The sequence below is a fragment of the Podarcis raffonei genome, chromosome 10 (assembly GCF_027172205.1).
Source record: "Podarcis raffonei isolate rPodRaf1 chromosome 10, rPodRaf1.pri, whole genome shotgun sequence".
Classification (NCBI taxonomy): domain Eukaryota; kingdom Metazoa; phylum Chordata; class Lepidosauria; order Squamata; family Lacertidae; genus Podarcis; species Podarcis raffonei.
The window spans coordinates 9357318-9427451 of record NC_070611.1 but is presented as its reverse complement, the minus strand read 5'-3'; positions in this window follow the sequence as shown (position 1 = coordinate 9427451).

The following is a 70134-nucleotide window of genomic DNA, read 5'->3' as shown; positions in this document are numbered from 1 at the left end:
ATAAAAAGCCTTCTGTTTCGACCGCCAAACCTTTCACGGGAGCATTTGCAACCGTTTAGCACCATTTTTGAGTGAATTGCCAAAAGTCAGATTTTTGCTGAAATTGTGACCCCGGGGCTTAGGGATTTTTTCAAAAAATATTTTTCCACCGGTTAAGTTGTCGAGGGCTGATTTCTTCTCTTGTGATAAAAAGCCTTCTGTTTCCTTCGCAAAAGCTTTCAGGGGAGCATTTGCAACAGTTTGGCATCATTTTTGAGTGAATTGCCAAAAGTCAGATTTTTTCAGAAATTGTGACCCCGGGGCTTAGGGATTCTTTCAAAAAATATTTTTCTGCCGGTTTAGTTGTCGAGGGCTGATTTCTTCTCCTGTGATAAAAAGCCTTCTGTTTCCTTCACAAAAGCTTTCAGGGGAGCATTTGCAACAGTTTGGCATCATTTTTGAGTGAAATGCCAAAAGTCAGATTTTTGCTGAAATTGTGACCCCGGGCCTTAGGGATTTTTTCAAAAAATATTTTTCTGCCAGTTTAGTTGTCGAGGGCTGATTTCTTCTCCTGTGATAAAAAGCCTCCTGTTTCGACCGCCAAACCTTTCACGGGAGCATTTGCAACCGTTTAGCACCATTTTTGAGTGAATTGCCAAAAGTCAGATTTTGGCTGAAATTGTGACCCCGGGGCTTAGGGATTTTTTCAAAAAATATTTTTCCACCGGTTAAGTTGTCGAGGGCTGATTTCTTCTCTTGTGATAAAAAGCCTTCTGTTTCCTTCGCAAAAGCTTTCAGGGGAGCATTTGCAACAGTTTGGCATCATTTTTGCGTGAATTGCCAAAAGTCAGATTTTTTCAGAAATTGTGACCCCGGGGCTTAGGGATTTTTTCAAAAAATATTTTTCTGCCGGTTTAGTTGTCGAGGGCTGATTTCTTCTCCTGTGATAAAAAGCCTTCTGTTTCCTTCGCAAAAGCTTTCAGGGGAGCATTTGCAACAGTTTGGCATCATTTTTGAGTGAAATGCCAAAAGTCAGATTTTTGCTGAAATTGTGACCCCGGGGCTTAGGGATTTTTTCAAAAAATCTTTTTCCGCCGGTTAAGTTGTCGAGGGCTGATTTCTTGTTCTGTTATAAAAAGCCTTCTGTTTCGACCGCCAAACCTTTCACGGGAGCATTTGCAACAGTTTAGCACCATTTTTGAGTGAATTGGCAAAAGTCAGATTTTTGCTGAAATTGTGACCCCGGGGCTTAGGGATTTTTTCAAAAAATATTTTTCTGCCGGTTTAGTTGTCGAGGGCTGATTTCTTCTCCTGTGATAAAAAGCCTTCTGTTTCCTTCGCAAAAGCTTTCAGGGGAGCATTTGCAACAGTTTGGCATCATTTTTGAGTGAATTGCCAAAAGTCAGATTTTTTCAGAAATTGTGACCCCGGGGCTTAGGGATTCTTTCAAAAAATATTTTTCTGCCGGTTTAGTTGTCGAGGGCTGATTTCTTCTCCTGTGATAAAAAGCCTTCTGTTTCCTTCACAAAAGCTTTCAGGGGAGCATTTGCAACAGTTTGGCATCATTTTTGAGTGAATTGCCAAAAGTCAGATTTTTGCTGAAATTGTGACCCCGGGGCTTAGGGATTTTTTCAAAAAATATTTTTCTGCCGGTTTAGTTGTCGAGGGCTGATTTCTTCTCCTGTGATAAAAAGCCTTCTGTTTCCTTCGCAAAAGCTTTCAGGGGAGCATTTGCAACAGTTTGGCATCATTTTTGAGTGAAATGCCAAAAGTCAGATTTTTGCTGAAATTGTGACCCCGGGGCTTAGGGATTTTTTCAAAAAATCTTTTTCTGCCGGTTAAGTTGTCGAGGGCTGATTTCTTGTTCTGTTATAAAAAGCCTTCTGTTTCGACCGCCAAACCTTTCACGGGAGCATTTGCAACCGTTTAGCACCATTTTTGAGTGAATTGGCAAAAGTCAGATTTTTGCTGAAATTGTGACCCCGGGGCTTAGGGATTTTTTCAAAAAATATTTTTCTGCCGGTTAAGTTGTCGAGGGCTGATTTCTTCTCCTGTGATAAAAAGCCTTCTGTTTCCTTCGCAAAAGCTTTCAGGGGAGCATTTGCAACAGTTTGGCATCATTTTTGAGTGAATTGCCAAAAGTCAGATTTTTGCTGAAACTGTGACCCCGGGGCTTAGGGATTTTTTCAAAAAATATTTTTCCGCCGCTTAAGTTTTTGAGGGCTGATTTCTTCTCTTGTGATAAAAAGCCTTCTGTTTCGACCGCCAAACCTTTCACGGGAGCATTTGCAACCGTTTAGCACCATTTTTGAGTGAATTGCCAAAAGTCAGATTTTTGCTGAAATTGTGACCCCGGGGCTTAGGGATTTTTTCAAAAAATATTTTTCTGCCGGTTTAGTTGTCGAGGGCTGATTTCTTCTCCTGTGATAAAAAGCCTTCTGTTTCCTTCGCAAAAGCTTTCAGGGGAGCATTTGCAACAGTTTGGCATCATTTTTGAGTGAATTGCCAAAAGTCAGATTTTTTCAGAAATTGTGACCCCGGGGCTTAGGGATTTTTTCAAAAAATCTTTTTCCGCCGGTCAAGTTGTTGAGGGCTGATTTCTTCTCCTGTGATAAAAAGCCTTCTGTTTCGATCGCCAAACCTTTCACGGGAGCATTTGCAACCGTTTAGCACCATTTTTGAGTGAATTACCAAAAGTCAGATTTTTTCAGAAATTGAGACCCCGGAGCTTAGGGATTTTTTCAAAAAATCTTTTTCCGCCGGTTAAGTTGTCGAGGGCTGATTTCTTCTCCTGTGATAAAAAGCCTTCTGTTTCCTTCGCAAAAGCTTTCAGGGGAGCATTTGCAACAGTTTGGCATCATTTGTGAGTGAATTGCCAAAAGTCAGATGTTTTCAGAAATTGTGACCCCGGGGCTTAGGGATTTTTTCAAAAAATCTTTTTCCGCCGGTTAAGTTGTCGAGGGCTGATTTCTTGTCCTGTGATAAAAAGCCTTCTGTTTCGACCCCCAAACCTTTCACGGGAGCATTTGCAACCGTTTAGCACCATTTTTGAGTGAATTGCCAAAAGTCAGATTTTTGCTGAAATTGTGACCCCGGGGCTTAGGGATTTTTTCAAAAAATCTTTTTCCGCCGGTTAAGTTGTTGAGGGCTGATTTCTTGTCCTGTGATAAAAAGCCTTCTGTTTCGACCGCCAAACCTTTCACGGGAGCATTTGCAACCGTTTAGCACCATTTTTGAGTGAATTGCCAAAAGTCAGGTTTTTTCAGAAATTGTGACCCCGGGGCTTAGGGATTTTTTCAAAAAATATTTTTCTGCCGGTTTAGTTGTCAAGTGCTGATTTCTTCTCCTGTGATAAAAAGCCTTCTGTTTCGACCGCCAAACCTTTCACGGGAGCATTTGCAACCGTTTAGCACCATTTTTGAGTGAATTGCCAAAAGTCAGATTTTTGCTGAAATTGTGACCCCGGGGCTTAGGGATTTTTTCAAAAAATATTTTCCCACCGGTTAAGTTGTCGAGGGCTGATTTCTTCTCTTGTGATAAAAAGCCTTCTGTTTCCTTCGCAAAAGCTTTCAGGGGAGCATTTGCAACAGTTTGGCATCATTTTTGAGTGAATTGCCAAAAGTCAGATTTTTTCAGAAATTGTGACCCCGGGGCTTAGGGATTCTTTCAAAAAATATTTTTCTGCCGGTTTAGTTGTCGAGGGCTGATTTCTTCTCCTGTGATAAAAAGCCTTCTGTTTCGACCGCCAAACCTTTCACGGGAGCATTTGCAACCGTTTAGCACCATTTTTGAGTGAATTGCCAAAAGTCAGATTTTTGCTGAAATTGTGACCCCGGGGCTTAGGGATTTTTTCAAAAAATATTTTTCCACCGGTTAAGTTGTCGAGGGCTGATTTCTTCTCTTGTGATAAAAAGCCTTCTGTTTCCTTCGCAAAAGCTTTCAGGGGAGCATTTGCAACAGTTTGGCATCATTTTTGAGTGAATTGCCAAAAGTCAGATTTTTTCAGAAATTGTGACCCCGGGGCTTAGGGATTCTTTCAAAAAATATTTTTCTGCCGGTTTAGTTGTCGAGGGCTGATTTCTTCTCCTGTGATAAAAAGCCTTCTGTTTCCTTCACAAAAGCTTTCAGGGGAGCATTTGCAACAGTTTGGCATCATTTTTGAGTGAAATGCCAAAAGTCAGATTTTTGCTGAAATTGTGACCCCGGGCCTTAGGGATTTTTTCAAAAAATATTTTTCTGCCAGTTTAGTTGTCGAGGGCTGATTTCTTCTCCTGTGATAAAAAGCCTCCTGTTTCGACCGCCAAACCTTTCACGGGAGCATTTGCAACCGTTTAGCACCATTTTTGAGTGAATTGCCAAAAGTCAGATTTTTGCTGAAATTGTGACCCCGGGGCTTAGGGATTTTTTCAAAAAATATTTTTCCACCGGTTAAGTTGTCGAGGGCTGATTTCTTCTCTTGTGATAAAAAGCCTTCTGTTTCCTTCGCAAAAGCTTTCAGGGGAGCATTTGCAACAGTTTGGCATCATTTTTGCGTGAATTGCCAAAAGTCAGATTTTTTCAGAAATTGTGACCCCGGGGCTTAGGGATTTTTTCAAAAAATATTTTTCTGCCGGTTTAGTTGTCGAGGGCTGATTTCTTCTCCTGTGATAAAAAGCCTTCTGTTTCCTTCGCAAAAGCTTTCAGGGGAGCATTTGCAACAGTTTGGCATCATTTTTGAGTGAAATGCCAAAAGTCAGATTTTTGCTGAAATTGTGACCCCGGGGCTTAGGGATTTTTTCAAAAAATCTTTTTCCGCCGGTTAAGTTGTCGAGGGCTGATTTCTTGTTCTGTTATAAAAAGCCTTCTGTTTCGACCGCCAAACCTTTCACGGGAGCATTTGCAACAGTTTAGCACCATTTTTGAGTGAATTGGCAAAAGTCAGATTTTTGCTGAAATTGTGACCCCGGGGCTTAGGGATTTTTTCAAAAAATATTTTTCTGCCGGTTTAGTTGTCGAGGGCTGATTTCTTCTCCTGTGATAAAAAGCCTTCTGTTTCCTTCGGAAAAGCTTTCAGGGGAGCATTTGCAACAGTTTGGCATCATTTTTGAGTGAATTGCCAAAAGTCAGATTTTTTCAGAAATTGTGACCCCGGGGCTTAGGGATTCTTTCAAAAAATATTTTTCTGCCGGTTTAGTTGTCGAGGGCTGATTTCTTCTCCTGTGATAAAAAGCCTTCTGTTTCCTTCACAAAAGCTTTCAGGGGAGCATTTGCAACAGTTTGGCATCATTTTTGAGTGAATTGCCAAAAGTCAGATTTTTGCTGAAATTGTGACCCCGGGGCTTAGGGATTTTTTCAAAAAATATTTTTCTGCCGGTTTAGTTGTCGAGGGCTGATTTCTTCTCCTGTGATAAAAAGCCTTCTGTTTCCTTCGCAAAAGCTTTCAGGGGAGCATTTGCAACAGTTTGGCATCATTTTTGAGTGAAATGCCAAAAGTCAGATTTTTGCTGAAATTGTGACCCCGGGGCTTAGGGATTTTTTCAAAAAATCTTTTTCTGCCGGTTAAGTTGTCGAGGGCTGATTTCTTGTTCTGTTATAAAAAGCCTTCTGTTTCGACCGCCAAACCTTTCACGGGAGCATTTGCAACCGTTTAGCACCATTTTTGAGTGAATTGGCAAAAGTCAGATTTTTGCTGAAATTGTGACCCCGGGGCTTAGGGATTTTTTCAAAAAATATTTTTCTGCCGGTTAAGTTGTCGAGGGCTGATTTCTTCTCCTGTGATAAAAAGCCTTCTGTTTCCTTCGCAAAAGCTTTCAGGGGAGCATTTGCAACAGTTTGGCATCATTTTTGAGTGAATTGCCAAAAGTCAGATTTTTGCTGAAACTGTGACCCCGGGGCTTAGGGATTTTTTCAAAAAATATTTTTCCGCCGCTTAAGTTTTTGAGGGCTGATTTCTTCTCTTGTGATAAAAAGCCTTCTGTTTCGACCGCCAAACCTTTCACGGGAGCATTTGCAACCGTTTAGCACCATTTTTGAGTGAATTGCCAAAAGTCAGATTTTTGCTGAAATTGTGACCCCGGGGCTTAGGGATTTTTTCAAAAAATATTTTTCTGCCGGTTTAGTTGTCGAGGGCTGATTTCTTCTCCTGTGATAAAAAGCCTTCTGTTTCCTTCGCAAAAGCTTTCAGGGGAGCATTTGCAACAGTTTGGCATCATTTTTGAGTGAATTGCCAAAAGTCAGATTTTTTCAGAAATTGTGACCCCGGGGCTTAGGGATTTTTTCAAAAAATCTTTTTCCGCCGGTCAAGTTGTTGAGGGCTGATTTCTTCTCCTGTGATAAAAAGCCTTCTGTTTCGATCGCCAAACCTTTCACGGGAGCATTTGCAACCGTTTAGCACCATTTTTGAGTGAATTACCAAAAGTCAGATTTTTTCAGAAATTGAGACCCCGGAGCTTAGGGATTTTTTCAAAAAATCTTTTTCCGCCGGTTAAGTTGTCGAGGGCTGATTTCTTCTCCTGTGATAAAAAGCCTTCTGTTTCCTTCGCAAAAGCTTTCAGGGGAGCATTTGCAACAGTTTGGCATCATTTGTGAGTGAATTGCCAAAAGTCAGATGTTTTCAGAAATTGTGACCCCGGGGCTTAGGGATTTTTTCAAAAAATCTTTTTCCGCCGGTTAAGTTGTCGAGGGCTGATTTCTTGTCCTGTGATAAAAAGCCTTCTGTTTCGACCCCCAAACCTTTCACGGGAGCATTTGCAACCGTTTAGCACCATTTTTGAGTGAATTGCCAAAAGTCAGATTTTTGCTGAAATTGTGACCCCGGGGCTTAGGGATTTTTTCAAAAAATCTTTTTCCGCCGGTTAAGTTGTTGAGGGCTGATTTCTTGTCCTGTGATAAAAAGCCTTCTGTTTCGACCGCCAAACCTTTCACGGGAGCATTTGCAACCGTTTAGCACCATTTTTGAGTGAATTGCCAAAAGTCAGGTTTTTTCAGAAATTGTGACCCCGGGGCTTAGGGATTTTTTCAAAAAATATTTTTCTGCCGGTTTAGTTGTCAAGTGCTGATTTCTTCTCCTGTGATAAAAAGCCTTCTGTTTCGACCGCCAAACCTTTCACGGGAGCATTTGCAACCGTTTAGCACCATTTTTGAGTGAATTGCCAAAAGTCAGATTTTTGCTGAAATTGTGACCCCGGGGCTTAGGGATTTTTTCAAAAAATATTTTCCCACCGGTTAAGTTGTCGAGGGCTGATTTCTTCTCTTGTGATAAAAAGCCTTCTGTTTCCTTCGCAAAAGCTTTCAGGGGAGCATTTGCAACAGTTTGGCATCATTTTTGAGTGAATTGCCAAAAGTCAGATTTTTTCAGAAATTGTGACCCCGGGGCTTAGGGATTCTTTCAAAAAATATTTTTCTGCCGGTTTAGTTGTCGAGGGCTGATTTCTTCTCCTGTGATAAAAAGCCTTCTGTTTCCTTCACAAAAGCTTTCAGGGGAGCATTTGCAACAGTTTGGCATCATTTTTGAGTGAAATGCCAAAAGTCAGATTTTTGCTGAAATTGGGACCCCGGGCCTTAGGGATTTTTTCAAAAAATATTTTTCTGCCAGTTTAGTTGTCGAGGGCTGATTTCTTCTCCTGTGATAAAAAGCCTCCTGTTTCGACCGCCAAACCTTTCACGGGAGCATTTGCAACCGTTTAGCACCATTTTTGAGTGAATTGCCAAAAGTCAGATTTTTGCTGAAATTGTGACCCCGGGGCTTAGGGATTTTTTCAAAAAATATTTTTCCACCGGTTAAGTTGTCGAGGGCTGATTTCTTCTCTTGTGATAAAAAGCCTTCTGTTTCCTTCGCAAAAGCTTTCAGGGGAGCATTTGCAACAGTTTGGCATCATTTTTGCGTGAATTGCCAAAAGTCAGATTTTTTCAGAAATTGTGACCCCGGGGCTTAGGGATTTTTTCAAAAAATATTTTTCTGCCGGTTTAGTTGTCGAGGGCTGATTTCTTCTCCTGTGATAAAAAGCCTTCTGTTTCCTTCGCAAAAGCTTTCAGGGGAGCATTTGCAACAGTTTGGCATCATTTTTGAGTGAAATGCCAAAAGTCAGATTTTTGCTGAAATTGTGACCCCGGGGCTTAGGGATTTTTTCAAAAAATCTTTTTCCGCCGGTTTAGTTGTCGAGGGCTGATTTCTTGTTCTGTGATAAAAAGCCTTCTGTTTCGACCGCCAAACCTTTCACGGGAGCATTTGCAACCGTTTAGCACCATTTTTGAGTGAATTGCCAAAAGTCAGATTTTTGCTGAAATTGTGACCCCGGGGCTTAGGGATTTTTTCAAAAAATATTTTTCTGCCGGTTTAGTTGTCGAGGGCTGATTTCTTCTCCTGTGATAAAAAGCCTTCTGTTTCCTTCGCAAAAGCTTTCAGGGGAGCATTTGCAACAGTTTGGCATCATTTTTGAGTGAATTGCCAAAAGTCAGATTTTTTCAGAAATTGTGACCCCGGGGCTTAGGGATTTTTTCAAAAAATCTTTTTCCGCCGGTCAAGTTGTTGAGGGCTGATTTCTTCTCCTGTGATAAAAAGCCTTCTGTTTCGATCGCCAAACGTTTCACGGGAGCATTTGCAACCGTTTAGCACCATTTTTGAGTGAATTACCAAAAGTCAGATTTTTTCAGAAATTGAGACCCCGGAGCTTAGGGATTTTTTCAAAAAATCTTTTTCCGCCGTTTAAGTTGTCGAGGGCTGATTTCTTCTCCTGTGATAAAAAGCCTTCTGTTTCCTTCGCAAAAGCTTTCAGGGGAGCATTTGCAACAGTTTGGCATCATTTTTGAGTGAATTGCCAAAAGTCAGATTTTTGCTGAAATTGTGACCCCGGGGCTTAGGGATTTTTTCAAAAAATATTTTTCTGCCGGTTTAGTTGTCGAGGGCTGATTTCTTCTCCTGTGATAAAAAGCCTTCTGTTTCCTTCGCAAAAGCTTTCAGGGGAGCATTTGCAACAGTTTGGCATCATTTTTGAGTGAATTGCCAAAAGTCAGATTTTTTCAGAAATTGTGACCCCGGGGCTTAGGGATTTTTTCAAAAAATCTTTTTCCGCCGGTCAAGTTGTTGAGGGCTGATTTCTTCTCCTGTGATAAAAAGCCTTCTGTTTCGATCGCCAAACGTTTCACGGGAGCATTTGCAACCGTTTAGCACCATTTTTGAGTGAATTACCAAAAGTCAGATTTTTTCAGAAATTGAGACCCCGGAGCTTAGGGATTTTTTCAAAAAATCTTTTTCCGCCGGTTAAGTTGTCGAGGGCTGATTTCTTCTCCTGTGATAAAAAGCCTTCTGTTTCCTTCGCAAAAGCTTTCAGGGGAGCATTTGCAACAGTTTGGCATCATTTGTGAGTGAATTGCCAAAAGTCAGATGTTTTCAGAAATTGTGACCCCGGGGCTTAGGGATTTTTTCAAAAAATCTTTTTCCGCCGGTTAAGTTGTCGAGGGCTGATTTCTTGTCCTGTGATAAAAAGCCTTCTGTTTCGACCCCCAAACCTTTCAGGGGAGCATTTGCAACCGTTTAGCACCATTTTTGAGTGAATTGCCAAAAGTCAGATTTTTGCTGAAATTGTGACCCCGGGGCTTAGGGATTTTTTCAAAAAATCTTTTTCCGCCGGTTAAGTTGTCGAGGGCTGATTTCTTGTCCTGTGATAAAAAGCCTTCTGTTTCGACCGCCAAACCTTTCACGGGAGCATTTGCAACCGTTTAGCACCATTTTTGAGTGAATTGCCAAAAGTCAGGTTTTTGCTGAAATTGTGACCCCGGGGCTTAGGGATTTTTTCAAAAAATATTTTTCCACCGGTTAAGTTGTCGAGGGCTGATTTCTTCTCTTGTGATAAAAAGCCTTCTGTTTCCTTCGCAAAAGCTTTCAGGGGAGCATTTGCAACAGTTTGGCATCATTTTTGAGTGAATTGCCAAAAGTCAGATTTTTTCAGAAATTGTGACCCCGGGGCTTAGGGATTTTTTCAAAAAATATTTTTCTGCCGGTTTAGTTGTCGAGGGCTGATTTCTTCTCCTGTGATAAAAAGCCTTCTGTTTCCTTCGCAAAAGCTTTCAGGGGAGCATTTGCAACAGTTTGGCATCATTTTTGAGTGAAATGCCAAAAGTCAGATTTTTGCTGAAATTGTGACCCCGGGGCTTAGGGATTTTTTCAAAAAATCTTTTTCCGCCGGTTAAGTTGTCGAGGGCTGATTTCTTGTTCTGTGATAAAAAGCCTTCTGTTTCGACCGCCAAACCTTTCACGGCAGCATTTGCAACCGTTTAGCACCATTTTTGAGTGAATTGCCAAAAGTCAGATTTTTGCTGAAATTGTGACCCCGGGGCTTAGGGATTTTTTCAAAAAATATTTTTCTGCCGGTTTAGTTGTCGAGGGCTGATTTCTTCTCCTGTGATAAAAAGCCTTCTGTTTCCTTCGCAAAAGCTTTCAGGGGAGCATTTGCAACAGTTTGGCATCATTTTTGAGTGAATTGCCATAAGTCAGATTTTTGCTGAAACTGTGACCCCGGGGCTTAGGGATTTTTTCAAAAATATTTTTCCGCCGCTTAAGTTTTTGAGGGCTGATTTCTTGTCCTGTGATAAAAAGCCTTCTGTTTCGACCGCCAAACCTTTCACGGGAGCATTTGCAACCGTTTAGCACCATTTTTGAGTGAATTGCCAAAAGTCAGATTTTTGCTGAAATTGTGACCCCGGGGCTTAGGGATTTTTTCAAAAAATATTTTTCTGCCGGTTTAGTTGTCGAGGGCTGATTTCTTCTCCTGTGATAAAAAGCCTTCTGTTTCCTTCGCAAAAGCTTTCAGGGGAGCATTTGCAACAGTTTGGCATCATTTTTGAGTGAAATGCCAAAAGTCAGATTTTTGCTGAAATTGTGACCCCGGGGCTTAGGGATTTTTTCAAAAAATCTTTTTCCGCCGGTCAAGTTGTTGAGGGCTGATTTCTTCTCCTGTGATAAAAAGCCTTCTGTTTCGATCGCCAAACGTTTCACGGGAGCATTTGCAACCGTTTAGCACCATTTTTGAGTGAATTACCAAAAGTCAGATTTTTTCAGAAATTGAGACCCCGGAGCTTAGGGATTTTTTCAAAAAATCTTTTTCCGCCGGTTAAGTCGTCGAGGGCTGATTTCTTCTCCTGTGATAAAAAGCCTTCTGTTTCCTTCGCAAAAGCTTTCAGGGGAGCATTTGCAACAGTTTGGCATCATTTTTGAGTGAATTGCCAAAAGTCAGATGTTTTCAGAAATTGTGACCCCGGGGCTTAGGGATTTTTTCAAAAAATCTTTTTCCGCCGGTTAAGTTGTCGAGGGCTGATTTCTTGTCCTGTGATAAAAAGCCTTCTGTTTCGACCCCCAAACCTTTCACGGGAGCATTTGCAACCGTTTAGCACCATTTTTGAGTGAATTGCCAAAAGTCAGATTTTTGCTGAAATTGTGACCCCGGGGCTTAGGGATTTTTTCAAAAAATATTTTTCTGCCGGTTTAGTTGTCGAGGGCTGATTTCTTCTCCTGTGATAAAAAGCCTTCTGTTTCCTTCGCAAAAGCTTTCAGGGGAGCATTTGCAACAGTTTGGCATCATTTTTGAGTGAATTGCCAAAAGTCAGATTTTTTCAGAAATTGTGACCCCGGGGCTTAGGGATTTTTTCAAAAAATCTTTTTCCGCCGGTCAAGTTGTTGAGGGCTGATTTCTTCTCCTGTGATAAAAAGCCTTCTGTTTCGATCGCCAAACGTTTCACGGGAGCATTTGCAACCGTTTAGCACCATTTTTGAGTGAATTACCAAAAGTCAGATTTTTTCAGAAATTGAGACCCCGGAGCTTAGGGATTTTTTCAAAAAATCTTTTTCCGCCGTTTAAGTTGTCGAGGGCTGATTTCTTCTCCTGTGATAAAAAGCCTTCTGTTTCCTTCGCAAAAGCTTTCAGGGGAGCATTTGCAACAGTTTGGCATCATTTTTGAGTGAATTGCCAAAAGTCAGATTTTTGCTGAAATTGTGACCCCGGGGCTTAGGGATTTTTTCAAAAAATATTTTTCTGCCGGTTTAGTTGTCGAGGGCTGATTTCTTCTCCTGTGATAAAAAGCCTTCTGTTTCCTTCGCAAAAGCTTTCAGGGGAGCATTTGCAACAGTTTGGCATCATTTTTGAGTGAATTGCCAAAAGTCAGATTTTTTCAGAAATTGTGACCCCGGGGCTTAGGGATTTTTTCAAAAAATCTTTTTCCGCCGGTCAAGTTGTTGAGGGCTGATTTCTTCTCCTGTGATAAAAAGCCTTCTGTTTCGATCGCCAAACGTTTCACGGGAGCATTTGCAACCGTTTAGCACCATTTTTGAGTGAATTACCAAAAGTCAGATTTTTTCAGAAATTGAGACCCCGGAGCTTAGGGATTTTTTCAAAAAATCTTTTTCCGCCGGTTAAGTTGTCGAGGGCTGATTTCTTCTCCTGTGATAAAAAGCCTTCTGTTTCCTTCGCAAAAGCTTTCAGGGGAGCATTTGCAACAGTTTGGCATCATTTGTGAGTGAATTGCCAAAAGTCAGATGTTTTCAGAAATTGTGACCCCGGGGCTTAGGGATTTTTTCAAAAAATCTTTTTCCGCCGGTTAAGTTGTCGAGGGCTGATTTCTTGTCCTGTGATAAAAAGCCTTCTGTTTCGACCCCCAAACCTTTCAGGGGAGCATTTGCAACCGTTTAGCACCATTTTTGAGTGAATTGCCAAAAGTCAGATTTTTGCTGAAATTGTGACCCCGGGGCTTAGGGATTTTTTCAAAAAATCTTTTTCCGCCGGTTAAGTTGTCGAGGGCTGATTTCTTGTCCTGTGATAAAAAGCCTTCTGTTTCGACCGCCAAACCTTTCACGGGAGCATTTGCAACCGTTTAGCACCATTTTTGAGTGAATTGCCAAAAGTCAGGTTTTTGCTGAAATTGTGACCCCGGGGCTTAGGGATTTTTTCAAAAAATATTTTTCCACCGGTTAAGTTGTCGAGGGCTGATTTCTTCTCTTGTGATAAAAAGCCTTCTGTTTCCTTCGCAAAAGCTTTCAGGGGAGCATTTGCAACAGTTTGGCATCATTTTTGAGTGAATTGCCAAAAGTCAGATTTTTTCAGAAATTGTGACCCCGGGGCTTAGGGATTTTTTCAAAAAATATTTTTCTGCCGGTTTAGTTGTCGAGGGCTGATTTCTTCTCCTGTGATAAAAAGCCTTCTGTTTCCTTCGCAAAAGCTTTCAGGGGAGCATTTGCAACAGTTTGGCATCATTTTTGAGTGAAATGCCAAAAGTCAGATTTTTGCTGAAATTGTGACCCCGGGGCTTAGGGATTTTTTCAAAAAATCTTTTTCCGCCGGTTAAGTTGTCGAGGGCTGATTTCTTGTTCTGTGATAAAAAGCCTTCTGTTTCGACCGCCAAACCTTTCACGGGAGCATTTGCAACCGTTTAGCACCATTTTTGAGTGAATTGCCAAAAGTCAGATTTTTGCTGAAATTGTGACCCCGGGGCTTAGGGATTTTTTCAAAAAATATTTTTCTGCCGGTTTAGTTGTCGAGGGCTGATTTCTTCTCCTGTGATAAAAAGCCTTCTGTTTCCTTCGCAAAAGCTTTCAGGGGAGCATTTGCAACAGTTTGGCATCATTTTTGAGTGAATTGCCAAAAGTCAGATTTTTGCTGAAACTGTGACCCCGGGGCTTAGGGATTTTTTCAAAAAATATTTTTCCGCCGCTTAAGTTTTTGAGGGCTGATTTCTTGTCCTGTGATAAAAAGCCTTCTGTTTCGACCGCCAAACCTTTCACGGGAGCATTTGCAACCGTTTAGCACCATTTTTGAGTGAATTGCCAAAAGTCAGATTTTTGCTGAAATTGTGACCCCGGGGCTTAGGGATTTTTTCAAAAAATATTTTTCTGCCGGTTTAGTTGTCGAGGGCTGATTTCTTCTCCTGTGATAAAAAGCCTTCTGTTTCCTTCGCAAAAGCTTTCAGGGGAGCATTTGCAACAGTTTGGCATCATTTTTGAGTGAATTGCCAAAAGTCAGATTTTTTCAGAAATTGTGACCCCGGGGCTTAGGGATTTTTTCAAAAAATCTTTTTCCGCCGGTCAAGTTGTTGAGGGCTGATTTCTTCTCCTGTGATAAAAAGCCTTCTGTTTCGATCGCCAAACGTTTCACGGGAGCATTTGCAACCGTTTAGCACCATTTTTGAGTGAATTACCAAAAGTCAGATTTTTTCAGAAATTGAGACCCCGGAGCTTAGGGATTTTTTCAAAAAATCTTTTTCCGCCGGTTAAGTTGTCGAGGGCTGATTTCTTCTCCTGTGATAAAAAGCCTTCTGTTTCCTTCGCAAAAGCTTTCAGGGGAGCATTTGCAACAGTTTGGCATCATTTTTGAGTGAATTGCCAAAAGTCAGATGTTTTCAGAAATTGTGACCCCGGGGCTTAGGGATTTTTTCAAAAAATCTTTTTCCGCCGGTTAAGTTGTCGAGGGCTGATTTCTTGTCCTGTGATAAAAAGCCTTCTGTTTCGACCCCCAAACCTTTCACGGGAGCATTTGCAACCGTTTAGCACCATTTTTGAGTGAATTGCCAAAAGTCAGATTTTTGCTGAAATTGTGACCCCGGGGCTTAGGGATTTTTTCAAAAAATCTTTTTCCGCCGGTTAAGTTGTCGAGGGCTGATTTCTTGTCCTGTGATAAAAAGCCTTCTGTTTCGACCACCAAACCTTTCACGGGAGCATTTGCAACCGTTTAGCACCATTTTTGAGTGAATTGCCAAAAGTCAGATTTTTGCTGAAATTGTGACCCCGGGGCTTAGGGATTTTTTCAAAAAATATTTTTCCACCGGTTAAGTTGTCGAGGGCTGATTTCTTCTCTTGTGATAAAAAGCCTTCTGTTTCCTTCGCAAAAGCTTTCAGGGGAGCATTTGCAACAGTTTGGCATCATTTTTGAGTGAATTGCCAAAAGTCAGATTTTTTCAGAAATTGTGACCCCGGGGCTTAGGGATTCTTTCAAAAAATATTTTTCTGCCGGTTTAGTTGTCGAGGGCTGATTTCTTCTCCTGTGATAAAAAGCCTTCTGTTTCCTTCACAAAAGCTTTCAGGGGAGCATTTGCAACAGTTTGGCATCATTTTTGAGTGAAATGCCAAAAGTCAGATTTTTGCTGAAATTGTGACCCCGGGCCTTAGGGATTTTTTCAAAAAATATTTTTCTGCCGGTTTAGTTGTCGAGGGCTGATTTCTTCTCCTGTGATAAAAAGCCTTCTGTTTCCTTCGCAAAAGCTTTCAGGGGAGCATTTGCAACAGTTTGGCATCATTTTTGAGTGAATTGCCAAAAGTCAGATTTTTGCTGAAATTGTGACCCCGGGGCTTAGGGATTTTTTCAAAAAATATTTTTCCACCGGTTAAGTTGTCGAGGGCTGATTTCTTCTCTTGTGATAAAAAGCCTTCTGTTTCCTTCGCAAAAGCTTTCAGGGGAGCATTTGCAACAGTTTGGCATCATTTTTGAGTGAATTGCCAAAAGTCAGATTTTTTCAGAAATTGTGACCCCGGGGCTTAGGGATTTTTTCAAAAAATATTTTTCCGCCGGTCAAGTTGTTGAGGGCTGATTTCTTGTCCTGTGATAAAAAGCCTTCTGTTTCGATCGCCAAACGTTTCACGGGAGCATTTGCAACCGTTTAGCACCATTTTTGAGTGAATTACCAAAAGTCAGATTTTTTCAGAAATTGAGACCCCGGAGCTTAGGGATTTTTTCAAAAAATCTTTTTCCGCCGGTTAAGTTGTCGAGGGCTGATTTCTTCTCCTGTGATAAAAAGCCTTCTGTTTCCTTCGCAAAAGCTTTCAGGGGAGCATTTGCAACAGTTTGGCATCATTTTTGAGTGAATTGCCAAAAGTCAGATGTTTTCAAAAATTGTGACCCCGGGGCTTAGGGATTCTTTCAAAAAATATTTTTCTGCCGGTTTAGTTGTCGAGGGCTGATTTCTTCTCCTGTGATAAAAAGCCTTCTGTTTCCTTCACAAAAGCTTTCAGGGGAGCATTTGCAACAGTTTGGCATCATTTTTGAGTGAAATGCCAAAAGTCAGATTTTTGCTGAAATTGTGACCCCGGGCCTTAGGGATTTTTTCAAAAAATATTTTTCTGCCAGTTTAGTTGTCGAGGGCTGATTTCTTCTCCTGTGATAAAAAGCCTCCTGTTTCGACCGCCAAACCTTTCACGGGAGCATTTGCAACCGTTTAGCACCATTTTTGAGTGAATTGCCAAAAGTCAGATTTTTGCTGAAATTGTGACCCCGGGGCTTAGGGATTTTTTCAAAAAATATTTTTCCACCGGTTAAGTTGTCGAGGGCTGATTTCTTCTCTTGTGATAAAAAGCCTTCTGTTTCCTTCGCAAAAGCTTTCAGGGGAGCATTTGCAACAGTTTGGCATCATTTTTGAGTGAATTGCCAAAAGTCAGATTTTTTCAGAAATTGTGACCCCGGGGCTTAGGGATTTTTTCAAAAAATATTTTTCTGCCGGTTTAGTTGTCGAGGGCTGATTTCTTCTCCTGTGATAAAAAGCCTCCTGTTTCGACCGCCAAACCTTTCACGGGAGCATTTGCAACCGTTTAGCACCATTTTTGAGTGAATTGCCAAAAGTCAGATTTTTGCTGAAATTGTGACCCCGGGGCTTAGGGATTTTTTCAAAAAATATTTTTCCACCGGTTAAGTTGTCGAGGGCTGATTTCTTCTCTTGTGATAAAAAGCCTTCTGTTTCCTTCGCAAAAGCTTTCAGGGGAGCATTTGCAACAGTTTGGCATCATTTTTGAGTGAATTGCCAAAAGTCAGATTTTTTCAGAAATTGTGACCCCGGGGCTTAGGGATTTTTTCAAAAAATATTTTTCTGCCGGTTTAGTTGTCGAGGGCTGATTTCTTCTCCTGTGATAAAAAGCCTTCTGTTTCCTTCGCAAAAGCTTTCAGGGGAGCATTTGCAACAGTTTGGCATCATTTTTGAGTGAATTGCCAAAAGTCAGATTTTTTCAGAAATTGTGACCCCGGGGCTTAGGGATTTTTTCAAAAAATCTTTTTCCGCCGGTCAAGTTGTTGAGGGCTGATTTCTTCTCCTGTGATAAAAAGCCTTCTGTTTCGATCGCCAAACGTTTCACGGGAGCATTTGCAACCGTTTAGCACCATTTTTGAGTGAATTACCAAAAGTCAGATTTTTTCAGAAATTGAAACCCCGGAGCTTAGGGATTTTTTCAAAAAATCTTTTTCCGCCGGTTAAGTTGTCGAGGGCTGATTTCTTCTCCTGTGATAAAAAGCCTTCTGTTTCCTTCGCAAAAGCTTTCAGGGGAGCATTTGCAACAGTTTGGCATCATTTTTGAGTGAATTGCTAAAAGTCAGATGTTTTCAGAAATTGTGACCCCGGGGCTTAGGGATTTTTTCAAAAAATCTTTTTCCGCCGGTTAAGTTGTCGAGGGCTGATTTCTTGCCCTGTGATAAAAAGCCTTCTGTTTCGACCCCCAAACCTTTCACGGGAGCATTTGCAACCGTTTAGCACCATTTTTGAGTGAATTGCCAAAAGTCAAATTTTTGCTGAAATTGTGACCCCGGGGCTTAGGGATTTTTTCAAAAAATCTTTTTCCGCCGGTTAAGTTGTCGAGGGCTGATTTCTTGTCCTGTGATAAAAAGCCTTCTGTTTCGACCGCCAAACCTTTCACGGGAGCATTTGCAACCGTTTAGCACCATTTTTGAGTGAATTGCCAAAAGTCAGGTTTTTTCAGAAATTGTGACCCCGGGGCTTAGGGATTTTTTCAAAAAATATTTTTCCACCGGTTAAGTTGTCGAGGGCTGATTTCTTCTCTTGTGATAAAAAGCCTTCTGTTTCCTTCGCAAAAGCTTTCAGGGGAGCATTTGCAACAGTTTGGCATCATTTTTGAGTGAATTGCCAAAAGTCAGATTTTTTCAGAAATTGTGACCCCGGGGCTTAGGGATTTTTTCAAAAAATATTTTTCCACCGGTTAAGTTGTCGAGGGCTGATTTCTTCTCTTGTGATAAAAAGCCTTCTGTTTCCTTCGCAAAAGCTTTCAGGGGAGCATTTGCAACAGTTTGGCATCATTTTTGAGTGAATTGCCAAAAGTCAGATTTTTTCAGAAATTGTGACCCCGGGGCTTAGGGATTTTTTCAAAAAATATTTTTCTGCCGGTTTAGTTGTCGAGGGCTGATTTCTTCTCCTGTGATAAAAAGCCTTCTGTTTCCTTCGCAAAAGCTTTCAGGGGAGCATTTGCAACAGTTTGGCATCATTTTTGAGTGAATTGCCAAAAGTCAGATTTTTTCAGAAATTGTGACTCCGGGGCTTAGGGATTTTTTCAAAAAATCTTTTTCCGCCGGTCAAGTTGTTGAGGGCTGATTTCTTCTCCTGTGATAAAAAGCCTTCTGTTTCGATCGCCAAACGTTTCACGGGAGCATTTGCAACCGTTTAGCACCATTTTTGAGTGAATTACCAAAAGTCAGATTTTTTCAGAAATTGAAACCCCGGAGCTTAGGGATTTTTTCAAAAAATCTTTTTCCGCCGGTTAAGTTGTCGAGGGCTGATTTCTTCTCCTGTGATAAAAAGCCTTCTGTTTCCTTCGCAAAAGCTTTCAGGGGAGCATTTGCAACAGTTTGGCATCATTTTTGAGTGAATTGCTAAAAGTCAGATGTTTTCAGAAATTGTGACCCCGGGGCTTAGGGATTTTTTCAAAAAATCTTTTTCCGCCGGTTAAGTTGTCGAGGGCTGATTTCTTGTCCTGTGATAAAAAGCCTTCTGTTTCGACCCCCAAACCTTTCACGGGAGCATTTGCAACCGTTTAGCACCATTTTTGAGTGAATTGCCAAAAGTCAAATTTTTGCTGAAATTGTGACCCCGGGGCTTAGGGATTTTTTCAAAAAATCTTTTTCCGCCGGTTAAGTTGTCGAGGGCTGATTTCTTGTCCTGTGATAAAAAGCCTTCTGTTTCGACCGCCAAACCTTTCACGGGAGCATTTGCAACCGTTTAGCACCATTTTTGAGTGAATTGCCAAAAGTCAGGTTTTTTCAGAAATTGTGACCCCGGGGCTTAGGGATTTTTTCAAAAAATATTTTTCTGCCGGTTTAGTTGTCAAGTGCTGATTTCTTCTCTTGTGATAAAAAGCCTTCTGTTTCCTTCGCAAAAGCTTTCAGGGGAGCATTTGCAACAGTTTGGCACCATTTTTGAGTGAATTTCCAAAAGTCAGATTTTTGCTGAAATTGTGACCCCGGGGTTTAGGGATTTTTTCAAAAAATATTTTTCCGTCGGTCAAGTTGTTGAGGGCTGATTTCTTCTCCTGTGATAAAAAGCCTTCTGTTTCGACCGCCAAACCTTTCACGGGAGCATTTGCAACCGTTTAGCACCATTTTTGAGTGAATTGGCAAAAGTCAGATTTTTGCTGAAATTGTGACCCCGGGGCTTAGGGATTTTTTCAAAAAATATTTTTCTGCCGGTTTAGTTGTCAAGGGCTGATTTCTTCTCCGGTGATAAAAAGTCTTCTGTTTCCTTCGCAAAAGCTTTCAGGGAAGCATTTGCAACAGTTTGGCATCATTTTTGAGTGAATTGCCAAAAGTCAGGTTTTTGCTGAAATTGTGAGAGCCAGTGTGGTGTAGTGGTTAAGAGTGGTAGTCTCCTAATCTGGGGAACCGGGTTCGCGTCTCCACTCCTCCACATGCAGCTGCTGGGTGACCTTGGGCCAGTCACACTTCTTTGAAGTCTCTCAGCCCCACTCACATCACAGAGTGTTTGTTGTGGGGGAGGAAGGGAAAGGAGAATGTTAGCCGCTTTGAGACTCCTTAAAGGGAGTGAAAGGCCGGATATCAAATCCAAACTCTTCTTCTTCTTCTTGCTGAAATTGTGACCCCGGGGCTTAGGGATTTTTTCAAAAAATCTTTTTCCGCCGGTTAAGTTGTCGAGGGCTGATTTCTTGTCCTGTGATAAAAAGCCTTCTGTTTCGACCCCCAAACCTTTCACGGGAGCATTTGCAACCGTTTAGCACCATTTTTGAGTGAATTGCCAAAAGTCAGATTTTTGCTGAAATTGTGACCCCGGGGCTTAGGGATTTTTTCAAAAAATCTTTTTCCGCCGGTTAAGTTGTCGAGGGCTGATTTCTTGTCCTGTGATAAAAAGCCTTCTGTTTCGACCGCCAAACCTTTCACGGGAGCATTTGCAACCGTTTAGCACCATTTTTGAGTGAATTGCCAAAAGTCAGGTTTTTGCTGAAATTGTGACCCCGGGGCTTAGGGATTTTTTCAAAAAATATTTTTCTGCCGGTTTAGTTGTCAAGTGCTGATTTCTTCTCCTGTGATAAAAAGCCTTCTGTTTCGACCGCCAAACCTTTCACGGGAGCATTTGCAACCGTTTAGCACCATTTTTGAGTGAATTGCCAAAAGTCAGATTTTTGCTGAAATTGTGACCCCGGGGCTTAGGGATTTTTTCAAAAAATATTTTTCCACCGGTTAAGTTGTCGAGGGCTGATTTCTTCTCTTGTGATAAAAAGCCTTCTGTTTCCTTCGCAAAAGCTTTCAGGGGAGCATTTGCAACAGTTTGGCATCATTTTTGAGTGAATTGCCAAAAGTCAGATTTTTTCAGAAATTGTGACCCCGGGGCTTAGGGATTCTTTCAAAAAATATTTTTCTGCCGGTTTAGTTGTCGAGGGCTGATTTCTTCTCCTGTGATAAAAAGCCTTCTGTTTCCTTCGCAAAAGCTTTCAGGGGAGCATTTGCAACAGTTTGGCATCATTTTTGAGTGAATTGCCAAAAGTCAGATGTTTTCAGAAATTGTGACCCCGGGGCTTAGGGATTCTTTCAAAAAATATTTTTCTGCCGGTTTAGTTGTCGAGGGCTGATTTCTTCTCCTGTGATAAAAAGCCTTCTGTTTCCTTCACAAAAGCTTTCAGGGGAGCATTTGCAACAGTTTGGCATCATTTTTGAGTGAAATGCCAAAAGTCAGATTTTTGCTGAAATTGTGACCCCGGGGCTTAGGGATTTTTTCAAAAAATCTTTTTCCGCCGGTTAAGTTGTCGAGGGCTGATTTCTTGTTCTGTGATAAAAAGCCTTCTGTTTCGACCGCCAAACCTTTCACGGGAGCATTTGCAACCGTTTAGCACCATTTTTGAGTGAATTGCCAAAAGTCAGATTTTTGCTGAAATTGTGACCCCGGGGCTTAGGGATTTTTTCAAAAAATATTTTTCCACCGGTTAAGTTGTCGAGGGCTGATTTCTTCTCCTGTGATAAAAAGCCTTCTGTTTCGATCGCCAAACGTTTCACGGGAGCATTTGCAACAGTTTGGCATCATTTTTGAGTGAATTGCCAAAAGTCAGATTTTTTCAGAAATTGTGACCCCGGGGCTTAGGGATTCTTTCAAAAAATATTTTTCTGCCGGTTTAGTTGTCGAGGGCTGATTTCTTCTCCTGTGATAAAAAGCCTTCTGTTTCCTTCGCAAAAGCTTTCAGGGGAGCATTTGCAACAGTTTGGCATCATTTTTGAGTGAAATGCCAAAAGTCAGATTTTTGCTGAAATTGTGACCCCGGGCCTTAGGGATTTTTTCAAAAAATATTTTTCTGCCGGTTTAGTTGTCGAGGGCTGATTTCTTCTCCTGTGATAAAAAGCCTCCTGTTTCGACCGCCAAACCTTTCACGGGAGCATTTGCAACCGTTTAGCACCATTTTTGAGTGAATTGCCAAAAGTCAGATTTTTGCTGAAATTGTGACCCCGGGGCTTAGGGATTTTTTCAAAAAATCTTTTTCCGCTGGTCAAGTTGTTGAGGGCTGATTTCTTCTCCTGTGATAAAAAGCCTTCTGTTTTGACCGCCAAAAGTTTCACGGGAGCATTTGCAACCGTTTAGCACCATTTTTGAGTGAATTGCAAAAAGTCAGATTTTTTCAGAAATTGAGACCCCGGAGCTTAGGGATTTTTTCAAAAAATCTTTTTCCGCCGGTTAAGTTCTCGAGGGCTGATTTCTTCTCCTGTGATAAAAAGCCTTCTGTTTCGACGGCCAAACGTTTCACGGGAGCATTTGCAACCGTTTAGCACCATTTTTGAGTGAATTACCAAAAGTCAGATTTTTTCAGAAATTGAGACCCCGGAGCTTAGGGATTTTTTCAAAAAATCTTTTTCCGCCGGTTAAGTTGTCGAGGGCTGATTTCTTGTCCTGTGATAAAAAGCCTTCTGTTTCAACTGCCAAACCTTTCACGGGAGCATTTGCAACCGTTTAGCACCATTTTTGAGTGAATTTCCAAAAGTCAGATTTTTTCAGAAATTGTGACCCCGGGGCTTAGGGATTTTTTCAAAAAATATTTTTCCGTCGGTCAAGTTGTTGAGGGCTGATTTCTTCTCCTGTGATAAAAAGCCTTCTGTTTCGACCGCCAAACCTTTCACGGGAGCATTTGCAACCGTTTAGCACCATTTTTGAGTGAATTGGCAAAAGTCAGATTTTTGCTGAAATTGTGACCCCGGGGCTTAGGGATTTTTTCAAAAAATATTTTTCTGCCGGTTTAGTTGTCAAGGGCTGATTTCTTTTCCTGTGATAAGAAGCCTTCTGTTTCGACCCCCAAACCTTTCACGGGAGCATTTGCAACCGTTTAGCACCATTTTTGAGTGAATTGCCAAAAGTCAGATTTTTGCTGAAATTGTGACCCCGGGGCTTAGGGATTTTTTCAAAAAATATTTTTCCACCGGTTAAGTTGTCGAGGGCTGATTTCTTCTCTTGTGATAAAAAGCCTTCTGTTTCCTTCGCAAAAGCTTTCAGGGGAGCATTTGCAACAGTTTGGCATCATTTTTGAGTGAATTGCCAAAAGTCAGATTTTTTCAGAAATTGTGACCCCGGGGCTTAGGGATTTTTTCAAAAAATATTTTTCTGCCGGTTTAGTTGTCGAGGGCTGATTTCTTCTCCTGTGATAAAAAGCCTCCTGTTTCGACCGCCAAACCTTTCACGGGAGCATTTGCAACCGTTTAGCACCATTTTTGAGTGAATTGCCAAAAGTCAGATTTTTGCTGAAATTGTGACCCCGGGGCTTAGGGATTTTTTCAAAAAATATTTTTCCACCGGTTAAGTTGTCGAGGGCTGATTTCTTCTCTTGTGATAAAAAGCCTTCTGTTTCCTTCGCAAAAGCTTTCAGGGGAGCATTTGCAACAGTTTGGCATCATTTTTGAGTGAATTGCCAAAAGTCAGATTTTTTCAGAAATTGTGACCCCGGGGCTTAGGGATTTTTTCAAAAAATATTTTTCCACCGGTTAAGTTGTCGAGGGCTGATTTCTTCTCCTGTGATAAAAAGCCTTCTGTTTCCTTCGCAAAAGCTTTCAGGGGAGCATTTGCAACAGTTTGGCATCATTTTTGAGTGAATTGCCAAAAGTCAGATTTTTTCAGAAATTGTGACCCCGGGGCTTAGGGATTTTTTCAAAAAATCTTTTTCCGCCGGTCAAGTTGTTGAGGGCTTATTTCTTCTCCTGTGATAAAAAGCCTTCTGTTTCGATCGCCAAACGTTTCACGGGAGCATTTGCAACCGTTTAGCACCATTTTTGAGTGAATTACCAAAAGTCAGATTTTTTCAGAAATTGAGACCCCGGAGCTTAGGGATTTTTTCAAAAAATCTTTTTCCGCCGGTTAAGTTGTCGAGGGCTGATTTCTTCTCCTGTGATAAAAAGCCTTCTGTTTCCTTCGCAAAAGCTTTCAGGGGAGCATTTGCAACAGTTTGGCATCATTTTTGAGTGAATTGCCAAAAGTCAGATGTTTTCAGAAATTGTGACCCCGGGGCTTAGGGATTTTTTCAAAAAATCTTTTTCCGCCGGTTAAGTTGTCGAGGGCTGATTTCTTGTCCTGTGATAAAAAGCCTTCTGTTTCGACCCCCAAACCTTTCACGGGAGCATTTGCAACCGTTTAGCACCATTTTTGAGTGAATTGGCAAAAGTCAGATTTTTGCTGAAATTGTGACCCCGGGGCTTAGGGATTTTTTCAAAAAATCTTTTTCCGCCGGTTAAGTTGTCGAGGGCTGATTTCTTGTCCTGTGATAAAAAGCCTTCTGTTTCGACCGCCAAACCTTTCACGGGAGCATTTGCAACCGTTTAGCACCATTTTTGAGTGAATTGCCAAAAGTCAGGTTTTTTCAGAAATTGTGACCCCGGGGCTTAGGGATTTTTTCAAAAAATATTTTTCTGCCGGTTTAGTTGTCAAGTGCTGATTTCTTCTCCTGTGATAAAAAGCCTTCTGTTTCGACCGCCAAACCTTTCACGGGAGCATTTGCAACCGTTTAGCACCATTTTTGAGTGAATTGCCAAAAGTCAGATTTTTGCTGAAATTGTGACCCCGGGGCTTAGGGATTTTTTCAAAAAATATTTTTCCACCGGTTAAGTTGTCGAGGGCTGATTTCTTCTCTTGTGATAAAAAGCCTTCTGTTTCCTTCGCAAAAGCTTTCAGGGGAGCATTTGCAACAGTTTGGCACCATTTTTGAGTGAATTTCCAAAAGTCAGATTTTTGCTGAAATTGTGACCCCGGGGCTTAGGGATTTTTTCAAAAAATATTTTTCTGCCGGTTAAGTTGTCGAGGGCTGATTTCTTCTCCTGTGATAAAAAGCCTTCTGTTTCCTTCGCAAAAGCTTTCAGGGGAGCATATGCAACAGTTTGGCATCATTTTTGAGTGAATTGCCAAAAGTCAGATTTTTGCTGAAATTGTGACCCCGGGGTTTAGGGATTTTTTCAAAAAATATTTTTCCGTCGGTCAAGTTGTTGAGGGCTGATTTCTTCTCCTGTGATAAAAAGCCTTCTGTTTCGACCGCCAAACCTTTCACGGGAGCATTTGCAACCGTTTAGCACCATTTTTGAGTGAATTGGCAAAAGTCAGATTTTTGCTGAAATTGTGACCCCGGGGCTTAGGGATTTTTTCAAAAAATATTTTTCTGCCGGTTTAGTTGTCAAGGGCTGATTTCTTCTCCTGTGATAAAAAGCCTTCTGTTTCCTTCGCAAAAGCTTTCAGGGAAGCATTTGCAACAGTTTGGCATCATTTTTGAGTGAATTGCCAAAAGTCAGATTTTTGCTGAAATTGTGAGAGCCAGTGTGGTGTAGTGGTTAAGAGTGGTAGTCTCCTAATCTGGGGAACCGGGTTCGCGTCTCCACTCCTCCACATGCAGCTGCTGGGTGACCTTGGGCCAGTCACACTTCTTTGAAGTATCTCAGCCCCACTCACCTCACAGAGTGTTTGTTGTGGGGGAGGAAGGGAAAGGAGAATGTTAGCCGCTTTGAGACTCCTTAAAGGGAGTGAAAGGCCGGATATCAAATCCAAACTCTTCTTCTTCTTCTTGCTGAAATTGTGACCCCGGGGCTTAGGGATTTTTTCAAAAAATCTTTTTCCGCCGGTTAAGTTGTCGAGGGCTGATTTCTTGTCCTGTGATAAAAAGCCTTCTGTTTCGACCCCCAAACCTTTCACGGGAGCATTTGCAACCGTTTAGCACCATTTTTGAGTGAATTGCCAAAAGTCAGATTTTTGCTGAAATTGTGACCCCGGGGCTTAGGGATTTTTTCAAAAAATCTTTTTCCGCCGGTTAAGTTGTCGAGGGCTGATTTCTTGTCCTGTGATAAAAAGCCTTCTGTTTCGACCGCCAAACCTTTCACGGGAGCATTTGCAACCGTTTAGCACCATTTTTGAGTGAATTGCCAAAAGTCAGGTTTTTTCAGAAATTGTGACCCCGGGGCTTAGGGATTTTTTCAAAAAATATTTTTCTGCCGGTTTAGTTGTCAAGTGCTGATTTCTTGTCCTGTGATAAAAAGCCTTCTGTTTCGACCGCCAAACCTTTCACGGGAGCATTTGCAACCGTTTAGCACCATTTTTGAGTGAATTGCCAAAAGTCAGATTTTTGCTGAAATTGTGACCCCGGGGCTTAGGGATTTTTTCAAAAAATATTTTTCCACCGGTTAAGTTGTCGAGGGCTGATTTCTTCTCTTGTGATAAAAAGCCTTCTGTTTCCTTCGCAAAAGCTTTCAGGGGAGCATTTGCAACAGTTTGGCATCATTTTTGAGTGAATTGCCAAAAGTCAGATTTTTTCAGAAATTGTGACCCCGGGGCTTAGGGATTCTTTCAAAAAATATTTTTCTGCCGGTTTAGTTGTCGAGGGCTGATTTCTTCTCCTGTGATAAAAAGCCTTCTGTTTCCTTCGCAAAAGCTTTCAGGGGAGCATTTGCAACAGTTTGGCATCATTTTTGAGTGAATTGCCAAAAGTCAGATGTTTTCAGAAATTGTGACCCCGGGGCTTAGGGATTCTTTCAAAAAATATTTTTCTGCCGGTTAAGTTGTCGAGGGCTGATTTCTTGTCCTGTGATAAAAAGCCTTCTGTTTCAACTGCCAAACCTTTCACGGGAGCATTTGCAACCGTTTAGCACCATTTTTGAGTGAATTTCCAAAAGTCAGATTTTTGCTGAAATTGTGACCCCGGGGCTTAGGGATTTTTTCAAAAAATATTTTTCCGTCGGTCAAGTTGTTGAGGGCTGATTTCTTCTCCTGTGATAAAAAGCCTTCTGTTTCGACCGCCAAACCTTTCACGGGAGCATTTGCAACCGTTTAGCACCATTTTTGAGTGAATTGGCAAAAGTCAGATTTTTGCTGAAATTGTGACCCCGGGGCTTAGGGATTTTTTCAAAAAATATTTTTCTGCCGGTTTAGTTGTCAAGGGCTGATTTCTTTTCCTGTGATAAAAAGCCTTCTGTTTCGACCGCCAAACCTTTCACGGGAGCATTTGCAACCGTTTAGCACCATTTTTGAGTGAATTGCCAAAAGTCAGATTTTTGCTGAAATTGTGACCCCGGGGCTTAGGGATTTTTTCAAAAAATATTTTTCCACCGGTTAAGTTGTCGAGGGCTGATTTCTTCTCTTGTGATAAAAAGCCTTCTGTTTCCTTCGCAAAAGCTTTCAGGGGAGCATTTGCAACAGTTTGGCATCATTTTTGAGTGAATTGCCAAAAGTCAGATTTTTTCAGAAATTGTGACCCCGGGGCTTAGGGATTTTTTCAAAAAATATTTTTCTGCCGGTTTAGTTGTCGAGGGCTGATTTCTTCTCCTGTGATAAAAAGCCTCCTTTTTCTACCGCCAAACCTTTCACGGGAGCATTTGCAACCGTTTAGCACCATTTTTGAGTGAATTGCCAAAAGTCAGATTTTTGCTGAAATTGTGACCCCGGGGCTTAGGGATTTTTTCAAAAAATATTTTTCCACCGGTTAAGTTGTCGAGGGCTGATTTCTTCTCTTGTGATAAAAAGCCTTCTGTTTCCTTCGCAAAAGCTTTCAGGGGAGCATTTGCAACAGTTTGGCATCATTTTTGAGTGAATTGCCAAAAGTCAGATTTTTTCAGAAATTGTGACCCCGGGGCTTAGGGATTTTTTCAAAAAATATTTTTCCACCGGTTAAGTTGTCGAGGGCTGATTTCTTCTCCTGTGATAAAAAGCCTTCTGTTTCCTTCGCAAAAGCTTTCAGGGGAGCATTTGCAACAGTTTGGCATCATTTTTGAGTGAATTGCCAAAAGTCAGATTTTTTCAGAAATTGTGACCCCGGGGCTTAGGGATTTTTTCAAAAAATCTTTTTCCGCCGGTGAAGTTGTTGAGGGCTGATTTCTTCTCCTGTGATAAAAAGCCTTCTGTTTCGATCGCCAAACGTTTCACGGGAGCATTTGCAACCGTTTAGCACCATTTTTGAGTGAATTACCAAAAGTCAGATTTTTTCAGAAATTGAGACACCGGAGCTTAGGGATTTTTTCAAAAAATCTTTTTCCGCCGGTTAAGTTGTCGAGGGCTGATTTCTTCTCCTGTGATAAAAAGCCTTCTGTTTCCTTCGCAAAAGCTTTCAGGGGAGCATTTGCAACAGTTTGGCATCATTTTTGAGTGAATTGCCAAAAGTCAGATGTTTTCAGAAATTGTGACCCCGGGGCTTAGGGATTTTTTCAAAAAATCTTTTTCCGCCGGTTAAGTTGTCGAGGGCTGATTTCTTGTCCTGTGATAAAAAGCCTTCTGTTTCGACCGCCAAACCTTTCACGGGAGCATTTGCAACCGTTTAGCACCATTTTTGAGTGAATTGCCAAAAGTCAGGTTTTTTCAGAAATTGTGACCCCGGGGCTTAGGGATTTTTTCAAAAAATATTTTTCTGCCGGTTTAGTTGTCAAGTGCTGATTTCTTCTCCTGTGATAAAAAGCCTTCTGTTTCGACCGCCAAACCTTTCACGGGAGCATTTGCAACCGTTTAGCACCATTTTTGAGTGAATTGCCAAAAGTCAGATTTTTGCTGAAATTGTGACCCCGGGGCTTAGGGATTTTTTCAAAAAATATTTTTCCACCGGTTAAGTTGTCGAGGGCTGATTTCTTCTCTTGTGATAAAAAGCCTTCTGTTTCCTTCGCAAAAGCTTTCAGGGGAGCATTTGCAACAGTTTGGCACCATTTTTGAGTGAATTTCCAAAAGTCAGATTTTTGCTGAAATTGTGACCCCGGGGCTTAGGGATTTTTTCAAAAAATATTTTTCTGCCGGTTAAGTTGTCGAGGGCTGATTTCTTCTCCTGTGATAAAAAGCCTTCTGTTTCCTTCGCAAAAGCTTTCAGGGGAGCATATGCAACAGTTTGGCATCATTTTTGAGTGAATTGCCAAAAGTCAGATTTTTGCTGAAATTGTGACCCCGGGGTTTAGGGATTTTTTCAAAAAATATTTTTCCGTCGGTCAAGTTGTTGAGGGCTGATTTCTTCTCCTGTGATAAAAAGCCTTCTGTTTCGACCGCCAAACCTTTCACGGGAGCATTTGCAACCGTTTAGCACCATTTTTGAGTGAATTGGCAAAAGTCAGATTTTTGCTGAAATTGTGACCCCGGGGCTTAGGGATTTTTTCAAAAAATATTTTTCTGCCGGTTTAGTTGTCAAGGGCTGATTTCTTCTCCTGTGATAAAAAGCCTTCTGTTTCCTTCGCAAAAGCTTTCAGGGGAGCATTTGCAACAGTTTGGCATCATTTTTGAGTGAATTGCCAAAAGTCAGATTTTTTCAGAAATTGTGACCCCGGGGCTTAGGGATTTTTTCAAAAAATATTTTTCTGCCGGTTTAGTTGTCGAGGGCTGATTTCTTCTCCTGTGATAAAAAGCCTTCTGTTTCCTTCGCAAAAGCTTTCAGGGGAGCATTTGCAACAGTTTGGCATCATTTTTGAGTGAAATGCCAAAAGTCAGATTTTTGCTGAAATTGTGACCCCGGGGCTTAGGGATTTTTTCAAAAAATCTTTTTCCGCCGGTTAAGTTGTCGAGGGCTGATTTCTTGTTCTGTGATAAAAAGCCTTCTGTTTCGACCGCCAAACCTTTCACGGGAGCATTTGCAACCGTTTAGCACCATTTTTGAGTGAATTGCCAAAAGTCAGATTTTTGCTGAAATTGTGACCCCGGGGCTTAGGGATTTTTTCAAAAAATATTTTTCTGCCGGTTTAGTTGTCGAGGGCTGATTTCTTCTCCTGTGATAAAAAGCCTTCTGTTTCCTTCGCAAAAGCTTTCAGGGGAGCATTTGCAACAGTTTGGCATCATTTTTGAGTGAATTGCCAAAAGTCAGATTTTTGCTGAAACTGTGACCCCGGGGCTTAGGGATTTTTTCAAAAAATATTTTTCTGCCGGTTTAGTTGTCGAGGGCTGATTTCTTCTCCTGTGATAAAAAGCCTTCTGTTTCCTTCGCAAAAGCTTTCAGGGGAGCATTTGCAACAGTTTGGCATCATTTTTGAGTGAATTGCCAAAAGTCAGATTTTTTCAGAAATTGTGACCCCGGGGCTTAGGGATTTTTTCAAAAAATCTTTTTCCGCCGGTCAAGTTGTTGAGGGCTGATTTCTTCTCCTGTGATAAAAAGCCTTCTGTTTCGATCGCCAAACGTTTCACGGGAGCATTTGCAACCGTTTAGCACCATTTTTGAGTGAATTACCAAAAGTCAGATTTTTTCAGAAATTGAGACCCCGGAGCTTAGGGATTTTTTCAAAAAATCTTTTTCCGCCGGTTAAGTTGTCGAGGGCTGATTTCTTCTCCTGTGATAAAAAGCCTTCTGTTTCCTTCGCAAAAGCTTTCAGGGGAGCATTTGCAACAGTTTGGCATCATTTTTGAGTGAATTGCCAAAAGTCAGATGTTTTCAGAAATTGTGACCCCGGGGCTTAGGGATTTTTTCAAAAAATCTTTTTCCGCCGGTTAAGTTGTCGAGGGCTGATTTCTTGTCCTGTGATAAAAAGCCTTCTGTTTCGACCCCCAAACCTTTCACGGGAGCATTTGCAACCGTTTAGCACCATTTTTGAGTGAATTGCCAAAAGTCAGATTTTTTCAGAAATTGTGACCCCGGGGCTTAGGGATTTTTTCAAAAAATCTTTTTCCGCCGGTTAAGTTGTCGAGGGCTGATTTCTTCTCCTGTGATAAAAAGCCTTCTGTTTCGACCGCCAAACCTTTCACGGGAGCATTTGCAACCGTTTAGCACCATTTTTGAGTGAATTGCCAAAAGTCAGGTTTTTTCAGAAATTGTGACCCCGGGGCTTAGGGATTTTTTCAAAAAATATTTTTCTGCCGGTTTAGTTGTCAAGTGCTGATTTCTTCTCCTGTGATAAAAAGCCTTCTGTTTCGACCGCCAAACCTTTCACGGGAGCATTTGCAACCGTTTAGCACCATTTTTGAGTGAATTGCCAAAAGTCAGATTTTTGCTGAAATTGTGACCCCGGGGCTTAGGGATTTTTTCAAAAAATATTTTTCTGCCGGTTTAGTTGTCGAGGGCTGATTTCTTCTCCTGTGATAAAAAGCCTTCTGTTTCCTTCGCAAAAGCTTTCAGGGGAGCATTTGCAACAGTTTGGCATCATTTTTGAGTGAATTGCCAAAAGTCAGATTTTTTCAGAAATTGTGACCCCGGGGCTTAGGGATTTTTTCAAAAAATATTTTTCTGCCGGTTTAGTTGTCGAGGGCTGATTTCTTCTCCTGTGATAAAAAGCCTTCTGTTTCCTTCGCAAAAGCTTTCAGGGGAGCATTTGCAACAGTTTGGCATCATTTTTGAGTGAAATGCCAAAAGTCAGATTTTTGCTGAAATTGTGACCCCGGGGCTTAGGGATTTTTTCAAAAAATCTTTTTCCGCCGGTTAAGTTGTCGAGGGCTGATTTCTTGTTCTGTGATAAAAAGCCTTCTGTTTCGACCGCCAAACCTTTCACGGGAGCATTTGCAACCGTTTAGCACCATTTTTGAGTGAATTGCCAAAAGTCAGATTTTTGCTGAAATTGTGACCCCGGGGCTTAGGGATTTTTTCAAAAAATATTTTTCTGCCGGTTTAGTTGTCGAGGGCTGATTTCTTCTCCTGTGATAAAAAGCCTTCTGTTTCCTTCGCAAAAGCTTTCAGGGGAGGATTTGCAACAGTTTGGCATCATTTTTGAGTGAAATGCCAAAAGTCAGATTTTTGCTGAAACTGTGACCCCGGGGCTTAGGGATTTTTTCAAAAAATCTTTTTCCGCCGGTTAAGTTGTCGAGGGCTGATTTCTTCTCCTGTGATAAAAAGCCTTCTGTTTCGACCGCCAAACCTTTCACGGGAGCATTTGCAACCGTTTAGCACCATTTTTGAGTGAATTGCCAAAAGTCAGGTTTTTTCAGAAATTGTGACCCCGGGGCTTAGGGATTTTTTCAAAAAATATTTTTCTGCCGGTTTAGTTGTCAAGTGCTGATTTCTTCTCCTGTGATAAAAAGCCTTCTGTTTCGACCGCCAAACCTTTCACGGGAGCATTTGCAACCGTTTAGCACCATTTTTGAGTGAATTGCCAAAAGTCAGATTTTTGCTGAAATTGTGACCCCGGGGCTTAGGGATTTTTTCAAAAAATATTTTTCCACCGGTTAAGTTGTCGAGGGCTGATTTCTTCTCTTGTGATAAAAAGCCTTCTGTTTCCTTCGCAAAAGCTTTCAGGGGAGCATTTGCAACAGTTTGGCATCATTTTTGAGTGAATTGCCAAAAGTCAGATTTTTGCTGAAATTGTGACCCCGGGGCTTAGGGATTTTTTCAAAAAATATTTTTCCACCGGTTAAGTTGTCGAGGGCTGATTTCTTCTCTTGTGATAAAAAGCCTTCTGTTTCCTTCGCAAAAGCTTTCAGGGGAGCATTTGCAACAGTTTGGCATCATTTTTGAGTGAATTGCCAAAAGTCAGATGTTTTCAGAAATTGTGACCCCGAGGCTTAGGGATTTTTTCAAAAAATATTTTTCTGCCGGTTTAGTTGTCGAGGGCTGATTTCTTCTCCTGTGATAAAAAGCCTTCTGTTTCCTTCGCAAAAGCTTTCAGGGGAGCATTTGCAACAGTTTGGCATCATTTTTGAGTGAATTGCCAAAAGTCAGATTTTTGCTGAAACTGTGACCCCGGGGCTTAGGGATTTTTTCAAAAAATATTTTTCTGCCGGTTTAGTTGTCGAGGGCTGATTTCTTCTCCTGTGATAAAAAGCCTTCTGTTTCCTTCGCAAAAGCTTTCAGGGGAGCATTTGCAACAGTTTGGCATCATTTTTGAGTGAATTGCCAAAAGTCAGATTTTTTCAGAAATTGTGACCCCGGGGCTTAGGGATTTTTTCAAAAAATCTTTTTCCGCCGGTCAAGTTGTTGAGGGCTGATTTCTTCTCCTGTGATAAAAAGCCTTCTGTTTCGATCGCCAAACGTTTCACGGGAGCATTTGCAACCGTTTAGCACCATTTTTGAGTGAATTACCAAAAGTCAGATTTTTTCAGAAATTGAGACCCCGGAGCTTAGGGATTTTTTCAAAAAATCTTTTTCCGCCGGTTAAGTTGTCGAGGGCTGATTTCTTCTCCTGTGATAAAAAGCCTTCTGTTTCCTTCGCAAAAGCTTTCAGGGGAGCATTTGCAACAGTTTGGCATCATTTTTGAGTGAATTGCCAAAAGTCAGATGTTTTCAGAAATTGTGACCCCGGGGCTTAGGGATTTTTTCAAAAAATCTTTTTCCGCCGGTTAAGTTGTCGAGGGCTGATTTCTTGTCCTGTGATAAAAAGCCTTCTGTTTCGACCCCCAAACCTTTCACGGGAGCATTTGCAACCGTTTAGCACCATTTTTGAGTGAATTGCCAAAAGTCAGATTTTTGCTGAAATTGTGACCCCGGGGCTTAGGGATTTTTTCAAAAAATCTTTTTCCGCCGGTTAAGTTGTCGAGGGCTGATTTCTTGTCCTGTGATAAAAAGCCTTCTGTTTCGACCGCCAAACCTTTCACGGGAGCATTTGCAACCGTTTAGCACCATTTTTGAGTGAATTGCCAAAAGTCAGGTTTTTTCAGAAATTGTGACCCCGGGGCTTAGGGATTTTTTCAAAAAATATTTTTCTGCCGGTTTAGTTGTCAAGTGCTGATTTCTTGTCCTGTGATAAAAAGCCTTCTGTTTCGACCGCCAAACCTTTCACGGGAGCATTTGCAACCGTTTAGCACCATTTTTGAGTGAATTGCCAAAAGTCAGATTTTTGCTGAAATTGTGACCCCGGGGCTTAGGGATTTTTTCAAAAAATATTTTTCTGCCGGTTTAGTTGTCGAGGGCTGATTTCTTCTCCTGTGATAAAAAGCCTTCTGTTTCCTTCGCAAAAGCTTTCAGGGGAGCATTTGCAACAGTTTGGCATCATTTTTGAGTGAATTGCCAAAAGTCAGATTTTTTCAGAAATTGTGACCCCGGGGCTTAGGGATTTTTTCAAAAAATATTTTTCTGCCGGTTTAGTTGTCGAGGGCTGATTTCTTCTCCTGTGATAAAAAGCCTTCTGTTTCCTTCGCAAAAGCTTTCAGGGGAGCATTTGCAACAGTTTGGCATCATTTTTGAGTGAAATGCCAAAAGTCAGATTTTTGCTGAAATTGTGACCCCGGGGCTTAGGGATTTTTTCAAAAAATCTTTTTCCGCCGGTTAAGTTGTCGAGGGCTGATTTCTTGTTCTGTGATAAAAAGCCTTCTGTTTCGACCGCCAAACCTTTCACGGGAGCATTTGCAACCGTTTAGCACCATTTTTGAGTGAATTGCCAAAAGTCAGATTTTTGCTGAAATTGTGACCCCGGGGCTTAGGGATTTTTTCAAAAAATCTTTTTCTGCCGGTTTAGTTGTCGAGGGCTGATTTCTTCTCCTGTGATAAAAAGCCTTCTGTTTCCTTCGCAAAAGCTTTCAGGGGAGCATTTGCAACAGTTTGGCATCATTTTTGAGTGAATTGCCAAAAGTCAGATTTTTGCTGAAACTGTGACCCCGGGGCTTAGGGATTTTTTCAAAAAATCTTTTTCCGCCGGTTAAGTTGTCGAGGGCTGATTTCTTGTCCTGTGATAAAAAGCCTTCTGTTTCGACCGCCAAACCTTTCACGGGAGCATTTGCAACCGTTTAGCACCATTTTTGAGTGAATTGCCAAAAGTCAGATTTTTGCTGAAATTGTGACCCCGGGGCTTAGGGATTTTTTCAAAAAATATTTTTCCACCGGTTAAGTTGTCGAGGGCTGATTTCTTCTCTTGTGATAAAAAGCCTTCTGTTTCCTTCGCAAAAGCTTTCAGGGGAGCATTTGCAACAGTTTGGCATCATTTTTGAGTGAATTGCCAAAAGTCAGATTTTTTCAGAAATTGTGACCCCGGGGCTTAGGGATTCTTTCAAAAAATATTTTTCTGCCGGTTTAGTTGTCGAGGGCTGATTTCTTCTCCTGTGATAAAAAGCCTTCTGTTTCCTTCACAAAAGCTTTCAGGGGAGCATTTGCAACAGTTTGGCATCATTTTTGAGTGAAATGCCAAAAGTCAGATTTTTGCTGAAATTGTGACCCCGGGGCTTAGGGATTTTTTCAAAAAATATTTTTCTGCCGGTTTAGTTGTCGAGGGCTGATTTCTTCTCCTGTGATAAAAAGCCTTCTGTTTCCTTCGCAAAAGCTTTCAGGGGAGCATTTGCAACAGTTTGGCATCATTTTTGAGTGAATTGCCAAAAGTCAGATTTTTGCTGAAACTGTGACCCCGGGGCTTAGGGATTTTTTCAAAAAATATTTTTCTGCCGGTTTAGTTGTCGAGGGCTGATTTCTTCTCCTGTGATAAAAAGCCTTCTGTTTCCTTCGCAAAAGCTTTCAGGGGAGCATTTGCAACAGTTTGGCATCATTTTTGAGTGAATTGCCAAAAGTCAGATTTTTTCAGAAATTGTGACCCCGGGGCTTAGGGATTTTTTCAAAAAATCTTTTTCCGCCGGTCAAGTTGTTGAGGGCTGATTTCTTCTCCTGTGATAAAAAGCCTTCTGTTTCGATCGCCAAACGTTTCACGGGAGCATTTGCAACCGTTTAGCACCATTTTTGAGTGAATTACCAAAAGTCAGATTTTTTCAGAAATTGAGACCCCGGAGCTTAGGGATTTTTTCAAAAAATCTTTTTCCGCCGGTTAAGTTGTCGAGGGCTGATTTCTTCTCCTGTGATAAAAAGCCTTCTGTTTCCTTCGCAAAAGCTTTCAGGGGAGCATTTGCAACAGTTTGGCATCATTTTTGAGTGAATTGCCAAAAGTCAGATTTTTTCAGAAATTGTGACCCCGAGGCTTAGGGATTTTTTCAAAAAATATTTTTCTGCCGGTTTAGTTGTCGAGGGCTGATTTCTTCTCCTGTGATAAAAAGCCTTCTGTTTCCTTCGCAAAAGCTTTCAGGGGAGCATTTGCAACAGTTTGGCATCATTTTTGAGTGAAATGCCAAAAGTCAGATTTTTGCTGAAATTGTGACCCCGGGCCTTAGGGATTTTTTCAAAAAATATTTTTCTGCCGGTTTAGTTGTCGAGGGCTGATTTCTTCTCCTGTGATAAAAAGCCTCCTGTTTCGACCGCCAAACCTTTCACGGGAGCATTTGCAACCGTTTAGCACCATTTTTGAGTGAATTGGCAAAAGTCAGATTTTTGCTGAAATTGTGACCCCGGGGCTTAGGGATTTTTTTAAAAAATATTTTTCCGTCGGTCAAGTTGTTGAGGGCTGATTTCTTCTCCTGTGATAAAAAGCCTTCTGTTGCGACCGCCAAACCTTTCACGGGAGCATTTGCAACCGTTTAGCACCATTTTTGAGTGAATTGCCAAAAGTCAGATTTTTGCTGAAATTGTGACCCCGGGGCTTAGGGATTTTTTCAAAAAATATTTTTCCGTCGGTCAAGTTGTTGAGGGCTGATTTCTTCTCCTGTGATAAAAAGCCTTCTGTTTCGACCGCCAAACCTTTCACGGGAGCATTTGCAACCGTTTAGCACCATTTTTGAGTGAATTGGCAAAAGTCAGATTTTTGCTGAAATTGTGACCCCGGGGCTTAGGGATTTTTTCAAAAAATCTTTTTCCGCCGGTCAAGTTGTTGAGGGCTGATTTCTTCTCCTGTGATAAAAAGCCTTCTGTTTCGACCGCCAAACCTTTCACGGGAGCATTTGCAACCGTTTAGCACCATTTTTGAGTGAATTGCCAAAAGTCAGATTTTTGCTGAAATTGTGACCCCGGGGCTTAGGGATTTTTTCAAAAAATATTTTTCCACCGGTTAAGTTGTCGAGGGCTGATTTCTTCTCTTGTGATAAAAAGCCTTCTGTTTCCTTCGCAAAAGCTTTCAGGGGAGCATTTGCAACAGTTTGGCATCATTTTTGAGTGAATTGCCAAAAGTCAGATTTTTTCAGAAATTGTGACCCCGAGGCTTAGGGATTTTTTCAAAAAATATTTTTCTGCCGGTTTAGTTGTCGAGGGCTGATTTCTTCTCCTGTGATAAAAAGCCTTCTGTTTCCTTCGCAAAAGCTTTCAGGGGAGCATTTGCAACAGTTTGGCATCATTTTTGAGTGAAATGCCAAAAGTCAGATTTTTGCTGAAACTGTGACCCCGGGGCTTAGGGATTTTTTCAAAAAATATTTTTCTGCCGGTTTAGTTGTCGAGGGCTGATTTCTTCTCCTGTGATAAAAAGCCTTCTGTTTCCTTCGCAAAAGCTTTCAGGGGAGCATTTGCAACAGTTTGGCATCATTTTTGAGTGAATTGCCAAAAGTCAGATTTTTTCAGAAATTGTGACCCCGGGGCTTAGGGATTTTTTCAAAAAATCTTTTTCCGCCGGTCAAGTTGTTGAGGGCTGATTTCTTCTCCTGTGATAAAAAGCCTTCTGTTTCGATCGCCAAACGTTTCACGGGAGCATTTGCAACCGTTTAGCACCATTTTTGAGTGAATTACCAAAAGTCAGATTTTTTCAGAAATTGAGACCCCGGAGCTTAGGGATTTTTTCAAAAAATCTTTTTCCGCCGGTTAAGTTGTCGAGGGCTGATTTCTTCTCCTGTGATAAAAAGCCTTCTGTTTCCTTCGCAAAAGCTTTCAGGGGAGCATTTGCAACAGTTTGGCATCATTTGTGAGTGAATTGCCAAAAGTCAGATGTTTTCAGAAATTGTGACCCCGGGGCTTAGGGATTTTTTCAAAAAATCTTTTTCCGCCGGTTAAGTTGTCGAGGGCTGATTTCTTGTCCTGTGATAAAAAGCCTTCTGTTTCGACCCCCAAACCTTTCACGGGAGCATTTGCAACCGTTTAGCACCATTTTTGAGTGAATTGCCAAAAGTCAGATTTTTGCTGAAATTGTGACCCCGGGGCTTAGGGATTTTTTCAAAAAATCTTTTTCCGCCGGTTAAGTTGTCGAGGGCTGATTTCTTGTCCTGTGATAAAAAGCCTTCTGTTTCGACCGCCAAACCTTTCACGGGAGCATTTGCAACCGTTTAGCACCATTTTTGAGTGAATTGCCAAAAGTCAGGTTTTTTCAGAAATTGTGACCCCGGGGCTTAGGGATTTTTTCAAAAAATATTTTTCTGCCGGTTTAGTTGTCAAGTGCTGATTTCTTGTCCTGTGATAAAAAGCCTTCTGTTTCGACCGCCAAACCTTTCACGGGAGCATTTGCAACCGTTTAGCACCATTTTTGAGTGAATTGCCAAAAGTCAGATTTTTGCTGAAATTGTGACCCCGGGGCTTAGGGATTTTTTCAAAAAATATTTTTCTGCCGGTTTAGTTGTCGAGGGCTGATTTCTTCTCCTGTGATAAAAAGCCTTCTGTTTCCTTCGCAAAAGCTTTCAGGGGAGCATTTGCAACAGTTTGGCATCATTTTTGAGTGAATTGCCAAAAGTCAGATTTTTTCAGAAATTGTGACCCCGGGGCTTAGGGATTTTTTCAAAAAATATTTTTCTGCCGGTTTAGTTGTCGAGGGCTGATTTCTTCTCCTGTGATAAAAAGCCTTCTGTTTCCTTCGCAAAAGCTTTCAGGGGAGCATTTGCAACAGTTTGGCATCATTTTTGAGTGAAATGCCAAAAGTCAGATTTTTGCTGAAATTGTGACCCCGGGGCTTAGGGATTTTTTCAAAAAATCTTTTTCCGCCGGTTAAGTTGTCGAGGGCTGATTTCTTGTTCTGTGATAAAAAGCCTTCTGTTTCGACCGCCAAACCTTTCACGGGAGCATTTGCAACCGTTTAGCACCATTTTTGAGTGAATTGCCAAAAGTCAGATTTTTGCTGAAATTGTGACCCCGGGGCTTAGGGATTTTTTCAAAAAATATTTTTCTGCCGGTTTAGTTGTCGAGGGCTGATTTCTTCTCCTGTGATAAAAAGCCTTCTGTTTCCTTCGCAAAAGCTTTCAGGGGAGCATTTGCAACAGTTTGGCATCATTTTTGAGTGAATTGCCAAAAGTCAGATTTTTGCTGAAACTGTGACCCCGGGGCTTAGGGATTTTTTCAAAAAATCTTTTTCCGCCGGTTAAGTTGTCGAGGGCTGATTTCTTGTCCTGTGATAAAAAGCCTTCTGTTTCGACCGCCAAACCTTTCACGGGAGCATTTGCAACCGTTTAGCACCATTTTTGAGTGAATTGCCAAAAGTCAGGTTTTTTCAGAAATTGTGACCCCGGGGCTTAGGGATTTTTTCAAAAAATATTTTTCTGCCGGTTTAGTTGTCAAGTGCTGATTTCTTCTCCTGTGATAAAAAGCCTTCTGTTTCGACCGCCAAACCTTTCACGGGAGCATTTGCAACCGTTTAGCACCATTTTTGAGTGAATTGCCAAAAGTCAGATTTTTGCTGAAATTGTGACCCCGGGGCTTAGGGATTTTTTCAAAAAATATTTTTCCACCGGTTAAGTTGTCGAGGGCTGATTTCTTCTCTTGTGATAAAAAGCCTTCTGTTTCCTTCGCAAAAGCTTTCAGGGGAGCATTTGCAACAGTTTGGCATCATTTTTGAGTGAATTGCCAAAAGTCAGATTTTTTCAGAAATTGTGACCCCGGGGCTTAGGGATTCTTTCAAAAAATATTTTTCTGCCGGTTTAGTTGTCGAGGGCTGATTTCTTCTCCTGTGATAAAAAGCCTTCTGTTTCCTTCACAAAAGCTTTCAGGGGAGCATTTGCAACAGTTTGGCATCATTTTTGAGTGAAATGCCAAAAGTCAGATTTTTGCTGAAATTGTGACCCCGGGCCTTAGGGATTTTTTCAAAAAATATTTTTCTGCCAGTTTAGTTGTCGAGGGCTGATTTCTTCTCCTGTGATAAAAAGCCTCCTGTTTCGACCGCCAAACCTTTCACGGGAGCATTTGCAACCGTTTAGCACCATTTTTGAGTGAATTGCCAAAAGTCAGATTTTTGCTGAAATTGTGACCCCGGGGCTTAGGGATTTTTTCAAAAAATATTTTTCCACCGGTTAAGTTGTCGAGGGCTGATTTCTTCTCTTGTGATAAAAAGCCTTCTGTTTCCTTCGCAAAAGCTTTCAGGGGAGCATTTGCAACAGTTTGGCATCATTTTTGAGTGAATTGCCAAAAGTCAGATTTTTTCAGAAATTGTGACCCCGGGGCTTAGGGATTTTTTCAAAAAATCTTTTTCCGCCGGTCAAGTTGTTGAGGGCTGATTTCTTCTCCTGTGATAAAAAGCCTTCTGTTTTGACCGCCAAACCTTTCACGGGAGCATTTGCAACCGTTTAGCACCATTTTTGAGTGAATTGCCAAAAGTCAGATTTTTGCTGAAATTGTGACCCCGGGGCTTAGGGATTTTTTCAAAAAATATTTTTCCACCGGTTAAGTTGTCGAGGGCTGATTTCTTCTCTTGTGATAAAAAGCCTTCTGTTTCCTTCGCAAAAGCTTTCAGGGGAGCATTTGCAACAGTTTGGCATCATTTTTGAGTGAATTGCCAAAAGTCAGATTTTTTCAGAAATTGTGACCCCGAGGCTTAGGGATTTTTTCAAAAAATATTTTTCTGCCGGTTTAGTTGTCGAGGGCTGATTTCTTCTCCTGTGATAAAAAGCCTTCTGTTTCCTTCGCAAAAGCTTTCAGGGGAGCATTTGCAACAGTTTGGCATCATTTTTGAGTGAAATGCCAAAAGTCAGATTTTTGCTGAAATTGTGACCCCGGGGCTTAGGGATTTTTTCAAAAAATATTTTCCCACCGGTTAAGTTGTCGAGGGCTGATTTCTTCTCTTGTGATAAAAAGCCTTCTGTTTCCTTCGCAAAAGCTTTCAGGGGAGCATTTGCAACAGTTTGGCATCATTTTTGAGTGAATTGCCAAAAGTCAGATTTTTGCTGAAATTGTGACCCCGGGGCTTAGGGATTTTTTCAAAAAATATTTTTCCGTCGGTCAAGTTGTTGAGGGCTGATTTCTTCTCCTGTGATAAAAAGCCTTCTGTTGCGACCGCCAAACCTTTCACGGGAGCATTTGCAACCGTTTAGCACCATTTTTGAGTGAATTGCCAAAAGTCAGATTTTTGCTGAAATTGTGACCCCGGGGCTTAGGGATTTTTTCAAAAAATATTTTTCCGTCGGTCAAGTTGTTGAGGGCTGATTTCTTCTCCTGTGATAAAAAGCCTTCTGTTTCGACCGCCAAACCTTTCACGGGAGCATTTGCAACCGTTTAGCACCATTTTTGAGTGAATTGGCAAAAGTCAGATTTTTGCTGAAATTGTGACCCCGGGGCTTAGGGATTTTTTCAAAAAATCTTTTTCCGCCGGTCAAGTTGTTGAGGGCTGATTTCTTCTCCTGTGATATAAAGCCTTCTGTTTTGACCGCCAAACGTTTCACGGGAGCATTTGCAACCGTTTAGCACCATTTTTGAGTGAATTGCAAAAAGTCAGATTTTTTCAGAAATTGAGACCCCGGAGCTTAGGGATTTTTTCAAAAAATCTTTTTCCGCCGGTTAAGTTCTCGAGGGCTGATTTCTTCTCCTGTGATAAAAAGCCTTCTGTTTCGACGGCCAAACGTTTCACGGGAGCATTTGCAACCGTTTAGCACCATTTTTGAGTGAATTACCAAAAGTCAGATTTTTTCAGAAATTGAGACCCCGGAGCTTAGGGATTTTTTCAAAAAATCTTTTTCCGCCGGTTAAGTTGTCGAGGGCTGATTTCTTGTCCTGTGATAAAAAGCCTTCTGTTTCAACTGCCAAACCTTTCACGGGAGCATTTGCAACCGTTTAGCACCATTTTTGAGTGAATTGCCAAAAGTCAGATTTTTGCTGAAATTGTGACCCCGGGGCTTAGGGATTTTTTCAAAAAATATTTTTCTGCCGGTTAAGTTGTCGAGGGCTGATTTCTTCTCCTGTGATAAAAAGCCTTCTGTTTCCTTCGCAAAAGCTTTCAGGGGAGCATTTGCAACAGTTTGGCATCATTTTTGAGTGAATTGCCAAAAGTCAGATTTTTGCTGAAATTGTGACCCCGGGGTTTAGGGATTTTTTCAAAAAATATTTTTCCGTCGGTCAAGTTGTTGAGGGCTGATTTCTTCTCCTGTGATAAAAAGCCTTCTGTTTCGACCGCCAAACCTTTCACGGGAGCATTTGCAACCGTTTAGCACCATTTTTGAGTGAATTGGCAAAAGTCAGATTTTTGCTGAAATTGTGACCCCGGGGCTTAGGGATTTTTTCAAAAAATCTTTTTCCGCCCGTTAAGTTGTCGAGGGCTGATTTCTTGTCCTGTGATAAAAAGCCTTCTGTTTCGACCGCCAAACCTTTCACGGGAGCATTTGCAACCGTTTAGCACCATTTTTGAGTGAATTGCCAAAAGTCAGATTTTTGCTGAAATTGTGACCCCGGGGCTTAGGGATTTTTTCAAAAAATATTTTTCTGCCGGTTTAGTTGTCGAGGGCTGATTTCTTCTCCTGTGATAAAAAGCCTTCTGTTTCCTTCGCAAAAGCTTTCAGGGGAGCATTTGCAACAGTTTGGCATCATTTTTGAGTGAATTGCCAAAAGTCAGATTTTTGCTGAAACTGTGACCCCGGGGCTTAGGGATTTTTTCAAAAAATATTTTTCCGCCGCTTAAGTTTTTGAGGGCTGATTTCTTCTCCTGTGATAAAAAGCCTTCTGTTTCGACTGCCAAACCTTTCACGGGAGCATTTGCAATCGTTTAGCACCGTTTTTGATTGAATTGCCAAAAGTCAGATTTTTGCTGAAATTGTGACCCCGGGGCTTAGGGATTTTTTCAGAAAATATTTTTCCGCTGCTTAAGTTGTCGAGGGCTGATTTCTTCTCCTGTGATAAAAAGCCTTCTGTTTCAACCGCCAAACCTTTCACGTGAGCATTTGCAACCGTTTAGCACCATTTTTGAGTGAATTGCCAAAAGTCAGATTTTTTCAGAAATTGTGACCCCGGGGCTTAGGGATTTTTTCAAAAAATCTTTTTCCGCCGGTCAAGTTGTTGAGGGCTGATTTCTTCTCCTGTGATAAAAAGCCGTCTGTTTCAACCGCCAAACCTTTCACGGGAGCATTTGCAACCGTTTAGCACCATTTTTGAGTGAATTGCCAAAGGTCAGATTTTTTCAGAAATTGTGACCCCGGGGCTTAGGGATTTTTTCAAAAAATCTTTTTCCGCCGGTTTAGTTGTCGATTGCTGATTTCTTCTCCTGTGATAAAAAGCCTTCTGTTTCCTTCGCAAAAGCTTTCAGGGGAGCATTTTCAACAGTTTGGCATCATTTTTGAGTGAATTGCCAAAAGTCAGATTTTTGCTGAAATTGTGACCCCGGGGCTTAGGGATTTTTTCAAAAAATATTTTTCCTCCGCTTAAGTTTTCGAGGGCTGATTTCTTGTCCTGTGATAAAAAGCCTTCTGTTTCGACCGCGAAACCTTTCACGGGAGTATTTGCAACCGTTTAGCACCATTTTTGAGTGAATTGCCAAAAGTCAGATTTTTGCTGAAATTGTGACCCCGGGGCTTAGGGATTTTTTCAAAAAATCTTTTTCCGCCGTTTAAGTTGTCGAGGGCTGATTTCTTCTCCTGTGATAAAAAGCCTTCTGTTTCCTTCGCAAAAGCTTTCAGGGGAGCATTTGCAACAGTTTGGCATCATTTTTGAGTGAAATGCCAAAAGTCAGATTTTTACTGAAATTGTGACCCCGGGCCTTAGGGATTTTTTCAAAAAATATTTTTCTGCCGGTTTAGTTGTCGAGGGCTGATTTCTTCTCCTGTGATAAAAAGCCTCCTGTTTCGACCGCCAAACCTTTCACGGGAGCATTTGCAACCGTTTAGCACCATTTTTGTTTTTTGTTTTTTTTTAAATATTTTTATTAAGCAATTTTTATATTCATACAAACAAAACATACATAAACAAACAATGGACAAAAAACAAAACAAGAAACAAGTACCATTTCATGTCCTAATTTCTTAAACCTTTCTTCTTCGACTTCCTCATGCCTCCCGTTTCTGTATTCCAAATTCTAATCAATTGTTCAGCAAATCTTCCCTTATTTTACTGTAAATTTAAGCTAATCATCTTTATTCTCCTTGTCTTAACCATTACTGATAGTAACCATTTACTTTAGTCCAACATCATTCTAACTGTCATTGATTTTGTAATATTTCTTTAAATAGTCCTTAAACTTTTTCCATTCTTCTTCCGCCGCTTCTTTTCCCTGGTTTCGGATTCTGCTCGTCATTTCTGCCAAGCCCATGTAGTCCATCACCTTCATCTGCCATTCTTCCAGTGTGGGTAAATCTTGCGTCTTCCAGTACTTCGCAATGAGTATTCTAGCTGCTGTTGTGGCGTACATAAAGAAAGTTATGTCTGTCTTTGACACCCCCTGGCCGACAATACCCAAGAGAAAGGCCTCTGGTTTCTTGGGGAAAGTATATTTAAATACCTTTTTCAGTTCATTATAGATCATTTCCCAGAATGCCTTAATCTTCGGGCACGTCCACCAGAGGTGAAAGAATGTACCTTCCTTTTCCTTACATTTCCAACATTTATTGTCAGGCAAATGGTAAATCTTTGCAAGCTTGACTGGGGTTATGTACCACCTATAGATCATTTTCATAATATTCTCTCTTAAGGCATTACATGCCGTGAATTTCATCCCGGTGGTCCACAACTTTTCCCAATCAGCAAACAAAATATTATGACCAATGTCCTGAGCCCATTTAATCATAGCTGATTTAACCGTTTCATCTTGTGTATTCCATTTCAGCAGAAGATTATACATTTTTGACAAATTCTTAGTACTGGATTCTAACAATTCAGTCTCCAATTTTGATTTTTCCACCTGGAAACCAATTTTACTGTCCAATTTAAATACTTCATTTATTTGGTGATAATGCAACCAATCTCTCACCTTCCCTTTTAGTTTCTCAAAACTCTGCAATCTCAGTTTGTCCCCTTCCTTTTCCAGAATTTCCCAATATCTTGGCCATTTCGACTCCATATTTAACTTTTTAACTGCCTTAGCTTCCATTGGCGACAACCACCTAGGAGTTTTATTTTCCAGCAAATCTTTATATCTGACCCAGACATTTAATAGTGCTTTTCTGACAATATGGTTTTTAAAACTTTTGTGCGCTTTAACCTTGTCATACCACAGATATGCATGCCACCCAAAAATATTGTTAAAACCTTCCAAATCCAAAATGTCTGTGTTTTGAAGAAGCAGCCAATCTTTTAGCCAGCAGAAAGCTGCCGCTTCATAGTACAATTTAAAGTCTGGCAGGGCAAACCCCCCTCTTTCCTTTGAATCCGTTAATATCTTAAATTTTATTCTGGGCTTCTTGCCCTGCCAGACAAATTTAGATATATCTTTCTGCCACTTCTTGAAACAGTCCATTTTATCCATTATTTGTAATGCTTGAAACAAAAACAACATTCTTGGCAATACATTCATTTTTATAACTGCAATTCGGCCTAACAAGGAAAGCTTCAAGTTTGACCAAATCTCCAGATCTTTTTTCACTTCTGTCCAAGTTTTTTCATAATTGTCTTTAAATAAATTCACATTCTTAGCTGTCATATTCACACCCAGGTATTTCACTTTTTTAACCACAGTCAACCCCGTCTCATTCTGAAACCTTTCTTTTTCAATCTGTGTTAAATTTTTCTCCAATACCTTAGTTTTTAACTTATTCAATTTAAATCCTGCCATTTGACCAAACTCTTGAATTATTTCCAAAACTCTTTTCGTACTAGCTTCTGGCTCTTGTAAAGTAAGTACTAGGTCATCTGCAAATGCTCTCAATTTGTATTGTTTAGCTCCGACCTGAACCCCTTTGACCAACTGGTCCTTCCTAATCATATTAAGCAAAACCTCCAGGACCGATATAAAAAGTAATGGGGAGATAGGGCACCCCTGACGTGTCCCTTTTTCAATCTTGAACTCTTCTGTTACCACATTATTTACAATTAATTTTGCTTTCTGTTCAGAGTATATTGCACTTATACCGTTTTCAAACCCTTGGCCTACCCCCATCCCCCGAAGGTTCTTCAACATGAAACTCCAAGATATATTGTCAAAGGCTTTCTCGGCGTCCACAAATATCAAAACAGCCTTAGTATTTATATTCACTTCCAGCTTCTCCAAAATGTCAATTATATTCCTTACATTATCCGACAAATGCCTTTTCGGGAGAAAGCCCGCTTGGTCCCCATGAATCTCCTCCATCAAAACTCTTTTCAATCTCTTTGCTAAAACATCAGCAAAAATTTTGTAATCCACATTTAGTAACGAGATGGGTCGGTAGTTCTTAAGTTGGGTCTTTTCAGTCTCTGTCTTTGGTATAAGTGTGATGTAGGCCTCCCTCCACGTATCTGGTGCCCTTCTCCCCTCAATGATTTCATTGCAGACTTCCTTCAAAGGTTGTATAAGTCCTTCCTTCAAAACTTTGTAATATTTGGAAGTCAATCCATCCGGTCCAGGTGATTTGCCCAGCGTCGTGTTTTGAATGGCATCGTCTATTTCCTGTGCTGATATCTCCTGGTTCAAAATCGTCTTACTTTCCTGCGAAATCTTTTTCAGCCCATTTTTCTCGAGGAATTGTTGTATATCTGTTTCTTTCTGCGGCCCTTGTGTATACAGTTGTCTAAAGTAGCTCTGAAAACAGTTCCTAATTTCCACTGGGTTGCATATATTCTTTCCCTCCACTTCTAGGTTTGTTACCGTGTTGAGTTTTTGTCTCTTCTTTATTTGCCAAGCCAATAACTTGCCACATTTATCTGCAGATTCAAAAGTCTTTTGTCTCATTTGTTTAATTTTCCATTCTATTTCTTGATTCATCAGTTCCATATATTGTGTTTGGTACAGTTTAATTTCTCTCAAAATCTCTTGCGATTTTGGCTTCAGTCTTAATTTCCTTTCCCCTTCTTTTATCTTTTCCAAAATTTTCTCTTTCCTCTCGTTTTGCTTTCTTTTCTTTAATGTATTTTGTTGTATCAAGAACCCTCTCATCACGGCTTTACTTGCGTCCCATACTATTCTTTTTTCTACTTTAGTCCTTAAATTAATTTCAAAATAATCTTTCAGAGTTTTTTGGGCCTTTTTACAGATCTCCTCGTCTCTAAATAAGGTGTCATTCATTCGCCATCTGAAGGAACCAGTTGTTGTTTGCTTCATCACCATCTTTACTGCGTTATGGTCGGAGAGAGTTTTTGGGCAGATTTCCACTTTCTTTATATTCGACGCCATACTGCTAGTCACCCAAATTTGGTCAATCCGAGTCCATGTCATTTTGGCTTCAGAAAAGAAGGTTCCCTCTCTCTCTAATGGGTGTTTTGTTCTCCAAATGTCAATCAAGTCCATATTGTCAGTCATTTCAAAAAAAGTTTTTGGTAGTCTTCCATCTTTTGTAACAACCTGTCTTTGTGCTTTGTCCATATTTGTTGAAACTACTCCATTCATGTCCCCCATCATGATTAATTTGTAATCCATATAGTCCATTAAAGTCTCATGCAACTTCTTAAAGAATTCTGCTTTCCCTTCATTTGGTGCATATATTCCCACTATCAAAAATTTTTCTCCTTGGAATTGAATTTCAATTGCCAAATATCTTCCTTGGTCATCTTTAAAGATTTGTTTCGGTTGCAGATTTTCCTTTGCATAGATCACCACTCCTCTCTTTTTTACTCTGTCTGAAGATATAAATTCTTGTCCCAGTCTCTTGTTTATTAATAATTTTCTGTGTACTCTTATCACATGAGTCTCTTGTAGGCAAATCAAGTCCAATTGGTCTTTCTTTAGAGCATGAAATATATTTTTCCTTTTTCGGGGATTGTTTAGACCGTTACAATTCCAGGTTAGAAGTTGCAAAGCCATGATGGGGTTACTTGCTTCCTCCTACAGCTCCCAGTTGTTGTTCGTCTTTTGTCGGTGGTTCTGTGTCCGTATCTAGTGATCCCTTGCTTGAAGGGTGTCCTTCTCCTGGATAGGTCTCTTTCTGTAGGTCTTCTTCGTGTTCTCCCAGGAACTTGTCTTTATCACTCACTGTTTTTATTCTTCTTTTCTTCCCCTTGTATTTAAAAGACAGGCCTTGGGGAAACTCCCACCTGAATAGTATGTAGTTCCTTTTCAGCAGTGTCACCAAATCCTTGTAAGGACCTCTTGCATCCAAAATACTTTTGGGAATGTCTTTAAAGATCTCAATATAAAAATCTTCAATTCGAAGGGTTGTTTGGTAGTGCAGGTTCAATATTTTATCTCTCTCTTCCTTGGTTCTTAAAGTTATCAGACAGTCTCTGGGTCTATTCTTCCTCTGCCTTATTCCCAACCTAAATGCACTCTCTATCTTGAACTCATCTTCTTTCAGCTCCTGCTTCCAAAAGTCAGAAAACTCTTTTGTCAGGTAATCCACCAAGTTATCTCCTTCCTTTTCCGGCACAAGTCTGATCCTTACGTTTAGCACCATTTTTGAGTGAATTGCCAAAAGTCAGATTTTTGCTGAAATTGTGACCCCGGGGCTTAGGGATTTTTTCAAAAAATCTTTTTCCGCAGGTCAAGTTGTTGAGGGCTGATTTCTTCTCCTGTGATAAAAAGCCTTCTGTTTTGACCGCCAAACGTTTCACAGGAGCATTTGCAACCGTTTAGCACCATTTTTGAGTGAATTGCCAAAAGTCAGATTTTTTCAGAAATTGAGACCCCGGAGCTTAGGGATTTTTTCAAAAAATCTTTTTCCGCCGGTTAAGTTCTCGAGGGCTGATTTCTTCTCCTGTGATAAAAAGCCTTCTGTTTCGACCGCCAAACGTTTCACGGGAGCATTTGCAACCGTTTAGCACCATTTTTGAGTGAATTACCAAAAGTCAGATTTTTTCAGAAATTGAGACCCCGGAGCTTAGGGATTTTTTTCAAAAAATCTTTTTCCGCCGGTTAAGTTGTCGAGGGCTGATTTCTTGTCCTGTGATAAAAAGCCTTCTGTTTCAACTGCCAAACCTTTCACGGGAGCATTTGCAACCGTTTAGCACCATTTTTGAGTGAATTTCCAAAAGTCAGATTTTTGCTGAAATTGTGACCCCGGGGCTTAGGGATTTTTTCAAAAAATATTTTTCTGCCGGTTAAGTTGTCGAGGGCTGGTTTCTTCTCCTGTGATAAAAAGCCTTCTGTTTCCTTCGCAAAAGCTTTCAGGGGAGCATTTGCAACAGTTTGGCATCATTTTTGAGTGAATTGCCAAAAGTCAGATTTTTGCTGAAATTGTGACCCCGGGCCTTAGGGATTTTTTCAAAAAATATTTTTCCGTCGGTCAAGTTGTTGAGGGCTGATTTCTTCTCCTGTGATAAAAAGCCTTCTGTTTCGACCGCCAAACCTTTCACGGGAGCATTTGCAACCGTTTAGCACCATTTTTGAGTGAATTGCCAAAAGTCATATTTTTGCTGAAATTGTGACCCCGGGGCTTAGGGATTTTTTCAAAAAATCTTTTTCCGCCGCTTAAATTTTTGAGGGCTGATTTCTTCTCCTGTGATAAAAAGGCTTCTGTTTCGACCGCCAAACCTTTCACGGGAGCATTTGCAACCGTTTAGCACCATTTTTGAGTCAATTGCCAAAAGTCAGATTTTTGCTGAAATTGTGACCCCGGGGCTTAGGGATTTTTTCAAAAAATATTTTTCTGCCGGTTTAGTTGTCAAGTGCTGATTTCTTCTCCTGTGATAAAAAGCCTTCTGTTTCGACCGCCAAACCTTTCACGGGAGCATTTGCAACCGTTTAGCACCATTTTTGAGTGAATTGCCAAAAGTCATATTTTTGCTGAAATTGTGACCCCGGGGCTTAGGGATTTTTTCAAAAAATATTTTTCTGCTGGTTTAGTTGTCGAGGGCTGATTTCTTCTCTTGTGATAAAAAGCCTTCTGTTTCCTTCGCAAAAGCTTTCAGGGGAGCATTTGCAACAGTTTGGCATCATTTTTGAGTGAATTGCCAAAAGTCAGATTTTTTCAGAAATTGTGATCCCGGGGCTTAGGGATTTTTTCAAAAACTATTTTTCTGCCGGTTTAGTTGTCGAGGGCTGATTTCTTCTCCTGTGATAAAAAGCCTTCTCTTTCCTTCGCAAAAGCTTTCAGGGGAGCATTTGCAACAGTTTGGCATCATTTTTGAGTGAAATGCCAAAAGTCAGATTTTTGCTGAAATTGTGACCCCGGGCCTTAGGGATTTTTTCAAAAAATATTTTTCTGCCAGTTTAGTTGTCGAGGGCTGATTTCTTCTCCTGTGATAAAAAGCCTCCTGTTTCGACCGCCAAACCTTTCACGGGAGCATTTGCAACCGTTTAGCACCATTTTTGAGTGAATTGCCAAAAGTCAGATTTTTGCTGAAATTGTGACCCCGGAGCTTAGGGATTTTTTCAAAAAATATTTTTCCACCGGTTAAGTTGTCGAGGGCTGATTTCTTCTCTTGTGATAAAAAGCCTTCTGTTTCCTTCGCAAAAGCTTTCAGGGGAGCATTTGCAACAGTTTGGCATCATTTTTGAGTGAATTGCCAAAAGTCAGATTTTTTAAGAAATTGTGACCCCGGGGCTTAGGGATTTTTTCAAAAAATGTTTTTTTTTCCGCCGGTTTAGTTGTCGAGGGCTGATTTCTTCTCCTGTGATAAAAAGCCTTCTGTTTCCTTCGCAAAAGCTTTCAGGGGAGCATTTGCAACAGTTTGGCATCATTTTTGAGTGAAATGCCAAAAGTCAGATTTTTGCTGAAATTGTCACCCCGGGCCTTAGAGATTTTTTCAAAAAATATTTTTCTGCCGGTTTAGTTGTCGAGGGCTGATTTCTTCTCCTGTGATAAAAAGCCTCCTGTTTCGACCGCCAAACCTTTCACGGGAGCATTTGCAACCGTTTAGCACCATTTTTGAGTGAATTGCCAAAAGTCAGATTTTTGCTGAAATTGTGACCCCGGAGCTTAGGGATTTTTTCAAAAAATATTTTTCCACCGGTTAAGTTGTCGAGGGCTGATTTCTTCTCTTGTGATAAATAGCCTTCTGTTTCCTTCGCAAAAGCTTTCAGGGGAGCATTTGCAACAGTTTGGCATCATTTTTGAGTGAATTGCCAAAAGTCAGATTTTTTAAGAAATTGTGACCCCGGGGCTTAGGGATTTTTTCAAAAAATGTTTTTTTTTCCTCCGGTTTAGTTGTCGAGGGCTGATTTCTTCTCCTGTGATAAAAAGCCTTCTGTTTCCTTCGCAAAAGCTTTCAGGGGAGCATTTGCAACAGTTTGGCATCATTTTTGAGTGAAATGCCAAAAGTCAGATTTTTGCTGAAATTGTCACGCCGGGCCTTAGAGATTTTTTCAAAAAATATTTTTCTGCCGGTTTAGTTGTCGAGGGCTGATTTCTTCTCCTGTGATAAAAAGCCTCCTGTTTCGACCGCCAAACCTTTCACGGGAGCATTTGCAACCGTTTAGCACCATTTTTGAGTGAATTGCCAAAAGTCAGATTTTTGCTGAAATTGTGACCCCGGGGCTTAGGGATTTTTTCAAAAAATCTTTTTCCGCAGGTCAAGTTGTTGAGGGCTGATTTCTTCTCCTGTGATAAAAAGCCTTCTGTTTTGACCGCCAAACGTTTCATGGGAGCATTTGCAACCGTTTAGCACCATTTTTGAGTGAATTGCCAAAAGTCAGATTTTTTCAGAAATTGAGACCCCGGAGCTTAGGGATTTTTTCAAAAAATCTTTTTCCGACGGTTAAGTTCTCGAGGGCTGATTTCTTCTCCTGTGATAAAAAGCCTTCTGTTTCGACGGCCAAACGTTTCACGGGAGCATTTGCAACCGTTTAGCACCATTTTTGAGTGAATTACCAAAAGTCAGATTTTTTCAGAAATTGAGACCCCGAAGCTTAGGGATTTTTTCAAAAAATCTTTTTCCGCCGGTTAAGTTGTCGAGGGCTGATTTCTTGTCCTGTGATAAAAAGCCTTCTGTTTCAACTGCCAAACCTTTCACGGGAGCATTTGCAACTGTTTAGCACCATTTTTGAGTGAATTTCCAAAAGTCAGATTTTTGCTGAAATTGTGACCCCGGGGCTTAGGGATTTTTTCAAAAAATATTTTTCTGCCGGTTTAGTTGTCGAGGGCTGATTTCTTCTCCTGTGATAAAAAGCCTTCTGTTTCGACCGCCAAACCTTTCACGGGAGCATTTGCAACCGTTTAGCACCATTTTTGAGTGAATTGGCAAAAGTCAGATTTTTGCTGAAATTGTGACCCCGGGGCTTAGGGATTTTTACAAAAAATCTTTTTCCGCCGGTCAAGTTGTTGAGGGCTGATTTCTTCTCCTGTGATAAAAAGCCTTCTGTTTCGACCGCCAAACCTTTCACGGGAGCATTTGCAACAGTTTGGCATCATTTTTGAGTGAATTGCCAAAAGTCAGATTTTTGCTGAAATTGTGACCCCGGGGTTTAGGGATTTTTTCAAAAAATATTTTTCCGTCGGTCAAGTTGTTGAGGGCTGATTTCTTCTCCTGTGATAAAAAGCCTTCTGTTTCGACCGCCAAACCTTTCACGGGAGCATTTGCAACCGTTTAGCACCATTTTTGAGTGAATTGGCAAAAGTCAGATTTTTGCTGAAATTGTGACCCCGGGGCTTAGGGATTTTTACAAAAAATCTTTTTCCGCCGGTCAAGTTGTTGAGGGCTGATTTCTTCTCCTGTGATAAAAAGCCTTCTGTTTCGACCGCCAAACGTTTCACGGGAGCATTTGCAACCGTTTAGCACCATTTTTGAGTGAATTGCCAAAAGTCAGATTTTTTCAGAAATTGAGACCCCGGAGCTTAGGGATTTTTTCAAAAAATCCTTTTTCGTCGGTTAAGTTTTCGAGGGCTGATTTCTTCTCCTGTGATAAAAAGCCTTCTGTTTCGACCGCCAAACGTTTCACGGGAGCATTTGCAACCGTTTAGCACAATTTTTGAGTGAATTGCCAAAAGTCAGATTTTTTCAGAAATTGAGACCCCGGAGCTTAGGGATTTTTTCAAAAAATCTTTTTCCGCCCGTTAAGTTGTCGAGGGCTGATTTCTTGTCCTGTGATAAAAAGCCTTCTGTTTCGACCGCCAAACCTTTCAGGGGAGCATTTGCAACCGTTTAGCACCATTTTTGAGTGAATTGCCAAAAGTCAGATTTTTGCTGAAATTGTGACCCCGGGGCTTAGGGATTTTTTCAAAAAATATTTTTCTGCCGGTTTAGTTGTCGAGGGCTGATTTCTTCTCTTGTGATAAAAAGCCTTCTGTTTCCTTCGCAAAAGCTTTCAGGGGAGCATTTGCAACAGTTTGGCATCATTTTTGAGTGAATTGCCAAAAGTCAGATTTTTGTTGAAATTGTGACCCCGGGGTTTAGGGATTTTTTCAAAAAATATTTTTCCGTCGGTCAAGTTGTTGAGGGCTGATTTCTTCTCCTGTGATAAAAAGCCTTCTGTTTCGACCGCCAAACCTTTCACGGGAGCATTTGCAACCGTTTAGCACCATTTTTGAGTGAATTGGCAAAAGTCAGATTTTTGCTGAAATTGTGACCCCGGGGCTTAGGGATTTTTACAAAAAATCTTTTTCCGCCGGTCAAGTTGTTGAGGGCTGATTTCTTCTCCTGTGATAAAAAGCCTTCTGTTTCGACCGCCAAACCTTTCACGGGAGCATTTGCAACCGTTTAGCACCATTTTTGAGTGAATTGCCAAAAGTCAGATTTTTTCAGAAATTGAGACCCCGGAGCTTAGGGATTTTTTCAAAAAATCTTTTTTCGTCGGTTAAGTTGTCGAGGGCTGATTTCTTCTCCTGTGATAAAAAGCCTTCTGTTTCGACCGCCAAACGTTTCACGGGAGCATTTGCAACCGTTTAGCACCATTTTGAGTGAATTGCCAAAAGTCAGATTTTTGCTGAAATTGTGACCCCGGGGCTTAGGGATTTTTTCAAAAAATCTTTTTCCGCCCGTTAAGTTGTCGAGGGCTGATTTCTTGTCCTGTGATAAAAAGCCTTCTGTTTCGACCGCCAAACCTTTCAGGGGAGCATTTGCAACCGTTTAGCACCATTTTTGAGTGAATTGCCAAAAGTCAGATTTTTGCTGAAATTGTGACCCCGGGGCTTAGGGATTTTTTCAAAAAATATTTTTCTGCCGGTTTAGTTGTCGAGGGCTGATTTCTTCTCCTGTGATAAAAAGCCTTCTGTTTCCTTCGCAAAAGCTTTCAGGGGAGCATTTGCAACAGTTTGGCATCATTTTTGAGTGAATTGCCAAAAGTCAGATTTTTGCTGAAACTGTGACCCCGGGGCTTAGGGATTTTTTCAAAAAATATTTTTCCGCCGGTTTAGTTTTTGAGGGCTGATTTCTTCTCCTGTGATAAAAAGCCTTCTGTTTCGACCGCCAAACCTTTCACGGGAGCATTTGCAACCGTTTAGCACCATTTTTGAGTGAATTGCCAAAAGTCAGATTTTTGCTGAAACTGTGACCCCGGGGCTTAGGGATTTTTTCAAAAAATATTTTTCCGCCGCTTAAGTTTTTGAGGGCTGATTTCTTCTCCTGTGATAAAAAGCCTTCTGTTTCGACCGCCAAACCTTTCACGGGAGCATTTGCAATCGTTTAGCACCATTTTTGATTGAATTGCCAAAAGTCAGATTTTTGCTGAAATTGTGACCCCGGGGCTTAGGGATTTTTTCAAAAAATCTTTTTCCGCCGGTTTAGTTGTCGATTGCTGATTTCTTCTCCTGTGATAAAAAGCCTTCTGTTTCCTTCGCAAAAGCTTTCAGGGGAGCATTTGCAACAGTTTGGCATCATTTTTGAGTGAATTGCCAAAAGTCAGATTTTTGCTGAAATTGTGACCCCGGGGCTTAGGGATTTTTTCAAAAAATATTTTTCCGCCGGTTAAGTTGTCGAGGGCTGATTTCTTGTCCTGTGATAAAAAGCCTTCTGTTTCGACCGCTAAACCTTTCACGGGAGCATTTGCAACCGTTTAGCACCATTTTTGAGTGAATTGCCAAAAGTCAGATTTTTTCAGAAGTTGTGACCCCGGGGCTTAGGGATTTTTTCAAAAAATATTTTTCTGCCGGTTTAGTTGTCGAGGGCTGATTTCTTCTCCTGTGATAAAAAGCCTTCTGTTTCAACCGCCAAACCTTTCACGGGAGCATTTTCAACCGTTTAGCACCATTTTTGAGTGAATTGCCAAAAGTCAGATTTTTGCTGAAATTGTGACCCCGGGGCTTAGGGATTTTTTCAAAAAATATTTTTCCGCCGGTTAAGTTTTTGAGGGCTGATTTCTTCTCCTGTGATAAAAAGCCTTCGGTTTCGACCGCCAAACCTTTCACGGGAGCATTTGCAACCGTTTAGCACCATTTTTGAGTGAATTTCCAAAAGTCAGATTTTTGCTGAAATTGTGACCCCGGGGCTTAGGGATTTTTTCAAAAAATATTTTTCCACCGGTTAAGTTGTCGAGGGCTGATTTCTTCTCTTGTGATAAAAAGCCTTCTGTTTCCTTCGCAAAAGCTTTCAGGGGAGCATTTGCAACAGTTTGGCATCATTTTTGAGTGAATTGCCAAAAGTCAGATTTTTTCAGAAATTATGACCCCGGGGCTTAGGGATTTTTTCAAAAAATATTTTTCTGCCGGTTTAGTTGTCGAGGGCTGATTTCTTCTCCTGTGATAAAAAGCCTTCTGTTTCCTTCGCAAAAGCTTTCAGGGGAGTATTTGCAACAGTTTGGCATCATTTTTGAGTGAAATGCCAAAAGTCAGATTTTTGCTGAAATTGTGACCCCGGGCCTTAGGGATTTTTTCAAAAAATATTTTTCTGCCGGTTTAGTTGTCGAGGGCTGATTTCTTCTCCTGTGATAAAAAGCCTCCTGTTTCGACCGCCAAACCTTTCAGGGGAGCATTTGCAACCGTTTAGCACCATTTTTGAGTGAATTGCCAAAAGTCAGATTTTTGCTGAAATTGTGACCCCGGGGCTTAGGGATTTTTTCAAAAAATCTTTTTCCGCCGGTCAAGTTGTTGAGGGCTGATATCTTGTCCTGTGATAAAAAGCCTTCTGTTTCGACAGCCAAACGTTTCACGGGAGCATTTGCAACCGTTTAGCACCATTTTTGAGTGAATTGCCAAAAGTCAGATTTTTTCAGAAATTGAGACCCCGGAGCTTAGGGGTTTTTTCAAAAAATCTTTTTCCGCCGGTTAAGTTCTCGAGGGCTGATTTCTTCTCCTGTGATAAAAAGCCTTCTGTTTCGACCGCCAAACGTTTCACGGGAGCATTTGCAACCGTTTAGCACCATTTTTGAGTGAATTACCAAAAGTCAGATTTTTGCTGAAATTGTGACCCCGGAGCTTAGGGATTTTTTCAAAAAATCTTTTTCCGCCGGTTAAATTGTCGAGGGCTGATTTCTTGTCCTGTGATAAAAAGCCTTCTGTTTCAACTGCCAAACCTTTCAGGGGAGCATTTGCAACAGTTTGGCATCATTTTTGAGTGAATTGCCAAAAGTCAGATTTTTGCTGAAATTGTGACCCCGGGGTTTAGGGATTTTTTCAAAAAATATTTTTCCGTCGGTCAAGTTGTCGAGGGCTGATTTCTTCTCCTGTGATAAAAGGCCTTCTGTTTCGACCGCCAAACCTTTCACGGGAGCATTTGCAACCGTTTAGCACCATTTTTGAGTGAATTGCCAAAAGTCAGATTTTTGCTGAAATTGTGACCCCGGGGCTTAGGGATTTTTTCAAAAAATCTTTTTCAACCGGTTAAGTTGTCGAGGGCTGATTTCTTCTCCTGTGATAAAAAGCCTTCTGTTTCGACCGCCAAACCTTTTACGGGAGCATTTGCAACCGTTTAGCACCATTTTTGAGTCAATTGCCAAAAGTCAGATTTTTGCTGAAATTGTGACCCCGGGGCTTAGGGATTTTTTCAAAAAATCTTTTTCCGCCGGTTAAGTTGTCGAGGGCTGATTTCTTCTCTTGTGATAAAAAGCCTTCTGTTTCCTTCGCAAAAGCTTTCAGGGGAGCATTTGCAAAACTTTGGCATCATTTTTGAGTGAATTGCCAAAAGTCAGATGTTTTCAGAAATTGTGACCCCGGGGCTTAGGGATTTTTTCAAAAAATCTTTTTCTGCCGGTTTAGTTGTCGAGGGCTGATTTCTTCTCTTGTGATAAAAAGCCTTCTGTTTCCTTCGCAAAAGCTTTCAGGGGAGCATTTCCAACAGTTTGGCATCATTTTTGAGTGAATTGCCAAAAGTCAGATTTTTGCTGAAATTGTGACCCCGGGGCTTAGGGATTTTTTCAAAAAATCTTTTTCTGCCGGTTTAGTTGTCGAGGGCTGATTTCTTCTCTTGTGATAAAAAGCCTTCTGTTTCCTTCGCAAAAGCTTTCAGGGGAGCATTTCCAACAGTTTGGCATCATTTTTGAGTGAATTTCCAAAAGTCAGATTTTGGCTGAAATTGTGACCCCGGGGCTTAGGGATTTTTTCAAAAAATCTTTTTCCGCCGGTTAAGTTGTCGATGGCTGATTTCTTCTCCTGGGATAAAAAGCCTTCTGTTTCGACCGCCAAACCTTTCACGGGAGCATTTGCAACCGTTTAGGACTATTTTTGAGTGAATTGCCAAAAGTCAGATTTTTGCTGAAATTGTGACCCCGGGGCTTAGGGATTTTTTCAAAAAATCTTTTTCTGTTGGTTTACTTGTCGAGGGCTGATTTCTTCTCCGGTGATAAAAAGCCTTCTGTTTCCTTCGCAAAAGCTTTCAGGGGAGCATTTGCAACAGTTTGGCATCATTTTTGAGTGAATTGCCAAAAGTCAGATTTTTGCTGAAATTGTGACCCCGGGGCTTAGGGATTTTTTCAAAAAATATTTTTCCGCCGCTTAAGTTTTCGAGGGCTGATTTCTTGTCCTGTGATAAAAAGCCTTCTGTTTCGACCGCCAAACCTTTCACGGGAGCATTTGCAACCGTTTAGCACCATTTTTGAGTGAATTGCCAAAAGTCAGATTTTTGCTGAAATTGTGACCCCGGGGCTTAGGGATTTTTACAAAATATCTTTTTCCGCCGGTCAAGTTGTTGAGGGCTGATTTCTTCTCCTGTGATAAAAAGCCTTCTGTTTCGACCGCCAAACCTTTCACGGGAGCATTTGCAACCGTTTAGCACCATTTTTGAGTGAATTGCCAAAAGTCAGATTTTTTCAGAAATTGAGACCCCGGAGATTAGGGATTTTTTCAAAAAATCTTTTTTCGTCGGTTAAGTTTTCGAGGGCTGATTTCTTCTCCTGTGATAAAAAGCCTTCTGTTTCGACCGCCAAACCTTTCACGGGAGCATTTGCAACCGTTTAGCACCATTTTTGAGTGAATTGCCAAAAGTCAGATTTTTGCTGAAATTGTGACCCCGGGGCTTAGGGATTTTTTCAAAAAATCTTTTTCCGCCCGTTAAGTTGTCGAGGGCTGATTTCTTGTCCTGTGATAAAAAGCCTTCTGTTTCGACCGCCAAACCTTTCAGGGGAGCATTTGCAACCGTTTAGCACCATTTTTGAGTGAATTGCCAAAAGTCAGATTTTTGCTGAACTTGTGACCCCGGGGCTTAGGGATTTTTTCAAAAAATCTTTTTCCGCCGGTCAAGTTGTTGAGGGCTGATTTCTTCTCCTGTGATAAAAAGCCTTCTGTTTCAACCGCCAAACGTTTCACGGGAGCATTTGCAACCGTTTAGCACCATTTTTGAGTGAATTGCCAAAGGTCAGATTTTTTCAGAAATTGTGACCCCGGGGCTTAGGGATTTTTTCAAAAAATCTTTTTCCGCCGGTTTAGTTGTCGATTGCTGATTTCTTCTCCTGTGATAAAAAGCCTTCTGTTTCCTTCGCAAAAGCTTTCAGGGGAGCATTTGCAACAGTTTGGCATCATTTTTGAGTGAATTGCCAAAAGTCAGATTTTTGCTGAAATTGTGACCCCGGGGCTTAGGGATTTTTTCAAAAAATCTTTTTCCGCCGGTTAAGTTGTCGAGGGCTGATTTCTTCTCCTGTGATAAAAAGCCTTCGGTTTCGACCGCCAAACCTTTCACGGGAGCATTTGCAACCGTTTAGCACCATTTTTGAGTGAATTTCCAAAAGTCAGATTTTTGCTGAAATTGTGACCCCGGGGCTTAGGGATTTTTTCAAAAAATATTTTTCTGCCGGTTTAGTTGTCGAGGGCTGATTTCTTCTCCTGTGATAAAAAGCCTTCTGTTTCCTTCGCAAAAGCTTTCAGGGGAGCATTTGCAACAGTTGGGCATCATTTTTGAGTGAATTGCCAAAAGTCAGATTTTTGCTGAAATTGTGACCCCGGGGCTTAGGGATTCTTTCAAAAAATATGTTTCCGCCGCTTAAGTTTTTGAGGGCTGATTTCTTCTCCTGTGATAAAAAGCCTTCTGTTTCGACCGCCAGACCTTTCACGGGAGCATTTGCAATCGTTTAGCACCATTTTTGATTGAATTGCCAAAAGTCAGATTTTTGCTGAAATTGTGACCCCGGGGCTTAGGGATTTTTTCAAAAAAACTTTTTCCGCCGGTCAAGTTGTTGAGGGCTGATTTCTTGTCCTGTGATAAAAAGCCTTCTGTTTCGACTGCCAAACCTTTCACGGGGGCATTGGCAACCGTTTAGCACCATTTTTGAGTGAATTGCCAAAAGTCAGATTTTTTCAGAAATTGTGACCCCGGAGCTTAGGGATTTTTTCAAAAAATATTTTTCCGCCGGTTTAGTTGTCGAGGGCTGATTTCTTCTCCTGTGATAAAAAGCCTTCTGTTTCGACCGCCAAACCTTTCAGGGGAGCATTTGCAACCGTTTAGCACCATTTTTGAGTGAATTGCCAAAAGTCAGATTTTTGCTGAAATTGTGACCCGGGGCTTAGGGATTTTTTCAAAAAATATTTTTCCGCCGGTTTAGTTGTCGAGGGCTGATTTCTTCTCCGGTGATAAAAAGCCTTCTGTTTCCTTCGCAAAAGCTTTCAGGGGAGCATTTGCAACAGTTTGGCATCATTTTTGAGTGAATTGCCAAAAGTCAGATTTTTGCTGAAATTGTGACCCCGGGGCTTAGGGATTTTTTCAAAAAATATTTTTCCTCCGCTTAAGTTTTCGAGGGCTGATTTCTTCTCCTGTGATAAAAAGCCTCCTGTTTCGACCGCCAAACCTTTCACGGGAGCATTTGCAACCGTTTAGCACCATTTTTGAGTGAATTGCCAAAAGTCAGATTTTTGCTGAAATTGTTACCCCGGGGCTTAGGGATTTTTTCAAAAAATATTTTTCTGTTGGTTTACTTGTCGAGGGCTGATTTCTTCTCCGGTGATAAAAAGCCTTCTGTTTCCTTCGCAAAAGCTTTCAGGGGAGCATTTGCAACAGTTTGGCATCATTTTTGAGTGAATTGCCAAAAGTCAGATTTTTGCTGAAATTGTGAAATTAGTTGTCGAGGGCTGATTTCTTCTCCTGTGATAAAAAGCCTTCTGTTTCCTTCGCAAAAGCTTTCAGGGGAGCATTTGCAACAGTTTGGCATGATTTTTGAGTGAATTGCCAAAAGTCAGATTTTTGCTGAAATTGTGACCCCGGGGCTTAGGGATGTTTTCAAAAAATATTTTTCCGCCGCTTAAGTTTTCAAGGGCTGATTTCTTGTCCTCTGATAAAAAGCCTTCTGTTTCGACCGCCAAACCTTTCACGGGAGCATTTGCAACCGTTTAGCACCATTTTTGAGTGAATTTCCAAAAGTCAGATTTTTGCTGAAATTGTGACCCCGGGGCTTAGGGATTTTTTCAAAAAATCTTTTTCCGCCGGTTTAGGTGTCGATTGCTGATTTCTTCTCCTGTGATAAAAAGCCTTCTGTTTCCTTCGCAAAAGCTTTCAGGGGAGCATTTGCAACAGTTTAGCATCATTTTTGAGTGAATTGCCAAAAGACAGATTTTTGCTGAAATTGTGACCCCGGGGCTTAGGGATTTTTTCAAAAAATCTTTTTCCGCCGGTTTAGTTGTCGAGGGCTGATTTCTTCTCCTGTGATAAAAAGCCTTCTGTTTCCTTCGCAAAAGCTTTCACGGGAGCATTTGCAACCATTTAGCACCATTTTTGAGTGAATTGCCAAAAGTCAGATTTTTGCTGAAATTGTGACCCCGGGGCTTAGGGATTTTTTCAAAAAATCTTTTTCTGCCGGTTTAGTTGTCGAGGGCTGATTTCTTCTCCTGTGATAAAAAGCCTTCTGTTTCCTTCGCAAAAGCTTTCAGGGGAGCATTTGCAACAGTTGGGCATCATTTTTGAGTGAATTGCCAAAAGTCAGATTTTTGCTGAAATTGTGACCCCGGGGCTTAGGGATTTTTTCAAAAAATATGTTTCCGCCGCTTAAGTTTTTGAGGGCTGATTTCTTCTCCTGTGATAAAAAGCCTTCTGTTTCGACCGCCAGACCTTTCACGGGAGCATTTGCAATCGTTTAGCACCATTTTTGATTGAATTGCCAAAAGTCAGATTTTTGCTGAAATTGTGACCCCGGGGCTTAGGGATTTTTTCAAAAAAACTTTTTCCGCCGGTCAAGTTGTTGAGGGCTGATTTCTTGTCCTGTGATAAAAAGCCTTCTGTTTCGACTGCCAAACCTTTCACGGGGGCATTGGCAACCGTTTAGCACCATTTTTGAGTGAATTGCCAAAAGTCAGATTTTTTCAGAAATTGTGACCCCGGAGCTTAGGGATTTTTTCAAAAAATATTTTTCCGCCGGTTTAGTTGTCGAGGGCTGATTTCTTCTCCGGTGATAAAAAGCCTTCTGTTTCCTTCGCAAAAGCTTTCAGGGGAGCATTTGCAACAGTTTGGCATCATTTTTGAGTGAATTGCCAAAAGTCAGATTTTTGCTGAAATTGTGACCCCGGGGCTTAGGGATTTTTTCAAAAAATATTTTTCCTCCGCTTAAGTTTTCGAGGACTGATTTCTTCTCCTGTGATAAAAAGCCTCCTGTTTCGACCGCCAAACCTTTCACGGGAGCATTTGCAACCGTTTAGCACCATTTTTGAGTGAATTGCCAAAAGTCAGATTTTTGCTGAAATTGTTACCCCGGGGCTTAGGGATTTTTTCAAAAAATATTTTTCTGTTGGTTTACTTGTCGAGGGCTGATTTCTTCTCCGGTGATAAAAAGCCTTCTGTTTCCTTCGCAAAAGCTTTCAGGGGAGCATTTGCAACAGTTTGGCATCATTTTTGAGTGAATTGCCAAAAGTCAGATTTTTGCTGAAATTGTGAAATTAGTTGTCGAGGGCTGATTTCTTCTCCTGTGATAAAAAGCCTTCTGTTTCCTTCGCAAAAGCTTTCAGGGGAGCATTTGCAACAGTTTGGCATCATTTTTGAGTGAATTGCCAAAAGTCAGATTTTTGCTGAAATTGTGACCCCGGGGCTTAGGGATGTTTTCAAAAAATATTTTTCCGCCGCTTAAGTTTTCAAGGGCTGATTTCTTGTCCTCTGATAAAAAGCCTTCTGTTTCGACCGCCAAACCTTTCACGGGAGCATTTGCAACCGTTTAGCACCATTTTTGAGTGAATTTCCAAAAGTCAGATTTTTGCTGAAATTGTGACCCCGGGGCTTAGGGATTTTTTCAAAAAATCTTTTTCCGCCGGTTTAGGTGTCGATTGCTGATTTCTTCTCCTGTGATAAAAAGCCTTCTGTTTCCTTCGCAAAAGCTTTCAGGGGAGCATTTGCAACAGTTTGGCATCATTTTTGAGTGAATTGCCAAAAGACAGATTTTTGCTGAAATTGTGACCCCGGGGCTTAGGGATTTTTTCAAAAAATCTTTTTCCGCCGGTTTAGTTGTCGAGGGCTGATTTCTTCTCCTGTGATAAAAAGCCTTCTGTTTCCTTCGCAAAAGCTTTCACGGGAGCATTTGCAACCATTTAGCACCATTTTTGAGTGAATTGCCAAAAGTCAGATTTTTGCTGAAATTGTGACCCCGGGGCTTAGGGATTTTTTCAAAAAATCTTTTTCCGCCGGTTAAGTTGTCGAGGGCTGATTTCTTCTCCTGTGATAAAAAGCCTTCGGTTTCGACCGCCAAACCTTTCACGGGAGCATTTGCAACCGTTTAGCACCATTTTTGAGTGAATTTCCAAAAGTCAGATTTTTGCTGAAATTGTGACCCCGGGGCTTAGGGATTTTTTCAAAAAATATTTTTCTGCCGGTTTAGTTGTCGAGGGCTGATTTCTTCTCCTGTGATAAAAAGCATTCTGTTTCCTTCGCAAAAGCTTTCAGGGGAGCATTTGCAACAGTTGGGCATCATTTTTGAGTGAATTGCCAAAAGTCAGATTTTTGCTGAAACTGTGACCCCGGGGCTTAGGGATTTTTTCAAAAAATATTTTTCCGCCGCTTAAGTTTTTGAGGGCTGATTTCTTCTCCTGTGATAAAAAGCCTTGTGTTTCGACCGCCAGACCTTTCACGGGAGCATTTGCAATCGTTTAGCACCATTTTTGATTGAATTGCCAAAAGTCAGATTTTTGCTGAAATTGTGACCCCGGGGCTTAGGGATTTTTTCAAAAAAACTTTTTCCGCCGGTCAAGTTGTTGAGGGCTGATTTCTTCTCCTGTGATAAAAAGCCTTCTGTTTCGACCGCCAAACCTTTCAGGGGAGCATTTGCAATCGTTTAGCACCATTTTTGATTGAATTGCTGAAGTCATATTTTTTCAGAAATTGTGACCCCGGGGCTTAGGGATTTTTTCAAAAAATCTTTTTCCGCCGGTTAAGTTGTCGAGGGCTGATTTCTTCTCCTGTGATAAAAAGCCTTCTCTTTCGACCGCCAAACCTTTCACGGGAGCATTTGCAAACGTTTAGCACCATTTTTGAGTGAATTGCCAAAAGTCAGATTTTTTCAGAAATTGTGACCCCGGGGCTTAGGGATTTTTTCAAAAAATCTTTTTCCGCCACTTAAGTTTTCGAGGGCTGATTTCTTGTCCTGTGATAAAAAGCCTTCTGTTTCGACCACCAAACCTTTCACGGGAGCATTTGCAACCGTTTAGCACCATTTTTGAGTGAATTGCCAAAAGTCAGATTTTTGCTGAAATTGTGACCCCGGGGCTTAGGGATTTTTTCAAAAAATCTTTTTCCGCCGGTTTAGGTGTCGATTGCTGATTTCTTCTCCTGTGATAAAAAGCCTTCTGTTTCCTTCGCAAAAGCTTTCAGGGGAGCATTTGCAACAGTTTGGCATCATTTTTGAGTGAATTGCCAAAAGACAGATTTTTGCTGAAATTGTGACCCCGGGGCTTAGGGATTTTTTCAAAAAATATTCTTCCTCCGCTTAAGTTTTCGAGGGCTGATTTCTTGTCCTGTGATAAAAAGCCTTCTGTTTCGACCGCCAAACCTTTCAGGGGAGCATTTGCAACCGTTTAGCACCATTTTTGAGTGAATTGCCAAAACTCAGATTTTTGCTGAAATTGTGACCCGGGGCTTAGGGATTTTTTCAAAAAATATTTTTCCTCCGCTTAAGTTTTCGAGGGCTGATTTCTTCTCCTGTGATAAAAAGCCTCCTGTTTCGACCGCCAAACCTTTCACGGGAGCATTTGCAACCGTTTAGCACCATTTTTGAGTGAATTGCCAAAAGTCAGATTTTTGCTGAAATTGTTACCCCGGGGCTTAGGGATTTTTTCAAAAAATATTTTTCTGTTGGTTTACTTGTCGAGGGCTGATTTCTTCTCCTGTGATAAAAAGCCTTCTGTTTCCGTCGCAAAAGCTTTCAGGGGAGCATTTGCAACAGTTTGGCATGATTTTTGAGTGAATTGCCAAAAGTCAGATTTTTGCTGAAATTGTGACCCCGGGGCTTAGGGATGTTTTCAAAAAATATTTTTCCGCCGCTTAAGTTTTCGAGGGCTGATTTCTTGTCCTCTGATAAAAAGCCTTCTGTTTCGACCGCCAAACCTTTCACGGGAGCATTTGCAACCGTTTAGCACCATTTTTGAGTGAATTGCCAAAAGTCAGATTTTTGCTGAAATTGTGACCCCGGGGCTTAGGGATTTTTTCAAAAAATCTTTTTCCGCCGGTCAAGTTGTTGAGGGCTGATTTCTTCTCCTGTGATAAAAAGCCTTCTGTTTCGACCGCCAAACCTTTCACGGGAGCATTTTATAACCGTTTAGCACCATTTTTGAGTGAATTGCCAAAAGTCAGATTTTTTCAGAAATTGAGACCCCGGAGCTTAGGGATTTTTTCAAAAAATCTTTTTTCGTCGGTTAAGTTTTCGAAGGCTGATTTCTTCTGCCGTGATAAAAAGCCTTCTGTTTCCTTCGCAAAAGCTTTCAGGGGAGCATTTGCAACAGTTTGGCATCATTTTTGAGTGAATTGCCAAAAGTCAGATTTTTGCTGAAATTGTGACCCCGGGGCTTAGGGATTTTTTCAAAAAATCTTTTTCCGCCGGTTAAGTTGTCGAGGGCTGATTTCTTCTCCTGTGATAAAAAGCCTTCGGTTTCGACCGCCAAACCTTTCACGGGAGCATTTGCAACCGTTTAGCACCATTTTTGAGTGAATTGCCAAAAGTCAGATTTTTGCTGAAATTGTGACCCCGGGGCTTAGGGATTTTTTCAAAAAATATTTTTCTGCCGGTTTAGTTGTCGAGGGCTGATTTCTTCTCCTGTGATAAAAAGCCTTCTGTTTCCTTCGCAAAAGCTTTCAGGGGAGCATTTGCAACAGTTGGGCATCATTTTTGAGTGAATTGCCAAAAGTCAGATTTTTGCTGAAACTGTGACCCCGGGGCTTAGGGATTTTTTCAAAAAATATTTTTCCGCCGCTTAAGTTTTTGAGGGCTGATTTCTTCTCCTGTGATAAAAAGCCTTCTGTTGCGACCGCCAAACCTTTCACGGGAGCATTTGCAACCGTTTAGCACCATTTTTGAGTGAATTGCCAAAAGTCAGATTTTTGCTGAAATTGTGACCCCGGGGCTTAGGGATTTTTACAAAAAATCATTTTCCGCCGGTCAAGTTGTTGAGGGCTGATTTCTTCTCCTGTGATAAAAAGCCTTCTGTTTGGACCGCCAAACCTTTCACGGGAGCATTTTATAACCGTTTAGCACCATTTTTGAGTGAATTGCCAAAAGTCAGATTTTTTCAGAAATTGAGACCCCGGAGCTTAGGGATTTTTTCAAAAAATCTTTTTTCGTCGGTTAAGTTATCGAAGGCTGATTTCTTCTCCTGTGATAAAAAGCCTTCTGTTTCGACCGCCAAACGTTTCACGGGAGCATTTGCAACCGTTTAGCACCATTTTTGAGTGAATTGCCAAAAGTCAGATTTTTGCTGAAATTGTGACCCCGGGGCTTAGGGATTTTTTCAAAAAATCTTTTTCCGCCCGTTAAGTTGTCGAGGGCTGATTTCTTGTCCTGTGATAAAAAGCCTTCTGTTTCGACCGCCAAACCTTTCAGGGGAGCATTTGCAACCGTTTAGCACCATTTTTGAGTGAATTGCCAAAAGTCAGATTTTTTCAGAAATTGTGACCCCGGCGCTTAGGGATTTTTTCAAAAAATATTTTTCTGCCGGTTTAGTTGTCGAGGGCTGATTTCTTCTCCTGTGATAAAAAGCCTTCTGTTTCCTTCGCAAAAGCTTTCAGGGGAGCATTTGCAACAGTTTGGCATCATTTTTGAGTGAATTGCCAAAAGTCAGATTTTTGCTGAAACTGTGACCCCGGGGCTTAGGGATTTTTTCAAAAAATATTTTTCCGCCGCTTAAGTTTTCGAGGGCTGATTTCTTGTCCTGTGATTAAAAAGCCTTCTGTTTCGACCGCCAAACCTTTCACGGGAGCATTTGCAACCGTTTAGCACCATTTTTGAGTGAATTGCCAAAAGTCAGATTTTTGCTGAAATTGTGACCCCGGGGCTTAGGGATTTTTTCAAAAAATATTTTTCCGCCGGTTAAGTTGTCGAGGGCTGATTTCTTCTCCTGTGATAAAAAGCCTTCGGTTTCGACCGCCAAACCTTTCAGGGGAGCATTTGCAACCGTTTAGCACCATTTTTGAGTGAATTGCCAAAAGTCAGATTTTTGCTGAAATTGTGACCCCGGGGCTTAGGGATTTTTTCAAAAAATATTTTTCTGCCGGTTTAGTTGTCGAGGGCTGATTTCTTCTCCTGTGATAAAAAGCCTTCTGTTTCCTTCGCAAAAGCTTTCAGGGGAGCATTTGCAACAGTTTGGCATCATTTTTTGAGTGAATTGCCAAAAGTCAGATTTTTGCTGAAATTGTGACCCCGGGGCTTAGGGATTTTTTCAAAAAATCTTTTTCTGTTGGTTTACTTGTCGAGGGCTGATTTCTTCTCCGGTGATAAAAAGCCTTCTGTTTCCTTCGCAAAAGCTTTCAGGGGAGCATTTGCAACAGTTTGGCATCATTTTTGAGTGAATTGCCAAAAGTCAGATTTTTGCTGAAATTGTGAAATTAGTTGTCGAGGGCTGATTTCTTCTCCTGTGATAAAAAGCCTTCTGTTTCCTTCGCAAAAGCTTTCAGGGGAGCATTTGCAACAGTTTGGCATGATTTTTGAGTGAATTGCCAAAAGTCAGATTTTTGCTGAAATTGTGACCCCGGGGCTTAGGGATGTTTTCAAAAAATATTTTTCCGCCGCTTAAGTTTTCAAGGGCTGATTTCTTGTCCTCTGATAAAAAGCCTTCTGTTTCGACCGCCAAACCTTTCACGGGAGCATTTGCAACCGTTTAGCACCATTTTTGAGTGAATTGCCAAAAGCCAGATTTTTTCAGAAATTGTGACCCCGGGGCTTAGGGATTTTTTCAAAAAATATTTTTCTGCCGGTTTAGTTGTCGAGGGCTGATTTCTTCTCCTGTGATAAAAAGCCTTCTGTTTCCTTCGCAAAAGCTTTCAGGGGAGCATTTGCAACAGTTTGGCATCATTTTTGAGGGAATTGCCAAAAGTCAGATTTTTGCTGAAATTGTGACCCCGGGGCTTAGGGATTTTTTCAAAAAATATTTTTCTGTTGGTTTACTTGTCGAGGGCTGATTTCTTCTCCGGTGATAAAAAGCCTTCTGTTTCCTTCGCAAAAGCTTTCAGGGGAGCATTTGCAACAGTTTGGCATCATTTTTGAGTGAATTGCCAAAAGTCAGATTTTTGCTGAAATTGTGAAATTAGTTGTCGAGAGCTGATTTCTTCTCCTGTGATAAAAAGCCTTCTGTTTCCTTCGCAAAAGCTTTCAGGGGAGCATTTGCAACAGTTTGGCATCATTTTTGAGTGAATTGCCAAAAGTCAGATTTTTGCTGAAATTGTGAAATTAGTTGTCGAGGGCTGATTTCTTCTCTGGTGATAAAAAGCCTTCTGTTTCCTTCGCAAAAGCTTTCAGGGGAGCATTTGCAACAGTTTGGCATCATTTTTGAGTGAATTGCCAAAAGTCAGATTTTTGCTGAAACTGTGACCCCGGGGCTTAGGGATTTTTTCAAAAAATCTTTTTCCGCCGGTTAAGTTGTCGAGGGCTGATTTCTTGTCCTGTGATAAAAAGCCTTCTGTTTCGACCCCCAAACCTTTCACGGGAGCATTTGCAACCGTTTAGCACCATTTTTGAGTGAATTGCCAAAAGTCAGATTTTTGCTGAAATTGTGACCCCGGGGCTTAGGGATTTTTTCAAAAAATATTTTTCCGCCGGTTAAGTTGTCGAGGGCTGATTTCTTGTCCTGTGATAAAAAGCCTTCTGTTTCGACCGCCAAACCTTTCAGGGGAGCATTTGCAACCGTTTAGCACCATTTTTGAGTGAATTGCCAAAAGTCAGATTTTTTCAGAAATTGTGACCCCGGCGCTTAGGGATTTTTTCAAAAAATATTTTTCTGCCGGTTTAGTTGTCGAGGGCTGATTTCTTCTCCTGTGATAAAAAGCCTTCTGTTTCCTTCGCAAAAGCTTTCAGGGGAGCATTTGCAACAGTTTGGCATCATTTTTGAGTGAATTGCCAAAAGTCAGATTTTTGCTGAAACTGTGACCCCGGGGCTTAGGGATTTTTTCAAAAAATATTTTTCCGCCGCTTAAGTTTTCGAGGGCTGATTTCTTGTCCTGTGATTAAAAAGCCTTCTGTTTCGACCGCCAAACCTTTCACGGGAGCATTTGCAACCGTTTAGCACCATTTTTGAGTGAATTGCCAAAAGTCAGATTTTTGCTGAAATTGTGACCCCGGGGCTTAGGGATTTTTTGAAAAAATCTTTTTCCGCCGGTTAAGTTGTCGAGGGCTGATTTCTTCTCCTGTGATAAAAAGCCTTCTGTTTCCTTCGCAAAAGCTTTCAGGGGAGCATTTGCAACCGTTTAGCACCATTTTTGAGTGAATTGCCAAAAGTCAGATTTTTGCTGAAATTGTGACCCCGGGGCTTAGGGATTTTTTCAAAAAATATTTTTCTGCCGGTTTAGTTGTCGAGGGCTGATTTCTTCTCCTGTGATAAAAAGCCTTCTGTTTCCTTCGCAAAAGCTTTCAGGGGAGCATTTGCAACAGTTTGGCATCATTTTTGAGTGAATTGCCAAAAGTCAGATTTTTGCTGAAATTGTGACCCCGGGGCTTAGGGATTTTTTCAAAAAATCTTTTTCTGTTGGTTTACTTGTCGAGGGCTGATTTCTTCTCCGGTGATAAAAAGCCTTCTGTTTCCTTCGCAAAAGCTTTCAGGGGAGCATTTGCAACAGTTTGGCATCATTTTTGAGTGAATTGCCAAAAGTCAGATTTTTGCTGAAATTGTGAAATTAGTTGTCGAGGGCTGATTTCTTCTCCTGTGATAAAAAGCCTTCTGTTTCCTTCGCAAAAGCTTTCAGGGGAGCATTTGCAACAGTTTGGCATGATTTTTGAGTGAATTGCCAAAAGTCAGATTTTTGCTGAAATTGTGACCCCGGGGCTTAGGGATGTTTTCAAAAAATATTTTTCCGCCGCTTAAGTTTTCAAGGGCTGATTTCTTGTCCTCTGATAAAAAGCCTTCTGTTTCGACCGCCAAACCTTTCACGGGAGCATTTGCAACCGTTTAGCACCATTTTTGAGTGAATTGCCAAAAGTCAGATTTTTGCTGAAATTGTGACCCCGGGGCTTAGGGATTTTTACAAAAAATCTTTTTCCGCTGGTCAAGTTGTTGAGGGCTGATTTCTTGTCCTGTGATAAAAAGCCTTCTGTTTCGACCGCCAAACCTTTCACGGGAGCATTTTATAACCGTTTAGCACCATTTTTGAGTGAATTGCCAAAAGTCAGATTTTTTCAGAAATTGAGACCCCGGAGCTTAGGGATTTTTTCAAAAAATCTTTTTTCGTCGGTTAAGTTTTCGAAGGCTGATTTCTTCTCCTGTGATAAAAAGCCTTCTGTTTCGACCGCCAAACGTTTCACGGGAGCATTTGCAACCGTTTAGCACCATTTTTGAGTGAATTGCCAAAAGTCAGATTTTTGCTGAAATTGTGACCCCGGGGCTTAGGGATTTTTTCAAAAAATCTTTTTCCGCCCGTTAAGTTGTCGAGGGCTGATTTCTTGTCCTGTGATAAAAAGCCTTCTGTTTCGACCGCCAAACCTTTCAGGGGAGCATTTGCAACCGTTTAGCACCATTTTTGAGTGAATTGCCAAAAGTCAGATTTTTTCAGAAATTGTGACCCCGGCGCTTAGGGATTTTTTCAAAAAATATTTTTCTGCCGGTTTAGTTGTCGAGGGCTGATTTCTTCTCCTGTGATAAAAAGCCTTCTGTTTCCTTCGCAAAAGCTTTCAGGGGAGCATTTGCAACAGTTTGGCATCATTTTTGAGTGAATTGCCAAAAGTCAGATTTTTGCTG